Below are 60,948 nucleotides of genomic sequence, written 5' to 3'. Positions count from 1 at the left end.
CTTCCTTTTGCTCCTGAATTCTGGTTTTCTTGTGGGGAATCCCTTCCTCCCTCCTCCCTCTCTCCCACTCACTCAAACCCTACATTTCAACTGATCTTATCTGTTGAGATAATTTAGTAACAATGCTGCCTCATCCTCAGCGCGTGCACACACACACACAGACACACACACACAATTCCCCTTATAGGCTTCCTAGCCAAATATGATATCCAGTGAAGTACACACACACACGATTTTTGGAGCTAAGTCTCTCTGATCACAGCATCATTAGAAACAGTCCATGACTAAGATTCCTAAATCACTGCCATATTCTTTACTTACAGAGATTTTACCATTCAGAACTTCTTTTAATTTCTGTGAACTATCTAGAATTATTCCAATAGTTAGCCTCTCAGTTTCTGTTGCAACCAGTGAACTATAGATGATGCAAGAAACCTATTTCCCATGTGCAAAAAAAAAAAGTTGTACCTTTACCTTACACCACCTAGAAAAGTTAACTCAAAATAGATCAAAGACCCAAACATGAGTTAAAACTATAAAACTCTTAGAAGAAAATATAGAGAAGAAAAGTTTCATAACATTGGATTCAGCAAGGATTTTGAAACTGAAGGCAGTAATCGATTAGATCTTTTAAACCATAACTTGCTTAATAAATAATATCCTATAAGGTCCATATAGTCATAGCTATGGTTTTTCCAGTAGTCATATATGGGTGTGAGAGTTGGACCATAAAGAAGGCTGAGCACTGAAGAATTGATGCTTTTGAACTGTGATGTTAAAGATTCTTGAGAGTCCCTTGAATAGCAAGGAGATCAAGCCAGTCAGTCCTAAAGGAAATCAAAAACTCTTTGAATATTCTTTGGAAGGACTGATACTGAACCTGAAGCTCTAATACTTTGACCACCTGATGTGAAGAACTGACTCACTGGAAAAGACACTGATGCTGGGAAAGATTGAAGGCAGAAGGAGAAGGGGATGACAGAGGATGAGATGGTTGGATGGCATCACTGACTCAAGATCATGAATTTGAGCAAACTCCAGGAGATGGTGAAGGACAGGGAGGCTTGGCATGCTGCAGTCCATGGGGTTGCAAAGAATTGGGCAGGACTGAATAACCACAAAAACCTGCCTTCACCCATCAAGCTTACCTTAATTATTCTTGTGAATTACATACCCTTCAAGCTTCATGGAGCCTAGACAATATGTCACATGACTCAATTAACTGCCCCCAGAGATAAAACCTCTGATGTATGGGCTTCCACAGTAATGGCTGAATCATTTTTCAGGAACATGGAGCTAGTTTTGCTCAGATCAAACCGATCAATATGACCAACATCCAACTGAGACTGTGCAAGTGTCCAGTGGATGACCTTTTGACGTTAGAGGGCCCCAAACTCCACCCTGAGATCATGCTAATGCTGCCATTTTCTGAACATGCGTATTATGAAGAAGCATGTAACTCAGATACACCTGCACAGAACACCAATTATTTCAACTTTTTCTTGCCTCCAGTCATCTTTCCCCACTCCTCAGACCACTTTATCTCCTTACCCCATAAATATCCTGAGGCCCTCTTGCCTTTGGGGAGGTGGACTTGGAACTTGTTCTCCTGACTCCTTGCTTGGCTGCCTTGTGAGCAAATCCTTTCTCTGCTACAAACCTCTCCATCTAGATTTGACTTGCTGCATGTCAGGCAAATGAAACTGGTTTGGCAACAATTTCTTGGATATGACATCAAAAGCACAGGCAACAAAAGAAAAAGTAGACAAATTGGAATTCATCAAAATTTAAAACATTGGTGCATCAAAAGACACCATAAGCAAAGTAAACAGACAACCCATGAGATGGGAGAAAATCTTTGCAAATCATATATCTAATGAGGGATTAATATTCAGAATATATGAAGAACTCCTACAGCTCAAAATAACCCAATCAAAAAATCAGCAAAGGACTTGAATAGACATTCCTCCAAAAACAGTATGTAAATGTAGAAGAAAATGGCAACCCATGCCAGTATTCTTGGCTGGAAAATCCCATGGACAGAGAAGCCTAGAGGACTACAATCCATGGGGTCGCAGAGAGTCGGACACAACTGAGCAACTAAACCACCACCAAATGGCCAATAAGCACATGAAAAGACTTTCAACATCATTAATCATTAGGGAAATACAAATTGAAACCACAAGGAGATACTGCTTCACACCCAGTCGGATGGCTATTTTCAAAAAAATATATAATATAGGAAGTATTGGCAAGAATGTGGAGAACGCAGAACCTTTGTACATTCATTGCTGTTGGGAATGTAAAATGGCACAGCCAGTGTGGAAAAGGGCACGGAGGTGTCTCAAAAAATTAAAGATAGAATTACTAAAAGATCCAGCAATTCCACTTCTTCTCAAAAGAATTGAAAACAGAGACTCTTACAGATGTTTATACACCCATGTTCATGACAGTATTTTTTATAATAACCAAATGGTACAAACAATCAAGTGTCTAATGAGAGATGAATGAACATAGAAAATATAGAATTCATTTGTGGATACATAAAATGGAATATTATTCAGCCTTAAAAAGGAATGTGATTCCTTTGTGGCAGGAAATTTGATCCATCCTTTGCCAGGACATTCAGGCTGGGCTCCCCTCTAGAGTACTATTGACTGCCAAGGGGAAGATGAAAATTTAGGATAACAGACTAGGAGAGTCTCCTGTTAGACAGCCCCTCCCTGCTTCCAGATTTCCCTCCTAGGGCTAGTCTCTGAAGGCACTTGGTTTTTATTTGAATAAAGAAAATAAACCTTGCTAAAAGCTTTAGGCATCATGTACCAGGAGGCTGCACATTTCCATTATTCTCTATAAAAACCTAAGAAATAGATCATCTTAATTCATTTACTTGTTTCTTCCTTCTGATGATGAAACTGAGCCTGATAAAGACTGTTACCTGTCCAAGTTACCTAGCTGAGATAGCCCAGGGGGAGCTAGCATCCAAACCCAGGCAACCCATCCTCACCTTGGGCTCATCTTATATTTTCATCTACTCTCTCACGGAGCTGCACAATCTGCATCTTCCTTTTCAGTCACAAAGGAGGTGAACCTCATGTGTCCACTTCTGTCTTCTTTCCTATACTCGCAGCTATAATATGAAGCACCTATGACACCCTCAGTTCAGTTCAGTGCAGTTGCTCAGTCGTGTCCGACTCCTTGCAACCCCATGGACTGCAGCATGCCAGGCTTCCCTGTCCATCACCATCTCCTAAAGCTTACTCAAACTCATGTCCATCGCATTGGTGATGCCATCCAACCATCTCATCCTCTGCCATCCTCTTCTTCTCCTGCTTTCAATCTTTCCCAGCATCAGGGTCTTTTCCAATGAGTCAGTTCTTTGTATCAGGTGGCCAAAGTATTGGAGCTTCAGCTTCAACATCAGCCCTTCCAATGAATATTCAGGACTGATTTCCTTTAGGATGGACTGGTTGGATCTCCTTGTAGTCCAAGGGACTCTGAAGAGTCTTCTCCAACACCACAGTTCAGAAGCATCAGTTCTTCAGCTCTCAGCTTTCTTTATAGTCTAACTCTCACATCCATACATGATTACTGGAAAAACCCTAGCTTTGACTAGACGGGCCTTTGTTGGTAAAGTAATGTCTCTGCTTTTTAATATGCTGTCTAGCTTGGTCATAGCTTTTCTTCCAAGGAGCAAATTAAATTAAAAGTGTCTTTTAATTTCATGGCTGCAGTCACCAGCTGCAGTGATTTACTCACAGTTATAACCTGAAGCACCTGTGACACCCTAGGGTCTCATTTATCTGTCGGGTGGAACACCGTTCCACCTAAAAGCAAGGAAATGGACAAGGTCACTATCAATCTGATATTTTTACAAGTCAAATGTCCTCATTTTTAACACCTAAAATAGCATTTCTCATTGCCCAGTCTGTACAGAGACTCTCAAAGACACCATAAAGAAAATCAAATTACAAGTTCTCTCCTGCTGCTGCCAGAAGAGATGGCATTGGCATTTCCCCAACTGCTAATGCGTTTTAACTGGCTTCAGACATTCCAAGGGACAGTGATCAAGGCCAGTCCAATACGTCAGCAAAGTAGGTGAGTGTCCGTCTGGGGCGGTGGAGGGGGAATCCGCTGAGGGCGGGCACTGAGAGACCCACCTGCTCCATGCGCTGGTCCGACTTCCACCCATGATTCTCCTTCAGACACTGTTGAAGCCATTGATGGGCAAACAAGCCTTCATGCAACCTCATGTGTGCATAGCATTTTAATGACTCTGTAGAGGTTTGAAGACTCTTCAGAGATTACAAAGCACTTTTACTCATCTCATTCTGTCATCTTAAAAACACTGTAGTTTTTCCAGGGTTATATGCCCAGGAGTAGGATTGCTGGGTCATACGGTAGTTCTGAGTTTCATTTTTTAAGAACCCTCCATACTGTTCTCCATGGTGGCTGCACCAATTTACATTCCCAGCAACCGTGTAGGAAGGTTCCCTTTTCTCCACCTCCTCCCCAGCATTTATTGTTTATAGACTCTTTGATGATGGCCATTCTGACGATGTGAGGTGACGCCTCACTGTAGCTTTGAGAGGGGTCGGATGGTGGAGGGAGGCAGGCTGAAGAGGGATCGGGTACATGTATACATACAGCTGATTCACGTTGTAGAGTAGAAACTGGTAGAACATTGCAAAGCAACCATACTCCGTTTTAAAAGATTTAAACAATTTTTAATTAAGAAAACACTGTGAGATCAGTAGTATTTTTCTTATTTTATGCATGAGGATTTTAAGATGCACTGAAGTGAAGAAGTGAAGTGAAAGTCGCTCAGTCATGTCCAACTCTTTGTGACCCCATGGACTTAGTCCATGGAATTTTCCAGACCAGAATACTGGAGTGGGTAGCCCTTCCCTTCTCCAGGGAATCTTCTCAACCCAGGGATCAAACCCAGGTCTCCCACATTGCAGGCTGATTCTTTACCAGCTGAGCCACAAGGGAAGCCCAAGAATACTGGAGTGGATAGCCTATCCCTTCTCCAGCGGATCTTCCTGACAGGTGGATTCTTTACCAACTGAGCTATGATTAGCAAAGCCAGGACAGCCTTTTAACTCAGGTGGCAGGGCAGTGATTCTTGTGCAAAGAGCATTGAACTGGGGTCTGGAACCCTGGGTTCTGGCCCAACTGGGTCACTGAGCAAATCACACCTTCAGGGTCTCAGTGTCTCTCTGTGCAAAACAGAGGCGTCCTCTGCCATCTGAGGCCCTCTAAAGCTCTAAACTTGAGTGACCTTTTGGAGTCAACAGGTCCACATGTACTACTATGGGACCAAGAGAGCGCATGAACATCCAGAGTCTAGAGTTTAACTAAAGCTTCTCTATTCCAGGGTGTTGCTGCCTCTGCATCCATTTTATTTGACCCAGTGACCTGCAGAGGCTGTAAGTTGACAGGAATGCCCTCATGCAAGCACATGTCCTCAATAATAGCCCATAGAGTCACAAGCAAAAGTAAGTTCCTGACGTGACTTTCCCAGCAGCCCTTGCAAGCACAGCCTCCCCGGCACCCATTAGATAAGACCCCTGGGAGCTTTTCAAAGCTTCACTCTCTTGTCTGAATTAACCCATCGGGCCTTGCAGTAAGAACCCCAAAGCCCTCCAACCTCAGACTTTAATAAAGGCTTGTGCCCAGGGTCCTGTTGCTCTGTGGGCACCTTGCCTGGACCTCCCTTCAAGGCCCACTGCACTTCCTCTTGGACCTGTGAGTAGCAAACTTCTGTGTTTCACTTCATTTTTTGGTCTGTTGTTGACCATCCAGCACTCCATGCTGCATTAAGAAATGTTAAGTCAGCAAAGTCATAATAGTCTGCTACCTCCCTCCTTATGTGCAAAATGGTCTTGGCCGTGCCTCCGACAATTCACAAAGGAAAGTTAAAACGTGTCCTTGCCCAACAGTGGGTGAGGATGCACTTGGGGTGACCACCCAGCTGCTGGACTGTCTCACCAGGGATGGAGGGGGGAGGCACATTCATGGTATGGCAGGTCTCATCTGAAAGACATCTGGAGGCCCTGTTTACACTTGGTTTTTTTCCACCTCAGCTCAGAATTACTTTTGCCCCATCATTCCTCAGATAAGCCAAGCTCCTCACTTGCTGTTTCCAAATATTGAACCACACTATGGCCAGCTACCAGCTCCATCTTACCATCAAATAGATGAATCACAGGCAATTTCCTCTGCATTTTTTTGAACAGGATTTCCACTCCTACCTCATCGCCTTGTCGAGCTTGATGCTTACAAAACAACAGAAAGTACTGCTTTCAAATGTATCTGATTGTGTTTTTAATCAAATAAAATCTGACCAACTATCAATTGCACTCCTCATGGCTCTTCGCCTGCCCGTTTTCTGGTATTTGCAACATGCTCTCTGTGTCTGCAGTCCTCCTGATGAGGTGCCTTTTGCCGACATTCACATGAGGGCTATAGTTCGCTCATCAAATATCTACTTTGCAACATCTGCCATCCGTATTACAATTACTGTTTGTCTTCAAATGAGGCTGGTGTAAATATGTGCATCTGTACATATACAAACATATAGGTGGAAGGTATATGCGTGTAGCTAAAATTACAAATACCCTTCAAGAAAGTGCCCTACAAAATTGTTTCAAATCACCCACAAGGCAACCAGTTTTCTGCAAGTCAAAGGACATCTGTGGGGCCTCCAAGTAATGCTAATCTAGTACATCTCAGGCCACTTGAGTTTCCATGTTTCTTAAAGTCTGACAGTGAGAGGTAACTTCTCTACTTTGACTCAAGTGGTTAAAAGCCTCAGCCCCACAGAAGCTGCAGGCTCATCTTGTTTCAACTTATTTGACCACAATCTCAGTAAACTTAAATTACAACTCATTTTGAATTTCTGAAAGGGCACACACCTCTTGAATATTCAGTTTCCTTCGTAGCTACTTAAGTAAATAAAACCATTGACAGAAGCTGTATTTTTGAAATATACTGAATAGTGGAGCAAGATGAGAGTCTAGTTGACATTTGAAGTTATTTTAATTGCAGTCCTCTACTCTAGATTTTCCAGTAGTCATGTACAGATGTGACAGTTGAACCTTGAAGAAGGCTGAGCACCAGAGAATTGATGCTTTCAAATTGTGGTGTTGGAGAAGACTCTTGAGAGTCCCTTGGACAGCAAGATCAAACCAGTCCATCCTAAAGTAAATCAACCCTGAATATTCATTGGTAGGGCTGATGCTGAGGCTGAAGCTCCAATATTTTGGCCATCTGATGCATGTGAAGAGCTGACTCATTGGAAAAGACCCTAAGCTTGGGAAAGTTTAAGGACAGGAGGAAAAGGGGGTGACAGAGGATGAGATGGTTGGATGGCATCACCAATTCGATGGACATGAGTTTGAGTAAGCTCCGGGAGTTGGTGATGGACAGGGAGGCCTGGCGTGCTGCAGTTCATGGGGTCTCAAAGAGTCGGACACGACTGAGCAACTGAACAGCAACAAGATTCTAACTGTGAGCTCTCTCCTTCCCACCTCTGCCCCCCAACACACACACACACACACACACAATTATGCACTGGCACACCTACACGTGTGCACACACGTATAGAATCAAGTGCATGTACATTAGTTCAGTTCAGTTCAGTCGTTCTGTCATGGCCAACTCTTTACAACCCCATGAATCACCACACTCCAGGCCTCCCTGTCCATCACCAGCTCCCGGAGTCCACCCAAACCCACATCCATCGAGTTGGTGATGCCATCCAACCATCTCATCCTCTGTCATCCCCTTCTTCTCCTGCCCTCAATCTTTCCCAGCATCAGGGTCTTTTCAAATGAGTCAGCTCTTCACATCAGGTGGCCAAAGTATTGGAGTTTCAGCTTCAATATCAGTCCTTCCAATGAACACCCAGGACTGATCTCCTTTAGGATGGACTGGTTGGATTTCCTTGCAGTCCAAGGGACTCTCAAGAGTCTTCTCCAACACCACAGTTCAAAAGCATCAATTCTTCGGCGCTCAGCTTTCTTTATAGTTCAACTCTCACATCCATACATGACCACTGGAAAAGCCATAGCCTTGACTAGATGGACCTTTGTTGAGAAAGTAATGTCTCTGCTTTTTAATATGCTGTCTAGGTTGGTCGTAACTTTCCTTCCAAGGAGTAAGTGTCTTTTAATTTCCTGGCTGTAGTCACCATCTGCAGTGATTTTGGAGCCCAGAAAAATAAAGTCAGCCACTGTTTCCACTGTTTCCTCATCTGTTTGCCATGAAGTACCCCTTGGCTAAAAACCTCAAACCCTTGGTTTGCATCCTTTTCCCCAGTCACACGACAGGACAAGCAGATGTGCAATATTTATTTCCTCAGAGCTTCTGGAGTTAAACTGGACACTTACTGGTGGTTTCAGGCCTCTTTTATGGCTTTTCTTGGCAGTCACAGAGTCGGGATCCACACCCTTCCTCCGGGATCATCTGGTAACCCAGCGATCCCCGCTCTGCCGCCCTATTCTCCTTGTCTCTTATTTGCACTGCCGTCTGGCTGTTGTAGGTATCAGGCCTCGTTGCATTGGGAGCACATCCTGTACAAAAGCTGGGAACCTGCCGGATACGTGCACTCCTCAATGCAAAGCGCACGTCGCTGGCTCTCCTGCTGGACGGCTTCCGGGCCCCCTGCACAGGGTTCAGGACAGGAGGCAGGTGCTCCCGCAGCTTCCTCGCAGGTCTCCTTGCAGGGAGGGCGTGGTCCTGTACTTCCTGGTTCCTGCCGGGTCAGACCCCCCAGGGGCCCGTCCTGAAGCAGCACCGCTTCACCTCTCACACCCTGTTTGGCATCTTCAAGCCCCTGCATTGCCTTCTGAACCAAGTTCAAACTTCTCAGCCTGGAAATTGACATATCGTATCACGACCCCCCTCTTACCTTCCTGTTTAGTCACTTTCTACCTCTTGGACAGACAATAAATTAAGCGCTTTCCATTTAATCCTCATGATAATCCTTTGAGATGGGCATTATCTTTGTTTCTCCGATGAAGAAATGGAGGCTTATAGAGGCTACGTTGCCCTAAATAACCCAGTGCTTTTCATTTCCTAGGGTTGCTGACAGTTACCAGAAACTTGTTGGCTTAAAACAACGCAAGTGTATTCTACTGCAGTTCTGGAGGCTAAAACTCTAAAATGACGATGTCGGCAGATCCATTCTCCCTCAGAAGGCTTTAGGGAAAATCCTTCCTTCCGTCTGCAACTACTGGTCCCAGATGTTCTTCAGCATTCCTCGCCGGCCACACCATCACGCCAATCTCGGCTTTTGTCTTCACGTGGCCTCCTTCCCGAAGTGTCAAATCTCTCTCCCTCTCTTTTCTCTTATGAAGGCAGCACTCATTGGATTTAGAGCCCACGGTAAGTCCAGAATGATTTCATTTCAAGATCCTTAACTAAGTACACCTAAAAAAAAAAAAAATTCTTTCCAAATGAGGTCACATTTTGAGGTGGACATGGATTTGGGGGGGGGGGAATACAACCCACTATAGCTAAAAAGTCATAATGTGAAACTACATTTTTCTGACTCCAAGACTCATATATTTAACCACTTGACTTAACCACCTTGCAGAAATCTCCTGGTCAAACTGGACTTCTCTTATTTTTTCTAAACAGGTTTTTCTCTTTCCTGCCTCTCTGCCCTTACTCGTGCTATTTTCTTTACATAGACCAACCTCTCCCTTTTTCTTTCTTTTAACTAGACTTGCCTGTGGAAATCTTGAGTAGTCTTCAAGATTAAGCTCAATGCCACTTCCTCCAAGAGGCATTCCATGATCGCACCAGCCAAGCTCCCACTGCATTACGTCACATGTCTGCAGCCCCTTCTTATCTTCTATGTCATATTCTAGGTTTTTGTGTAGCTGTCCTCATTCACACCATTCCCACCTCCCACAAATATGCCGTAACTATATCATAAGCTTCTTAAAGGCGAGACCACCATCTCCCATTGTGTATCCTCCACAGCACCTTGCACAAGTAGACACTCCATGGATTTTGCCAAGCGAATTCATAATCATCCACCTCATTCCATTTATTGAGTAGTTCATGTATTGAGCAAACAGGCAGGTTGCTTAAAATCCAACTTTTCTCCAATGCTCCTACTTCCCAAAATGGAATTTTTTTCAATAGCCCAATTTATTTTTCCACCTCGAATCCAATCATTTTAATATTTTTTAAACTTTATCTAATGGCAGCAAATCCAGCACCTTCCATGTATAATCCTCCCACAGCTTCATTTTCTGCCTATCCGTAATGTCACCTTCTTTGACTTTTCAGGACAGTCGTATTTCCCTCTCTCGAGGACTCAGAGGACCAGGACAATGTCTCAGTCATCACTGTATCCTTGGCATCTGATGGTGCCTGGATGCCCAGCAGTGTCTGGAGGAGGTGAGAGTGAGTAAAGGCAAGATGCTGTGTAGGAGCAGCAGCGGTGGGAGTGACCTTGGGGTGAAAACCTTGCAGGTCTCTCCCTGTTCTCATCACAACCTTGTAAAGTAGGTGTTATCCCTACAGCACAGATGGGAAAACGGAGGCTGAAGAGGATGAGCAAGTTCCTACTGGTCACATAGCACAGTGATGAAGCCAGTTTGAAACCCAGATCTGTCTGATGAACCAAATCACCTCTCGGACTGGACTGCAACCTGCACTGTGTGCCTGGCTCAAGCTGGGGGAGCCCTGGGGCGACGATCCTCAACGGGCCCTGAAGCTTAGATGCTTGGGAGCTGTTGGCTGTTTATCTAAGAAGATCTGGAATAAGTGAGGAGGCAGGTTGAATTGGGAGAAAAGAGTGTAAAGAATACATGTGTGTGGTGTGCGTGTCAGGTACATGTGTGCTGTGTTTGCTGTTTGTGTATGTCACGTGTGTGTGCTACGTGGAAGGGTGCATGTATGCGGTTTGTGTTACATGTAGGGCATGTGGAGGGGAGGTGTGGCATGTTATGTGTGCTGTGTGCGGTGTGCGGGGCGGGGAGAAGGGCTGGCTGATGAAGATGAAAGGAGCTGTGTGTATAGGAAACGGTTTTAGATTCTAGAAGATGCAAATACGTCACAGCTGAACACCAGTCACAACCCAGACACTTCATAGCTGAACAAACTGAGAAAATCACTTATCCCCTGGCCTTGTTTGCTATAAAATGGCCTGTCAACCTCATGGAGCCACTGGGAGAACTATTCAAGAAGAAATGCTATTAAAACCTTCAACGTATGTAAAGCTCTGTACCACAGAGAGCAAAGAGGTGAAAAGGAAAAGATTGAAGCAGTTCTTGATTTTAAGGAGTTTCCATTCCATTTGGGGGACTGACACATAAAACAATATTGTAAAGTAATTAGCCTCCAATTAAAATAAATTAATTAATTTTAAAAACTAACTGATGCAAAATGGAAGATGTGTGTCAATGAAAACTGCCATCTCTTGAGCTCCTTACAGTGTGACCAACTGAGCGACATCCATCTCACAACCTTATAAGGCAGGTATTTTTAGCAACCCTGTTTTGCAGATGAGAAACTGATAGCTAAGAAGCTTTCATCTCTGCTTCCGACGCACATGTTAAATGGCACAGCCGGGACTCCCCCCAGGCCTGTGTAACCTGAATCTTTACTCTTATCACTTTCCTGTACTGTTTCCTTGCACAATTCAAAGATGCAATGTTCTGAGATGGGAACTTTTGCTCCCAACTTGGAAAAGGGAGAAGAAAGGGCAACAGAACAGAAAAGAAATCCCTTGTAAAACTGTGTCACTTGGGGCAATATGCAAGGTCCCATGATTGTCACTGTGAGTGTGTCTGACTACAAACTCAGAAAGAGAGGAAGTTGAGCGTGAAAGAGGGTGCACGCGGGGGCCAGGGGTGTGAACAGGGAATGGCAGGGGTCCCACTCCTGCCGCAGAAGGGCTAGCTACACAGCATCACTGGAAAGCAGCCATGTATTAATGTCCGGCTGTAACAACGTCAGCGAGGAGAATTTGGTTAAAGCCTCGCCTGGCGAGATCTCAGGCTGAAAATCACCAGCTTCCTTTTTTTTCCTCCCTAATCCTTTATAATTTCCTCTAATGCTTTACTCAAGCTTAGGACCATGAGCCTTTGGGGAGCAAAGCGAGGCCCATCTGTTGAGTTAGGAATTTGCCAGACCAAAGTAAAGATCAATCTCACTTTTATTGTAACTTAGCATTTATGTAACTCCAAATACTTCCTAACTGTATCAGCTGAAAATCATTTTGTATTATTGTGAATCACGTCCCAAAGGAGAGATGTCAGGAATACTCTTTAAAACAGATAATGACTGGGCTACTGCCAATGAAAAGAACAAATAAAATGATAGGTAGGTTTCTTTATAATTTGCTTGCTCTGGAAGCAATCTCTGGAAGCTTGCTCTGATCACAATCATCTTGCCTGGAGGGGAAAAATATTTAAGAATGCCTTTTTTTTTTTCAAAGATTTTATTTATTTTATTATAAGACATATAGGTAAAAACTTGAATATTCTGAAAAATATAGAAAATGGTAATAAAATGGGTGTTTTTCTTAATAAGAAATAGGCTCATAAATATGCTTTATCAAATGTTACAATGGTTGTTATTTTGCAAAATAATAATAAATAGAGCAGAGCTGTGGCATACAAGGGTCAACCCAAAATGCTGGAAGTATTTATATTTTGTGTTTTACAAAAATTCAGAGCTTTGATTATATTTAAAAATATGGCATTTTGCACTCTAGGTTCTCAGTAATTTAGATGTTAAAAATATTTTTATGATGGCCCCATGATTTTAAAAACAATGCAACAGAAAATGTGGTTTAGCTAAATAGAATCTGATTAAAATAATTTTCCCCTAAATAAAAAAATATAAGACACAATAGTAAATACATAATTTTTGAACCCATTAGTGGTACATGTATCAATTCCCAATTCTACAGATTTCTGGATCACCAATTATGGGCATTGAACAAAAATGGTTTGCTAAGCTTTAGTTTCCAGCAAATCCCATCATCTCTCACAGCTTCACGGAACAATGACAGGGATGACCATGATGAACCCAGTTATGCAGTTCTAGCTCTACAAATATAAGCTACAAAGACAGAAGTTCTCCTTCCTTTAGCAACACTTCTTTGACAGCTTTCCTGTATTTGAATATGGCCGATTGATTGGCCTCAGATTCACATATCAGAACACCAGGCAAAATTTTAACAAGAAAAGTCCTTGTCCAGGCATTTTTCAGTAGGCTTCGATTCTCTATCGGCCAAAGGGGAGAAGAAACACATGTGAACCCTGACCACGTCCTCTAATGAGTCTTGGGTGTTCAAACGGCAAAGGTCAGGGTTTTCCTGTAAATAAATACTGACTCCTCACGAAGCTCTTTCACTTCCCATGTGTAAGGTTGCCCAGCAGGCTAGCACATTAGTTCCCAGCTACAATAGGGGAAGCCACATCTAACGGCACTTAAGAATCCAATCTAATATAGATTATGGGTCCCAGCCGGCTCCGGTGATGCCCTTCGGGGAAGGCGGTGGCTCTGGGTGCCTAGAGCACCGAGAGGTCATGGCAGGATTTGGACTTGAGCTTGAAGGCCATGTTCTTGTTGTTTTTGGCCACGATCTTGCCCCAGAAGCGCCTGGCTTTCCTGGGGATGCTCTCCCGCCGCTTCTGGTAGGCCAGCCGCCGCTCGTTCTTCTCCTTGCTGTCCCGCCGGAGGCGGACCTGCCGCACGATGCCCTCAAACAGCTCCTTGACGTTGTGCTGGACGGCCGCAGAGGTCTCGATGAACTTGCAGTCGAACACCACGGCACACGCTCTCCCTTCTGGTGGGGAAAGCAAGAGGCGGGGAGGAGAGTCAGGGGAGCTGCAGATTTGACCCTCCACGCACACAGCCAAGCTGGATGCGGCCTAACTTTAAATGGTCCCCCGGGGAGCTCGAAGTCAGTGATCCACGTAATGGATACCGGAGGCCACGGGGACACGCGGCCTCCCTTAAACAGAAGCAAAGAGCCTCACAGGAAGATTCCTGGAGGCAGCAAAGACGGGCTTTAGATTGGGCCCACCAAATTCACGGTGTGAATGTCCAATTTCACCAGTGTCATAGAATTAATTATAATAGTCCCAGCCATCATCTTAATTGACTCCCCTCGGGAAATGGGTTAAATACTTGACAAATTTTTTTTAATGTTCACAACAATCTTTAAAAATACACTATCCCTTTCACATAGCTGATGAGACTGGAAGGGAGAGAAGGCAGTCGTTTACAAACTTGAGGGCGTTCACACGGCCTGTAAGTAGCAGCTGTGAATCCAGGTCTGCTTCACACTCAAGTTCATGCTCTTTACTCTTTCTCCTGACTCAGTTACCTGAATTGAAAATTAAGAATCCTACTAGTTGATTTCCTCTCTTAAAAAAATTTTTTTTTAAGTTTTGATGAGATATTTTGAAAAAAATTTGAAGATTTCACACATGTACAGTACAATTACAGCAACTCTACAAACAAGTTTTTCTATAACAGGCTCAATTTTGAATGTTCTACTGTGTTCAATGACCAGGTGTCCATGTTTTCGTTTGGGGGAAAACGACTACTATCGACAGCCATTTCCCAAGAGTAAGACATTCCCAAGCTGGTTGGGTCTATTCAGTCTTTTACAGGGTTCTTTACTCCTGGGTGGAGGCTGGCAATGCAACATTTTATTTTTCTGACCATTGTACAAATCTGTATTAGGCCAATAAAATTTTAAGGGCCCCAAAGGCGCTTGGGTGCCAGCTCAACAAATAGGAAGTATCCCTGAATTATGAGAAAGGGTATGTGACACCAGCAGACTGATGCCTTGACTGGAGTTTAGGAAACAAAGAATGAGGGCTGGGAGGGTGTTTATAGGGTCAACAGGAACCAGAGGCAGCCAGAGTAGAATTCTCAATCTCGGTGAGACTCTTTCTCACAATGCCCTTTAATCATAGTGCCCATCCTTCCTGTCTAAAGAAGTTACTTTCACTTCCCAGAAAGCTTGAGATCTCCCTGGAGAATAGAAGGGATGAGGCAAAAAGGCTGGGGATGGCAAGTTTCCCCTGAGTTGGACCTCTTCCCTAAAGGAATCCCAGAGAAAGCCTTGGGGATGGAGAGACTGGAATCCCGCAGGTAGAACAGATGATCTGCTAGGAACATGGACCTCTTAGAGAGGATGCATGAAACTCCACGTGGCATTTTAATAAGTCCCCAGTTTCAGCTTCAGGAAAGAGCAACCGTCGGAAGGAAAATGCAAGGGGCTCAGAGGCGTTTCTGCAGTACTGCCACCACTCCTCTTACCTGATACAGACACTTCCCGGCACCGCACCAGGTCACTTTTGTTGCCAACCAGGATTATCGGGATGTCCTCGGTCTGCCGGGCCCTGCGGAGCTGAATCCGCAGCTCGGACGCCTTCTCGAAGCTGGCTCGGTCCGTGATGGAGTAGACGATCAGGTAGGCATCCCCCACCTGCATGCAGTGGTCCTGCAGCCACTCACTCTCCCCCTGATAAAGGAGAAGATCTTCCATGAGCTCAGATCTGCCTGGTAAATGAGATGTCCGTTTGAAAGAGAGAACGTGTGTATCCCAGAGTACCTCTGCTGATACAGGAAAGGAAGCAAATTCATTCTGACTCCCCCAAAGGCATCAGTCCTCCATGATGTCTGTGACTGTAAAGACTGCTAGCTCAGACAGGATGGATGCCAAAAACTTTGACTTTCCAATTCCTCCTACGGCTTGGGGAGTTGATAAATTATACGATGGGTCTGCCAAACAATATTTCCAATTGTATTTCAACTACCGAAAAGGAGCCTTTCCTGGCTTCCATAAAATTCTTTTTGCCTCTCCTAAGTGATGAAATTAAGAATCCTTTCATTAGCATAGGAGGGTTCTCAATAAACAGAAGGTCTAGCATACAAGCTCAGAAACCCCAAACCTTTCACAAAAAGAAAGCAAAATGTGAAAACTATTGAGAATGTCAACATCATATAATATGGTTTTATGTAGTTTAAAATTATCACCCATATTTACTGGGTCTTTCCCTAAAACAAATACACTTTTCTATTTCTGAATAGACCTAAGGGCAAATCACTGCCACTTGCTTGTTATTCAAAGCTCATTTATGAACAACTTGTTCCTTACAATAGTTTCAGTCTTCTGAAGTAAATGCTTTTTAATCAAGAAAATGAGTCCACCTTATCTGGAACATCAAGAAGGACAATGTCACCCTTTCACCAAACAGCCTGTTGGAAGGCAGGCCCCAGAGTCTACAGAGAGTCACAGGCCCTGCATACCTTGTTCTCCCACATGTCCAGGAGGATAATTGTTGCAATTTCCCCATCAACCATCAGTGTTCGTTCATAGGTATCTTCTGGAAAAGAAAGAACAGTGATGTTGGAGTCAGACAAATAGGCAACACTTTTCTCTAAGAGGGTGATGCAGCAAATTATGCCAGAAAATAAACTTACTAAACATGCAGTTAATTATGCAAGTATACAGAGTAAACTGTGTAAATATTCATAAACACTTTTTTAATCACCTTTACCAACATTCCACACATATGCCTCCAGTATTTACTGAACAAATCTCCTGCATCTTTCAAATACGTGTCAGTAAACACTTGAAAGGCAACCATTCATTTTCATCATTCCTATACGTTTTATACAGGAAAACCCTTTAGAATAAACTCACTTCAGTACTTTTGACTCCAATTCCATGGATGCTGCCTGAAAACACTGACTGCCCAGGGGAACTGCAAACCTAGCTCACAACCCTCACAGGGGTGATGACTGAACATTCACTGGCAATTTCAGGAGCTTTCAGCTCACAGAGCTCTTTTGAGATACGCAAGGAAAAAATCTTGAGACTACCCTTGTTTTGATGACATTTTCTGCATTTAAAAAATACAGGTCCCTGGAATAAACGGGCTTGCTTTTCCGTCTTAAGTAGAACAGAGGCGCAGCCTCCAGCTCCACTTAGTGATGGAAACTTCCCTCCTGGCACTTGAGCCCAGATGGCGTGTAGGTGAAGGGTGAGTGCAGTCCAAAGGGCAGAGCAGCTCCAGGCCAGAAAAATCAGTGTGTGTGTAGGGGAGAGGGGATTAACTGAGTTCAGTGGGATTTTTGCAAGAGAAATTCCCATCAATGCCACGCAACTGAGCCCGTACCCCCTCTGTTTGCTCAATGCAGTTTCCTGTTTTGAATTTTATCATTAAAAAATTATGATCTTCATAAAGATTTGTCATTTTTTTTTTTTTTTTTTTTTGGTCATTTTTCGTTGGCTGTTTTTGCTAGGAACAAGTTCTATCAGAGAAGGAAATGGCAACCCACTCCAGTATTCTTGCCTGGTGAATCCCAAGGAGAAAGGAGCCTGGTGGGCTATAGCCCATGGGGTCGCAAAGAGTCAGACACAACTGAGTGACTAACATACACACACACACACACACACACAGTTCTATCAGAAGGAGAAGAGGGCATCAAAGGGTAAGATGGCATCACTGATGCAATGGACATGAACTTGGGCAAACTTCGGGAAACAGTGAGGGACAGGGAGGTCTGGCTACAGCCCATGGGGTTGCAAAGAGTCGGACACGGCTGGGCGATGAACAACAACACTTCTCTCCCATATTCGAAGGCTTATTCCCTTACTCCTTCTAAGGGATGTGTTTCCTGACCATCTTCTTAAAATTCCATCATCCTTCTCCTCCCAATACTCCTTACTCCCTTCCCGGTTTTATTTTTCTTCACTGTGCAGACTGCCAGCTAACATGAATGCATTTAATGTACTCATTTTATTATTTTCGGTCCTTCTCACCTTCCAGAATGTTAAGGCAGAGATTTACCTCTGTGCTCTTCACTGCCCTCTCCCCCAGCACCCAGGACACTTCCTGGGTCCTTATCAAATGAATGAATGGATGATAAATATAGCATTGCAGCTGCAAGCACAAGCAAACCTGAACCCAAATTTGGGTGCCGGCCCTTATTAACTATTTGGCTCTGTACTGCTTTCTTAATTTCTCTGAGCCTCAGTCTCTTCATCTGTGAAATGGAATTGATTACAGTATCCATATCCCAGAGCTATCTGACAATTACATTTATCAAGCCTGGGCAGAAAGTAGAAACACAGTAGATGTTGGCTGTTACCATCATTCTTCAGGTCGTGGAAGCTGGTCCCTGCATACTTGCTGTTTCCTATCACCGGTAATCCTAGCCGAAGAGCCCTGCATTGTAGGAACCAGGACATCTCCTGCTTTATGATAGTGAGGGACTCAGAAGAGGCAGTGCTCCTGGTTTACATAATTGAAAAAGACACATCATCCCAGTGTTCATGTGCAAATTGTAATCGTACTGTTAACAACAGCCAGGACACGAAAGCAGCCTAGATGTCCATCAACAGAAGAATGCACAAAGATGTGGTACATATATACAATGGAATATGACTCAGTCATAAAAAGGAATGGAACTGGGTCATTGGTAGTGATGTGGATGAACCTACAGTCTGTCGCACAGGATAAAGTAAGTCAGAGAGAGAAAAGCAAACCCTGTACATCAATACATACACACGGAATCTAGAAACATGGTACCGATGAACCTATTTGCAGGGCAGGAATAGAGACACAGCTGCAGACAACGGACCGGTGGATGCAGTGGGGGAAGAAGAACTCGGGACCAACTGAGCACTGATGTGTGTAAAATAGCCAGTGGGAAACCGCTGCATTTAGCACAGGGGGCCTAGCCCAGCACTCTGTGACCATCTACAGGGGCGGATGCGGGGGGCAGAGGCTCAAGAAGACACAGGAGTGCTTGTAGCTGATTCACACTGCCCTACAACAGAAACTAACAATGCTGTCAAGCAACCACGCTCCAATTTAAAACAGAAAAGCCGTGCTCCTGGTCTAATGCTTCTTCACCTAGGTATTAGAAACAGGAGAGGGAAAGGAAGGAAACACGGACAAAGGAGAGTAAAAATTAACCAGGAATGACTGGGTCTTTCTGTCAGTGTCCCTAACTATTTTGGAGTCACTCTTCTAAATGACGGTAACTATTTCCCACCGGGGATTTTTAAGTCTATTATTCCCACCATGTTTGCCACCCTCAGTATGCATCAGGAATGGATTGCACTGAATAGCATAACTTGGCTTAGTGGAGAGTAGGGTCTCATGACTTCAACAGGCAAATTTATACAACCAAGTGCAAATCATCAGTTTGGGCCACACAGATGGTACAGAGGGTAGAGGTGGGGGCGTGCCTGACTGCCCATGACAGCCTCGGAGTGTTTACCTTTTCTCTGAAAGCTCTCCTCGCACTCAGAAAACTTAAAAGAAAAAAAGGAAAAAAAAAAAAAAAAACCAACCACTTTCTCTGCTCATCACTTACTACCCAAAAGTAGGCACAAGGGATCTGCTTGAATCTCTAGTAGTTCAGACAGAAACGTACTGCACTCCTGTAGCTAAAGGAAAAAACAAACTCAAATTTTCTCTTGGTTTAAGAATTATCAGAAGAAGTAAAGAGGAAAAAGTGGACTGAAGAGTCCAGTTGCAAATTAAGGCCAAACTGCTTTGCTGTTCCAGAGGTTCCTGACAGAATCGTTTTGACTTACCTCTGCCTGAAAGTCACTGTGTTGGAAACCCAAGAGCCTAAAACAATACATTTCAGCCCTGCTGTGTGCACGTGCCCTGCACCTGGGTTATGTGTCACCTCTGGCTACGTGCCACAAGAATTCCTCAAACACACAGAGCATCCCGCCTGATAGCCTTCTGCTACCAGGAGAGGACCTGCTTGACACCAAAGCTTGCGTTTCTCTTCCTTTCTTAGGCACTTACCTTTCAGCCTTTTTAAGTGCTAATCAGCTGAGAAGAGGTGACATAAAAGAATATGAAATTCTAGAAGAGTCCTTTGAAATCTGCAGTGGATTAAGGTGTATGGAGAAAGGGTTGAGGCCTCTTGCTAGGAAGGCTTCTCAGAACCCTGGTGTGGAGAAGGCCTCCTTTTTCTGGTGCTGCCCCATGAAAGCTGGGGGTCGGGGGGGCTCGCCCCCTGGAGAGCAGGAGAGACCCTCCTGAGGGGTGGGGGAGAGTTTCTAACACTGAGTGACTGTGGTCGGTCGCCATTTTCCCTGACCTGCTGCCTCTTGATTTGTCTGTACTGCATTTGACCCCCTCCCCTCTTTGCTCGGAGGACCACCCTCCTCAAGACTGGCTCCAGAGCTGTGTGTGAGCCTGAACAGGAGTTCTCTCACCTGCTGGAACCGGTCCTCCCAGCCCCTGGAAAGTTCTGAGGCTCCAGCATCCCTCTCCCCCCAGAACTCTCAACTGCTTTCAGCTTTCAGAGTCCAGAGGGTCCCACTTGGAAAGGAGCGCCTGCTGAGGCGCAGCGGCCTCTCCTCCAGGGGCTCCCGTCTCCTCCGCCCGCCTCACAGGGCCCCAAGTAAGCGGGACCAGAGTGGATGAGGGACTTGAAGCAGTGAAAGAGCCAGCGCGGAAGACAAGGCCACGGGAAGGAAACAGCAGACGCAGCATCAGCTCCAGGTAATGCTCACTTGGTACTCACTCTGTGCCCGGCACTGTGATATCTCCCTTTATCCTCTTCATAACCTTTGACGTAGGTACTGTCCCTATTTTACTAATGAGGAAGCATGAGGAGGGTGAGTATCTTGTCCAAGAGCACCCAGCATCAAAGTGAAAAGAAAGTGAAAGTGGCTCAGTCGTGTCCAACTTTTTGCGACCCCATGGACTGCATAGTCCATGGAATTCTCCAGGCCAGAATACTGGAGTGGGTAGCCTACCCCTTTTCCAGTGGATCTTCCTGACCCAGGAATCAAATCAGGGTCTCCTGTGTCGCAGGCAGATTCTTTACCAACTGAGCTATGAGGGAAACCCAGCTTCAAAACTGGGGTCCAAACCCACACACGAGGTTTTGAGTCCAGTGGTCTCCACTGTATTTCCTGTGCGCACGTGCGGTGTCTTCCCACCTCCTTCAGGGCTTCTAATCCTAGCGGTCCTTGAGGTCCAGCTCAGAGACCAACACTTACACGAACCTTTCTCTGATTTTTCACAGCCAGAAGTAACATTTATTTTCTCCTCTGAATTCCCCCAGTACTGCCCTTGTACCTCTTTGAAGATACTAATCACATCCTATCTTGATTTATGAGTGTATATCTGCTCTCTGCTGCATATACTGTCAGCATCTCTAAGGAAGAAACCCCATGACTCTTCGTATGTCCTCACTGAGTGGCATCAAGCTTCATGGTTTACGTTCAGTAACGGATGAATGGACACATGGATGAATGAATGAATGAATGGCATTAAATGTGCACAGAGAGTCATAAGATTAGTGCAATATGATCTTAACAACATTCATCTTTATTTGGAGAAATAATGATGAGAGTATTGTGTAGTGTCTATCTTATGGATAATGCTGAAAAAAGAACAATGCAGTGAAGTGCCATGGAAAACCCTCTCCTCAGGTAACATAAAGCCAACTACCAATTCCAACAGCCTCCCACAGGTAAGAGCTGTAATCCCAGACAGTATGAGTCACTCAAATAGGTCAGGTTAGGCAGGATGAGTCACCCAAGAAGCTTCCTGTTGTCAAAGATTCTCTGTCTGAGGAGATCAGGAAAGGATTCTCCCTACCAACAGTCCCCTCTCCCCATTAAACAAAGAAGCCTCCAGAATACAGAAGCCTGCCTTCCCACAGTTCAGGGATGGCTCAGTCTTCTTCATACCCCATGCCCACAGGAATACCACCCTCTGGATAGATACCACTGTGCTCTAATGGACAAACATTTTTGAAAGTCTGCTATCCACTAATTATTTCAATTCCTCCCTCTCAAAGAAATGAATACAAATTCTTAGTTGGTCTCTTTTTCATATCAATCCCCAAAGTACTTTACTGTGACTTTTTTATTAATTTTTACGCTGCTCTAAATTACAGCCCCTGGCCCTCAGATCCTTCCTAAGAGGGTATTATGGTATACCTCATCCATCACTGAGTACCCCAGAGCATGGCATGAAGCAAGGCATGTGGGAGGTACCCTGCCCAAAGTGCTATAGTATGTAACAGCATTCAGATGTTAAATCCAGGGGCAGCAAGTACACTAAAAGAACACAGGAATTTAGGTTCAATCACAACTAGTTTTGAATCCTGGGCAAACCATGGACTAGCTTTTTCACCCTGGGAAAGTCACTTGACATCATAAGCTTCCATTTCTTCACCTATAAAATAGGGACTTTAGAACCAAATGGGCTTAATTTTTATAAGTACTATTAAAATACCTGTGGGAAGTACTTAGCACTATGTGCCTGGCAGCACATAGCAGGTTCCCTATCAATGGCGGAAGGCGAACACCACCAAACTATCATTCTAAAATCCCAGGTTCTAATCTAACGTGCTCCAGAGGGTGATTCCAGGTAAGTCCCTAAGACTCAGGCACAGACATGATGTGAGGACCAAAATAAACAGTCACAAATATAAGGCACCGAATAAAGTGCCTGTCCCACTGCAAATGCAGGTTCTAGATGATATCCTCCTCCCTTTCTCCTATAGGGACACTCACCCATGGGTTTTTACCAAAAAAAAGAGATACTGAGCCTCTTTCTCCCTTGAACTAGGGTTTAGCTATCATCCCTGAGACGTCAGGAGTGAGGAGAAAAATCAATGTTCTATCAATGAGTCATCATTTAAAGCCGGTTCCGGAGCTGCCTCGTGAAGCAGTGAACTCCCAGACAAAGGAAGAATAGATGTTTAGTAGAAATGGGCTGACAGCAGTCAGGAAGGAGTAGGATTTCTGTGCATCAAGCAGAGGGCAGAACCATGTCATCACTAAGACATCTTCCTACTCCTGAAATCTGTGATTCAGCAGTGAGTTGCAACTGAGCATTCAGGCAGACCATGCCACTGGGACAAGCACGCTTCCTTCATTTCCGCAACTGCAAACAGGGACATACAGCGAACCTGGCATTGTCTAAGACCCTGTGGCTGAAAGACACTGAATGGAAACCATCGACTACAGGAGCCTCATCTTATTTCCCAGAATACAGTGTTATGCTTTACTTGAGGAGTATGTGACTTTTTGAGACTGTATCATCTCAGATCAGTTTTGGAAACCAAGGCCTAAATAATAAATACCTTAAATGAGATGACCCATGGAAAATTGAAAAACCATAAGTATACTTACAAATGTTAAGTATCATCATTGTTATACTTCAATATCTTTTTAAAATATTGTGCTATTCAAAATAGAGATTTTAAACAATTTTATACCCTCAAAAGCCTCTGATACTGCAATAAACAAACTAATGCATTCATCCTAACAGTTTTCTAGTTGGCTTGGTTTTAAGTAGCACCATGGAAAAAGGCTATGTCTACACTGAGCGCTTGAAAGGTCCAGGTCAGAACTGGTAAAAGCCAGAGGTGGGATCCTGACCCTCCGTCCGGCTCCACCCTCTGGAAACCGTCTCCCCAGTTTAGAGCTGGAATCTAAGAAATTCCCTCTCTGGCCCAGCTTCTATCTACAAGCATTTTCACTTTCTTGTCCCAGAGGCCTATGCCAGTGCTTCCGTGGGGACTCGGCTCCCCAGGCAGAGCCAAGAACGCATAATCACAGTTCCCAACTCTGCAGACAAATGACCCATCCACTCACTCTTCCTCCAGGACCGCTGCCGACCCCGTAAAGCCGGCCGGGGCCGGGCTACCTACCTCCAAGCACTTCGCAGTCGCTGTCCATGCTGTCATGGACACCCGCAAAGATGTTGGCCAGAGTGGACTTGCCCACGCCCTGCTCCCCGATGAGAACCACCCTGTAGTAGGTGTTCCCGGACTCGGAGGAGATGACTGAGTCCGTGGAGTCGGAGGACCAGCTCCGGCGGCAGGGGTCCTCGGGGGCGACAGGGGGACGGCTGCGCTGGCCGTACTGCTGGGGCTCCTTCTGGACCATGAGATGCCTGCCATCGGCGGGGATGCTCCAGCGCTGCTGCTGCGGCTGCGCGCCTGCCGTGCCCTGGCGCATGGTGACATGGTTCAGAGTCATCGTCAGGTCCTGGAAGGCAAAGCAGCCAAGATGGTAGCTTCAGGAAGCAAGAGTTCAGGGAGCCTGAACACAGTCATCGGTGATATTTAGTACGTGAGGTCACCATGTAACCCTCACACAAGGAACACCGGGGAAGCAGTCCCCAAACCCAACAGGCTTTCAACTGAACTCACACACACACACACACACACACACACACACACACACACACACACACAGCAGCTCCTCGGGCAGGCTGTCATTTGCAAAGAGGAAAAGCTACCGTTAATATCGTCCATGGCCCTGGGGCTTCCTCCATCCTCAAGGAAGCCTGGGGATTCCCCACTCAGAGCGGGCACAGAGGCAATCAGAAGGCACCAACAGCCTCCAGAGAAGGCTTGAAAAGCAACAAGTTAATGCAGCTGGGGACCAGCTGGCCAGGTTAGCTGCTCTTGTCTAAACATGGCACTTAAGTAGCACCAGCCCCCAGCAGGCTTTTATGCCTCAGTGGGGAACACGTGACAATGACATCATTCTCCCCCGGCTGGGCTGGACCAGGGCTGATTGGAACTTCCATGTTTAGTAAAGTTGCCCTGATGCTTCCCAGCTGCCTGAATATGCTCTTATTTGAGGGGGAGAAGAATTTCAGCTTGAGGTGTATGCCTCACTTCTGCCCACCTGCCCACAGATAGCACATTTAACCCATCCCAGCCCCCTGCCTTGTCCTTCTGGCAGAGAGATGACCTGCTCACGTTCAGAGCTGTCAAACTTGCAGAGACAGTGCTTCACTCTTATTAAACTCTGTCCACTCCAAGAGTTCCCTTCCTTCAACTTGGATTTTCACCTTCCTGAAGCCAATCAGGTCCAAGACTCCCTCCAGAAAGACATTCAACAACTTGGCTACAACTTGGCCTTTCTCAAGACTCTCTCCCCTTGCCCGGAGGTCTGGACTCCCGGGCTCTCAGACATAAAGCAGAAGCAATCTCATTTTCATCAGCAAGATGCACTTGTGAGCACAAGACCCTCGCCTTCCCGCACCCACTCCCCAAAACCCCAACACATCGGTGACCCTAGCCGCGACCCTCACCGCGATGACCCTGATGACCGGTAGGTTGGTTTGTTTTTAATCTTACAAGCAGCGCCTCCGGTCGGCCGACTCTTCAAACAACCAGAGCCTGAAGTCTCCCTGACGGCTGTCCTCCTACCACAGTCTGGAGGAGACGATGACCCTCCAACTGAACTGCGCTAAAGCAACCTGCCACTGACGCACGGCATCCTTAAACTCTGCAACACCCGCCCCGACCCCCCCGATCGAAGACCACCGCGCCGGACAGCAGGTCCCGAAGGTTCTTTTCCCCACTTGGAAAGTTCTCCGCGGGCTGGGGACGCCCACCCCTTCCCCAGTCCTGCCCCCCGCGCCTCTCCGGAGGCCCCCGCTCCCCGCCGCGGGCCGCGCGCCTTACCCGGGGGGCGGCCGAGGGCGGGCGCGCGCCGCGATGCGGGCGGCCGATCGCGGGGTGACTGCGCCGGGTGCGCCCGCGCCCGCGCCCCGCGGTTTATACGCGCGCGGCCCGGGCTCTGCCGTGACGTCAGCGCCCCCGCCCGGGGTTTGGGGGGCGGGCGGCTCTGCAGCAAGCCCCGAGGGGCAGCCCCTTCGCCAAATCGGTGACTCGCCGTCATGTGACCCCCGCCTCTCTCCCCTTTCAAAAAAAAATAACGACAGTTGAATTCCGGGCTCCTTTATTCTGTTTTGTTCTTTTGACCAGGCGGACGCTGGAAGGGGGGAGATAATACATGAAGTGCCCCTTAATCGCACTTCCAAGCAAAACAGTTTGCGAGCTGTCCGGATGAAGGGTGGAGAAAGAGGCAGGTTGGGATTGGAAACCCAGTTTCGCCAAAAGACAAAAAAACAAAAAACAAAAAAAAAACCACAGGGGGCTACAGCCACATTGAAGTGTTCAGGGCTTGTGTCAGCCGCATCTTCTGCAAGGGAAACCCAGTTTCGCCAAAAACAAAAAACAAAACAAAACAAAAAAACAGGGATCGGCCAGGCTCCCGTGGAGATTTAGGCTGGGGCTACAGCCCCATTGAAGTGTTTGGGGCTTATGTTATACGCATCTTCTGCAAGGAAAACGGCCTCTGCCCTCTCCCGTCGTCATCCCTAGGAAAGAGGGAAGGAGAGGAGACCCACACTGCTTCTCTCTTCTCCCTTCTCTGACCGGATCCAGAGAGAAGGGGCCAGAGGAAGGTGGGGCAAGCAGACAATACCTTGAAAAGGTCTTGAAAAAATAGCTTAAGTAGGGATCCAAGCAGATTGGCTCAATGTGGCTAGCCCTCCTGCCCTGGACCCGGACGCTGAGGCTCCTGGATCAGGGAATTTAATCAGCATCCCGACTGGCAGCATCTTCTGTACCAGGATCCCTGGCATGGCCGGTCCTGGCTGTGGAGCCAGGGCCTCTCGCCACGCGAGAAGCCTTAGCCTGCGTTCCAGTGTCCAGAATGATGCCTGTGAATAAAGGGCACAGAATAGTAGAAATAATAGCCACTTCTACTACCATTTACTGAGTACCTCTGAGTCCCTATATTTAGTAGGTACTGTTAGACCTCGGCAGTATCTCAAACTTTACTGCAATTTTGCAAGGTGAAGATACTGCTGCTCCCATTATACGGAGGAGGAAAATGACCCCCAAAGTCAGAGAGCTTGCTCAAGGTCACTCAGCTCATGTATGCGGCAGCATCAGGATTCGAGGCTCCGCTTGCCTGGCTCTTTGCACTGTGCCCCCAGCTGCAGGGATTCAGGGACCTCTTTCAGGGGCCTCGGGCACTTCCCAGACACTGTGTTTGGAGGTGACACTAGCCTTTCCAACACATCCATCCGCTTTTCCAGCCAGCTGCATCTCTGGATGGGCTGGTGGCTCCGGAAAACAGCCAGAGGCACCAGCATCTATTCAAGTGGCTGGACTCTGCTGTGCACAGAGTCTGTTCTCTGTTACCCTGCAGCACTTAATGTGCTCTGGGGATTATCCAAGTGACCAGCTGCTGAGACATGCCAGGCCCCATGCTGGCAAAGGTGGGATTCCGCAGAGGAATGGCAACCCAGAGCTCTCTTGGTCTCAGGTGCCCTGGGCCCAACCTCCTCATGTTATACATGAGGAAGCTGATACCCAGAGGGATGACTGCCACTCAGATAGTAACCGGCAGATCTGCAACCAGTGCCTGAGGGTCATATTTCCTGGATGGTTCCTTTCATTTCCATCAAGTTTTCCTTCTGGGCTCAGCCAGGAAGAGAATGGCTACATTTGTGGTGAAAAGAGAAGAGTAAGGGGTCAGGGAGGGACGGAGAGAGGAAGGGGAGGAGACCATCCGAAAGTTTTCCACTGACTCCATAACTGTAGTCTGTGAATTATCTGTATTTCAGAATTATCTGTGCTTTTCCATGCTGAGCTGACTCTGTCAACTGATCTTAACAAAGACACTGAAAGTGAAAGTCGCTCAGTCGTGTCTGACTCTTTGCTATCCCATGGACTATAATTCTCCAGGCCAGAATACTGGAGTGGGTAGCCTTTCCCTTCTCCAGGGGATCTTCCCAACCCAGGGATTGAACCCAGGTCTCCTGCATTGCAGATAGATTCTCTCCCAGTTGAGCCACAAGGGAAATCCAAGAATACTGGAGTGGGTTGCCTATCCCTTCTCCAGGGGAACTTCCCAACCTAGGAATTGAACCAGGGTCTCCTGCATTGTAGGCGGATTCTTTCCCAACTGAGCCATCAGGGGAGCCAACAAAAACACTATGTGTAAATCAGAGTATATAAGCATACCATGTAGCCTCTCAATTCTACCTTCTCCCATTGATAAGAGCCTAATTCTTCCCATTAATAAGAACCTAATTCTACGCCTAGACCATATCCCCTCTTAACTGTTGTTCGTTGGTATATGTGAAGCACGCCAAAGAAAACCAACTCTAGAAATGGGGGACGGGGCTCTTCAGTCCCCTATTGACTGGAGAAGTACAACAGTGCTGTGTTTGAACCTGCCTTCTTAAATTTTCTGTCCCACAAGAAGCCAGATGAGAAAGCAACGACTTGGGAAGAGTTTCAACTGAATGACAGTTAGGTTGGAGTGGATATTTAGACGAAAGTCACAGTTATACCAACAAAAACACATATCAGAGCCAAGCTTTATCCAGCAGAGTCCCAGCTGCCTCGTCCAGGATTCCAGCTCACTGGGACCATCTGAGGGTTTAGAGATGGAGAAAAAAGGTAGAATCAGGACATTTGGACAAATAGCAAGTTCTGAAGAAGAAAAATTGGCAAAGGATTGTAGTTTCTTATTCTATGAATTATTGTGTCTGTATTCCTTTCATGGGCATTTGAAGGCTTCCTCAGGTTTTAGCTAGTAGGGCAAAGAGTGGGGCTAGGAGACAGAACTCCAAACAAAAATAACTGACATTTACTGACAAATGCACATACCTAACCTCAGTTCATCCTCACCACCACAGCCTCTGCCCATGTCTCACAGACGAAGATGCTGAGGAATGATGTGAAATAACTTGTTCAAGGTCACAGAACCAATGGGTAGCAGAACTGCGCTCTCTGGGGCCACAGACTTAACCACTGCTGTTTAGAGTAGGAGCTACACGTCAGCTCCGTTCCCACACCCCTACCCTCAGCCTACCTCCTTCCTAATCCCCCTCAAAAGAAGAGTTTTGATTTGATTGACAAAAGCCCCTGACCTTCACTGGGCCACATATCACTAGTATATTACTAATGGGGAAGGTCTATCTCTCCCTAAAGGCATGAACCACACTCTTCTCTATCTTTTCTCCAGCTTCTGTGCTTGGATGAGAAGGTGAACTCAGGGTGCCTTTGGGGGCCTGACTATCTCCCTGTCTCGGTCACCCTGTCACTCTTTTTTCTTAGCATAGAGACCTGTGCAGCCACCCCATGATTTCAGAAAGAGATGAGAGAGGGAGGAAGAGGTTGGGAAAGAGGGGGAGAATGTTTGACCAGGCCTGGGGTTGATGCATAAGGGATCAACCATTCATGTCCTATTACTATGAATATCATACTTTGAAAGTTCTAGGGAAGGCAAGATGATGGGTAGACCCAGGATCAGTGCACCCTTGGGTCTGTAATACGATCCTAAAAGCCATAGAATTACTCGATCTTCCTCATTTATACTGGAGACTTGCTGCCACCAAGGTCATGCTTCTTCATGCCACCAAGCCAGTGCTACTCAGTGATAAAGTGATGCTGTCCACCTTCACCAAAACCAAGAGAAGGGATGTCCTGAACGCTGAAGAGGTGATCAAATAAATGGGCTTGGTTTTTATTGCTTTCGAAATGCTTGGCCTTGAGATGCCTTGAGGCAGAGCTTCTTGTCTGACTCCCCAGAGTCCTGACTACCCTCTAATGTCTTCTACTCTGGTCAGCTTCTCTCATTTAGATGAGCTACCTGGCCCCCGAAGCATTTGCCTTGGTGACCCCTGCAAGGGCTGAAAGAACAGATAGGGGATTCAGCGCTAGGCAGGCAAGGTCAAAGCTGAGCCTTTCCTCTTCCTGGTCACACGATCCTGGGGATGTCACCAAACCCCAGAGGCCTTGGCTTCTGCTGCTGTGAGGACTAAAGGGCTGCTGAGCTTGGAGCAGTCTGTTAACCACAGAGAGCTCTGTTTCAACGTGAGTGATTATGACGATGACGCAGGAGCCGAGGCTTGGAGCTTGGCCACCTGCCATCAGTAGCACTGCCCCTGAAGGCTCCAGTTAAATGAATCCAGCAGCATTCAGGACACACGAGGCAGGGTTGGAAATGTACTCCTGTTGATGTTCCTAGGAAAAAATAATTAGCAAGAAGAGTGGGATGGTTAAGTCCTTTATAAACAAACAAGGATGTGGGGTCAAATCCCGCACACAGAATGGGTCTCCACCAGCCACAAAAGCAGTGGGAGGATCTGGGTGGGAGGCAGTGTGCAAAGTGTCTGAGTCCAAAAAGAACCTCCCACCCACTCTGGGAAGTCTAAAGAAGGAAAGAATTACTATATGGAAAATCATTGCTTTACAGAAGGGGGAAAAAAGACTCCAATTGCAAAATCAAGAGAGCCCTGATTAAGAGAAAATGAAGACCAAAGAAAAGAAGGCTAAGAATAACCTCGCCACTTCCAGAGGCCTGTGGGATCCAGATGGACACTCCCGCCAGCTGCAGCCTCCTTCAGTCTGGCCCCAGCTTCTCATCAGACTCCTGCTGAGCAAATTTAATTTTCCATTGAAAAAATTTTTAGCTGCCACCCTTCCTCTGCTCCATTAGCCCAGGCTGCCGCAGACCTTTGCTACTCTTTCTAAAACCCTGCAGGCTGCATGCAGGAGGTATCTCAGAAGGGCCTAGGGGAGGCTCCTGGAGAAAAAAGACATTCTCTGCCCAGGTTCCTCCATTCATTACAGTAACTACTGAGCACTCATCTGTTACCAGAACGTGTTCTAAGGGCTAGGGGTAAGGTACACATTCATGGAACTTACATTCTGGAACTTATTTAAAAAATTACTAAATAACGAAGTATCACCATATGCACTCATTCATTCATTCACTTATTCTTTCTCTGAGCTTGCCACCGTTTAGCCTCAGTTTCTTCATCTGTAAAAAGAGAATAATACTGGAGACAATGTACAAAGTCAGGGTCAAGTACACACCCGTTCAGAAGTCTGACAATAGCAAGGCTGATGAAAATGGGAAGAAGTCATGTTCTTGTGCCCTGCTGGTTGGAGTGTGAACTGGAAGACCACTTTGGAGATCAGTCATCAGCATCCCAAATGTATATATCCTTGGTGACTCAGCAATTCTACTTCTGAGTGTGCATCTTCTGTATCACACAGGAGACAGATACGAGAATGCTCATTAAAGCACTTATAGCACCAATCAGAAACCACCTTGAGATCATCAATTAATACATTCATGGTGCTATATTTTTGCAGTGAAACATGCAGCAGTGCAAATGAATGACATAGACCTACTTGTAGGAACTTTGATAAATACTGAAACCATAATGATGACTTCAAAAGGCAAATGGCAAGATACCTACAAGAGTAATAATTTATGTAATTTTTTAAAGCCCACACTGATATTTTATAGTTAAATATATTCAGTAAATTGAAGAAAGTAGGGAAAATCACTGGACCATTCAGGTATGACCTAAATCAAATTCCTTTACAATTATACAGTGGAAGTGATAAATAGATTCAAGGGATTAGATCTGATAGACAGAGTGCTTGAAGAATTATGGATGGAGGTTCGGGAAATTGTACAGGAGGCAGTGATCAAGACCATCCCCAAGGGGGAAAAAATGCAAAAAGCCAAAATGGTTGTCTGAGGAGACCTTACAAATAGCTGAGAAAAGAAGAGAAACTAAAGGCAAAGGAGAAAAGGAAAGATATACCCATCTGAATGCACAGCTCCAAAGAATAGCAAAGAGAGATAAGAAAACCTTCTTTGGTAATCAATGTAAAGAAATAGAGGAAAACAATAGAATGTGGAAGACTAGAGATCTCTTCAAGAAAATTAGAGATACCAAGGGAACATTTCATGCAAAGATGGGCACAATAAAGGACAGAAATGGTATGGACCAGCAATCCCACACCTGGGCATACACACCGAGGAAACCAGAACTGAAAGAGACAAGTGCACCCCAATGTTCATCGCAGCACTGTTTATAATAGACAGGACATGGAAGCAACCTAGATGCCCATCAGCAGACGAATGGATAAGAAAGCTATGGTACATATACACAATGGAATATTACTCAACCATTAAAAAGAATACATTTGAATCAGTTCTGTTGAGATGGATGAAACTGGAGCCCATTATACAGAGTGAAGTAAGCCAGAAAGATAAAGACCAATACAGTATACTAACGCATATATATGGAATTTAGAAAGATGGTAATGATAACCCTATATGCAAGACAGAAAAAGAGACACAGATGTATAGAACAGAATTTTGTACTCTATGGGAGAAGGCAAGGGTGGGATGACCTGAGAGAATAGCATCGAAACATGTATTATCAAGTGTGAAACAGATCGCCATTCCAGGTTGGATGCATGAGACAAGTGCTTGGGGCTGGTGCACTGGGATGACCCAGAGGGATGGGATGGGAAGGGAGGTGGGAGGGGGGTTCAGGTTGGGGAACACATGTGAATCCATGGCTGATTCATGTCAATGTATGGCAAAAACCACTACAATATTGTAAAGTAATAAGCCTCCAACTAATAAAAATAAATGAAAAAAAAAATGAAAGAAATGGTATGGACCTAACAGAAGCAGAAGATATTAAGAAGAGGTGGCAAGCATACACAGAAAAACTGTACAAAAAAGATCTTCATGACCCAGATAACCACAATGGTGTGATCACTCACCTAGAACCAGACATTCTGGAATGTGAAGTCAAGTGGGCCTTAGGAAGCATCACTACAAACAAAGCTAGTGGAAGTGATGGAATTTCAGTTGAGCTATTTCAAATCCTGAAAGATGATGCTGTGAAAGTGCTGCACTCAATATGTCAGCAAATTTGGAAAACTCAGCAGTGGCCACAGGACTGGAAAAGGTCTGTTTTCATTCCAGGCCCAAAGAAGGGCAATGCCAAAGAATGTTCAAACTACCACACAATTGCACTCATCTCACACACTAGTAAAGTAATGCTCAAAATTCTCCAAGGCAGGCTTCAACAGTACATGAACCATGAACTTCCAGATGTTAAGCTGGATTTAGAAAAGGCAGAGGAACCAGAGATCAAATTGCCAACATCTGCTGGATCATCAAAAAAGCAAGAGAGTTCCAGAAAAAACATCTACTTCTGTTTTATTGACTATGCCAAAGTCTTTGACTGTGTGGATCACAATAAACTGTGGAAAATTCTTAAGTAGATGGGAATAACAGACCACCTTACCTGCCTCCTGAGAAATCTGTATACAGGTCAGAAAGCAACAGTTAGAACTGGACATGGAACAACAGACTGGTTCCAAATCCGGAAAGGAATAATCAAGGCTGTATATTGTCACCCTGCTTATTTAACTTATATGCAGATTATATCAATGTGAAATGCTGGGCTGGATGAAGCACAAACTGGAATCAAGATTGCCAGGAAAATTATCAAAAACCTCAGATATGCAGATGACACCTCCCTTATGGCAGAAAAGGAAGAAGAGCTAAAGAGCCTCTTGATGAAAGTGAAAGAGGAGAGTGAAAAAGTTGGCTTAAAACTCAACATTCAGACAACTAAGATCATGGCATCCGGTCCCATCACTTCATGGCAAATAGATGGGGAAACAATGGAAACAGTGAGAGACTTTGTTTTTTGGGGCTCCAAAATCACTGCAGATGGTAACTGCAGTCATGAAATTAAAAGATACTTGGTCCTTGAAAGGAAAGTTATGACCAACCTAGACAGCATGTTAAAAAACAGAGACACTACGTTACCAACAAAAGTCTGTCTAGTCAAAGGTAGGGTTTTTCCATTAGTCATATATGGATGTGAGAGTTGGACTATAAAGAAAGCTGAGTGCCAAAGAATTGCTTTTGAACTGTGGTGTTGGAGAAGACTCTGGAGAGTCCCTAGGACTGCAAGGAGATCCAACCAGTCAATCCTAAAGGAAATCAACCCTGAATATTCACTGGAAGGACTGAAGCTGAGGCTGAACCTCCAATACTTTGACCACCTGATGTGAAGAGCTGACTCATTTGAAAAGATCCTGATGCTGGGAAAGATTGAAGGCAGGAGGAGAAGGGGACGACAGAGGATGAGATGGTTGGATGGCATCACTGACTCGATGGACATGAGTTTGGGTAAACTCCAGGAGCTGGTGATGGACCGAGTGGCCTAGTGTGCCGCAGTCCATCGGGTCACAAAGAGTCGGACACAACTGAGCAACTGAACTGAACTGATATGTAGTAAAAGTGTAATAACATAGATGGGAAAAATACATACCAGCTTCAAAATAGAGATTGCCCCAGGGAACTGGGGAATAATGATAAGGTATCAATAGATGGGCCCCAGGCTTCTCAAAAACAACCAAGAAGCAAGTAGGCAGTCATATAACAAAATCAAAGTGTTTAATGAAAATAATCATCACACTGGAATTTTATGTTCAGCTAAACCGTTGTCTAATAATGTGAGTTAAACACGTCTTTATTGAGCATTTGTTATTGCTAATCAATACCCTAAGCCCCAGTGACACAGACCAGGAGCATACGCTCAAGGAGCATAAAGCCTGGTGTTCCTTTTCCCAGAAATTACCAAATCCATAAGACCATTCAAGAGCTGCTTTAAAAGCTTTGGCCCAGTGAATAGTTAGTTTCCCAAGCAACATGATGTTTTCCTTGAAGTTCCTTCCTTTAGCAACTGAGAAATCAATGACACTATTTAACCCAAAGAGTAAAATCCAGCCTAAGGCTAAAGCCTTGATTTAGCCAATTATAGTGACCCAAGAATTCTTCAATGATTAATCTAGACAGGATAAAAGAATGAATAGTTGGGTTGAGGACATGGGCAGTTAACACATTTCCTACATGGTTAAAAGTAAGCTCATATTTTGATCTGTCTCATGAATCTGTCTCATGGATTGAGAACTTTGGAAACACATTAAGATTTAGCATTCTGTCAGACGCCAGCCTATACAAAGGTAGAGACCATATATGATTTATTTACCACCGCACAGCTGGTATCTAGCATGGTGCCAGGCTTATAGCTGACATTTAATAATTATATTGGATGACTGCATAAAGAGTACTTCAGAATAGAGTGGTTGAGAAAGACTTAATAATAGTGATTTTAAGATGAGTATTAAATGTAATTAAATATAATAATACTCATAATATTAATGAGAATAATATCAATTAACATTTATTGAGATCTTTCCATATTGTAGGCTAGGCACTGTGAAGGTAGATTATCTCTACCCTATGAGCTAGGTACTATCATAATTAAAATTTTAAGAGAATGAAACTAAAATGTAGAAAGTTTAATTAAGTTGCCAAAGGTCCCAGAGCTATAAATTGGCGAAAGTTAAGATTTGAACCCCAACTTCTGATTCCAGAGAATATGAACTTAATTGAGTAGGCCAGCAGAAGCCATCTGTTCAACAATTCAACTCAACAAACAAAGGTGAAAGATCTATTATACGCCAGTCTCTAGGAATACAAGGTGTGTAACAGTCCCCATACAAGATGGTTGGGAACAAAAACTGAGGAGTTGGAAGATGGGAGGGAAGTTCAAGAGGAAGGGGACAGATGTATACCTATGGCTGATTCCTGTCGATGTATGACAGAAACCAACAGATATTGTAAAGTCATTATCGTCTAATTAAAATAAAATAAAACTTAAAAGAAAAAGAAAAACTGAGGAGTGAATAGTAACAGCTGCCCTTTATTGAGGCCGGGTATTTTGCTAAGTGATTTACATGTATCATCTTGCTTAATTTTCTCAACAAATGTATATGGTCATTATTAATAGCATCCCCAGTCTACAAATTAGGAAACTGAGGCATAGAGATGTTCACTTGTCCAGGATCACACAACCCAGTGATGGAGCTGCAATTTGTAGCCAAGCAACTTGACTTCAGAGACAGAGCCCTCACACCAAACCCATCACTGCAAAGCGACTGGGAGGCCCACAGAGCACGCATGTAGAAGAACGGGCAGCAAGGGGGTGATGAACGCTGCTCGAGTGGGTCCAGGAGCCCCTCACGGGGAAACGTCCATTCGAGTTTTGAAGTGCAGACGGCAGCGGGCAGGGTGGTGTGCACATGTGTTGTGTGTGTGTGCATGCACACGTGTAGACAGGGGCTGGGAAAGAGACAGCATTCCAAGGTTTAAAAAAAAAAATATGTGCATCTGAGGGATTACAAATAATTTCAGGTGGCTGAAAAAACACATAGGGAGAATGAGAGGTAGGGCCAGAAAGGTAGTCAGAGGCTTTCTGCAAATTCCAAGTTATGGGGCACAATTCCAATGTTCTGTTTTTGTCCTGCCTAAGAACTCCAAGTTCCAGCAGGAGCTTGGGTGATAGGAGGTGGGGAAGGACCTCTAGAGGGACAGGAGCAACCAAGGAGAAGCCAGTTCTGCCAGCCTTGAGGGCCAAGTGGGTGCAGGCTGGTGGCATGCTGGCTCATATTCACCCTTCCCCCTACAGGGGCAAGAGATGCCCATAATTATGGAGCTAAGTGGCTCACCAGACCTACTGGCTCTGCCTCCGAGGGAAGGAGGGATCCACCAGGCCCACCCAGACCACCCGGAGGGATGGGCCACACACAGTACTACCAGCGGGCACATAGGCTGTCCTGCACACTCAGCCATTCACCGCTCCCCCCTTCTCCCCATTCCCTCTTCACTCCTCTCTTCTTTGTCCTTGGTCTACATTATTTTTCTGCACATCCAATCAATACACAGCAGACATGGTTTGTGTTCAGTCAGGGACTCTCATCTATACCCAAAACATCACAGATGGATGGGGAACAGCTGTTCCTACCCATTAAAAATTTACATGAAAACTACCAACAGTCCTCTGACGGGTGAAATAAACAGAAGCCTCCAAGAACTGTAAAGTCATCTCTCCTGGGGAATTCAGTGAGAGTGATGCATGACCCAATGGCAACTGGGATTGTCATTTTTCTCTCAACATTAAAGCACCATCGGATGTAGAAAAAAGCAAGATCCCTTCAAATGACACTTGGACCCAATATTCTTATTTGTTTCCCACAATAGGGCATTCACACCTGGAAGGTTAAGAACTTTCACACCTTAGATACCACCATCATAATTAACACCCTAATGAATTATATTAGGCATCTGTCCATTTGCACATTTAGATAATATAATTTACTATGCGGTTTGGTTTTAGGTTTGGGGTGCTCTTTTGCGGCTTCCCTGGTAGCTCAGACAGTAAAGAATCTGCCTGCAATGCAAGAGACCCAGGTTCAACCCCTGGGTTGGGAAGATCCCCTGGAGAAGGGAATGGCAACCCACTCCAGTATTCTTGCCTAGAGAATCCCACAGACAGAGGAGCCTGGTGGGCTACAGTCCATGAAGTCACAAAGAATCAGACAAGACTAAAATGACTTGCACTAACACTTTGGTGCCTTCAAACTGCTATTGAGAAACATATTTAGTCTTTCACTCAGTAAGTTTTGATGGCGGGCACAAATGAGAGCAACACAAGCCTCACCCTGGGTAAGAGTCACAATCACTGAACTTTCATTTAGTACTTAAGTGACTATTCACCAAGAAGGTCAAGCCCTGTCGTCACAAATGGGCAGGATTAGAGTGAGACTGCACATAGGGAAAGGGGTCTCTGAGCCTGAGAATATGGGCGTATCCCCCCTCCATTCCTACTGCACTGAGCCTCTGCCCTCTGAGAACAGAGACATACAACGCAAAAGGCAACAAGAAGAAAAAATAGAAGTATTCTCATATAGAAACTGGTATTTGATGGTTGAAGATCTAACTCCATTAGTTCCATTATATCAGATTCTCTAGCTAGTTTGTCCCTTCCAGGTTTCAAGAGAAGGAGCCATAGCCAGCTGGGAACTTACCGTAAGAGAGGCAAGAAGCCATCTTGACAGCCGTCCCGCCAAGCTTCATGAAGAACACAAATTTAGTGTACGTGACCACACTAGCTCTGTTTCCATTGAGACTCTTCCTGGCAAAATCCGAACATTACCTTGAACCATGCTAATTTTTTTAATGGCGGTGGATATTACAAAAATATAGATATCTTGAGGCCCTAAGGGATGTTTTAGGGGGTCGGAGCCCGGAAATGAAAAGCTATCATCAGAAGCCAAAACTCTCACACTGTCTCCTTTGTTTTCTCCACGTGGCTTCTCCAAGTCTGCTTCTTGCTGCATATCTGTTTCTTTCTCTTCTCTCCACAAGCCAGCTTTGTCTTCTCAACCCACAGCTCCACATCCCTTTGCTGCGCCACTAGTGCACGCACGCTCCGTCATGTCTGACTCTTCGGGACGCCCTGGACTGCAGCCCGCCAGGCTCCTCTGTCCATGGCATTTTCCAGGCAAGAATACTGGAATCGGGTTTCTATTTCCTACTCCAGGGGATCTTTCCAACCCAGGGATCAAACCCACGTTTGGATTCTTTACCTCTGCCCCACCTGGAAAGGTTCCAGACAATGAGACAGGCTATCTCCTCAGTCCCAGTTCCAAAGCCCCAAGGGAGAGCATTTGATTGGCTCAGGAAAGATGATGCTGCCCCTCTTGATCCAATCAACTGAGGCCTGGAAGGCAGGGCTAAGTAGCACAAACATGGCTGCCACAGAGAAGCCTTAAGAGGATGAAAGAAGGGTGTCTTCAGATGAGAAGGGCTGTGAACTGAGCCCCACCACTGCAGTCACCACAAGAGGTGCGACTAACCATTGACTATTTTGTCATCTCTCCACAGAAGGCTTCCCTTGCTCCCTATCTTGAGCTGAGAGTCTCTAAACTAAGTTTCTCCTCTCTCTTGTTTTGTATCTTGTGGCATCTTTTTACGTGAACAGCACTACTGTCTCATGCTTTGTGTTTACTTCCTATCTCCGTATCTCGTGGCTTCTGTACCATTTGACTGTCAGCACCTCTCTGAGTAAAAGGAATTCACTCTCCCCCAAAGTGGATTGGCTTGGTTTGGTTTGGCTTGGCTTGGCTTTCCAACCTCAACTGACCTGTAGCTCTCTCTGGGCCAGTCATCGACTCATCAGTCCATCAGCCCCTAGTCCCATGTGGGCAGGGTAGTGGGGCTACAGGGATACAGAAGAGAAACCCAGAATAAAGAACCATCTACTTTTGCTTTTCCCAGAAAAGAACTATGGGTCTGCTGGTTTTCCTCAAAAGTGCCATGAGCTTTTAGCACACAGACCGTGAAAGACCTGTCCTGTCTCCAAATCACCACTAGACATAAAATGAGCTCCTCAGGAATCTTGATGAGCATTTAAAATTTTCAAACAATAACTACTTTAGCATTTCATACACATTTAATAAAATTATTACTGAATTCTTCAGTATACTATTGTACCCTCAATTGGTATTTTAATAAGCCTTATTCTTTTTCAGATACAGCGGACCCTTTAACAACACAGGTTTGAGCTGTGCAGGTCCACTCGCATACAGAAATTTTTTTCAATAGTAAATACTATGATAATGCAAGATCCGAAACCCACAGTTGGCTGAATCTGTGAACACAAAACTACAGATACAGAGGAGCCAAGGATATGGAAGTGAAAAGTGTTAGTCACTCAGTCATGTCCAACTCTTTGTGACTCCATGGACTGTAGCCCACCCAGCTCCTCTGTCCATTCCAGGCAAGAATCCTGGAGTGGGTTGTTATGCCCTCCTCCCGGGGATCTTCCCAACCCAGGGATCAAAGCCAGGACTCCTGCACTGCAGGCAGATTTTTTACTGTCTGAGGCACTGGGGAAGCCTGGGAAGGATATGGTGGGCCAGTTATAAGTTATGCACATATTTCTGACTTTGGTGGGTGCCCCTAACCCCCATACTGTTCAAGGGTCAACTTGTACCTACTTTTGAAAATCTTAAAGTCAAATAGGGCAAGTAATTGATAGATTAAAAGAAAAATCCACATATCACAAAATCATTAAAACTGCTACATAAGTTCTTCATGACTAAGGCCTTAAAATGTTGATGGTAGGATTGGGATCCTTCTTGTAAAATCCTCTGTACATTGCTTATTTAAATAAGAGAGACATGCAGTAAACTCCCCCTGCTGTTCTGCACTGAGAAATATAAGCTAATTAATACTCAATGTTACAATACCTCAATTCTCACCATAAATTAGGGAGAAATATAGCACAGAAACACAAAGTAAGAGGAAAATATATATCACTGAGAACAAAGAGTATATCACTGAGAACCAATGGGAGTTTTCAAAACAGACACATCATATTAAACAAAAGCTCTTAAATATTTTGACCTCCTAGATACAAACCTAGTTTCATTCATTTATCACCTGAAGCATGCAGTCTCTGGTGAGCATGTTCCTGTGCAAAAGAAGCAGATTCCTTTGCCATCGGGAAGCTCTCTTATCAATGAGAAGAGACAAACTACCATTCGGTGCAAGCCCAGATGGAGCTTCTTGCTGAGGAGAACTCCATTAGGGTATGATGAGTTTTATCTGACTGATAATCATGGAAAGGCAATCTCTCCTACCTGTCACTCAAGAAAGATTTCTTTAAGGGCTTCATTTGAATCCCTTTAAATTGTTTTAAACAATAGTGGAGAAAAAGAGCCTAGAACACTCAAGATCAGATGGCAGGAGACTTAAGCTGTCCAAGAACTATAGCCCCACCTCTCACAATGAACCCAAAGGTCATTCACCAAATCCCCTTCCCATCGCACGTTCCTCCCTCCCATCTTGTGGGGTAAAACAGCTTTTGCCAAATAGGAGCTTATTATAAACCCCAGGGTAATTTCTCCTGTGATGCTAGATCTAAAATTGAATAAATCCTTGTTAGCAGAGCCCAAACATGGTATTCAGAGAATATGGACTAAAAGACAAAATAGAATACATATGTGAATGTAGAAACCCAATGAGTTGTATTACCAAAAACCTAAATCTAGAATTCTTAGGTAAATCTTTTAGAATGAAAAAGCTGTGGAAAAACTCATTAAGACAGTGAACCCCTCAATAGCAGCAACACACTGTAGTGTTATAAACCTTAGTGGCTTAAAACAACTAAAATTTCTTAGCTTATTTATCACCCCATGATACTATGGGCCATTGGTTTGGGCTAGGCTCAGTGGGATGTTTTCTTTCTTCTGGTCTCACCTGGGTTTACTCTTATTTTAACTATCACTGAGCAATTCATCAGGGACTGGACAATCCACAGTGACCTCACTCGTGTGACTGAAAATTAGTGCTGGCTCTCCACTGGGCTTCTCTCTCTCCAAGTGGTGCCTCACTGCCAACAAGGCTGCCTTCTCCTCACAGCAGCAGCAAAATTCCGAGGAAGCAAGACTGGAGGCTGCAGCCCTGGAACTCTCACAGCTGAAAACTCCCCCAAATATCTCTCTTGCCACACTCTACTGAAGCAAGCAAGTCACACGATCAGCCCTTATTCAAGATGGTGGGGAAAAGACTTCCCCAACTGATGGGAGGAAAGGCAGAGTCAAACTGTTGGGGAAACAGGACAGGGGGATGGGAGAAGGCCAGAACCGTTAATTTCAGTCCGCACACGTGGGGATACATTTTAATGAGCACTATTCCCCCTAGAACTTAGTATAAAGTTAGGATTACCTGGAAGATATTTCAAGTCTGGTGTTAAATGAATATACAAGTTTTTGGAAATATTGACAATCTAGATGAAACCATGATTTCTAACTAGATGAAAGATGAATTTCCAAATTAAAACTGCCAGCACTTTTCAAAAATGATGGTACTATCTTGCTCAGTTCTACTCTTCTGTCACCATATTCCCCTTTTTTCTACATCTACTGGCATGAAAACTCATTTTCTCCAAATAACAAAGGTTAGCTAAGGCTAATTTTGACATCTCGTTGAAAAATTGTGCTAGTTTCCCATCGTAGCTTCTAGTTTCATCAAAACAGCTTGGGCCATCCTAGACATAACTGTATAAACTGTCTATAAATATAACACTGATGTCCTGCTCCACACCATGTGGAGATAGAACCACAGTCCTTTACCAAAACAATGCAGGCTTACTTGCAGCTCATCACAAACAAACCGAGGGCCCATTTTGCAGTCTCTCTAAGAAGGGAACCTAGAAATACCATTCTTTTAAATTCTTCCTTTTTCCTTTTCCATCTGTATGCCCTTCCCTTTTCATGAAATGTGATACATATTGGCATATAAGTAGCTTTGTCAGACTGCTTTTCACCTCTACGACTTTGGGGGGCCAACAGCATCGTCACATTTCCTTCTGTCCCTTTCAGTCCAGGCTGACATTGCTTCTGCTGGGGGGCCAACAGCATGGTCCCATTTCCTTCTGTCCCTTTCGGTCCAGGCTGACAGTGCTTCTGCTGGTGTAAAATTATCAAAAAAACTGTGAGTCTCCTATGCGTGTCACAGGGACTCACTCCATTTGGCAAGAGGCTCGTGCACAGATCTCTGCTAGATAATCCCATCCGTGTTTTTGCTTACACTGAAATGAATGAGACAATGCTCTGAAGCTTTCTCTATTCCCTCTGGTTTGACTGGGGGTATCTGTGAGCCACACCCTCCAAAAAGTCTTTTGTGTGACCTTTTGATATTTCTAACATTTTAGCAAGATGTTGTACAGCCACACTCTCAGCTTTTTCTTTAGATGGTGCTTTCCCAACAATAAATCTCTCAGTTTTAGAGTCTTCTGCAATCTGGATAGGCTGATTTTCCCAAAACATCAAGTCTTGGGTCTCTCTCCTCTTGCATTTTATTGTAAAGCAGCAAGCAAAAATCAGACTGCACCTTCAACACTTTGCATGGAAACCTCCTCAGCTAAATATCCAAGTTCATCATTTACAGGCTCTGTTTTCCACACAAATTCATCACGAAGAGGTTCTGCTTTCCACATAAATACAAAATCCCAATTCTGCTAAGTGTGTTAGTCGCTCAGTGGTGTCTGACTCTTTGCAACCCCATGAACTGTAACATACCAGGGCTTCCATCCCCGGAATTCTCCAGGCCAGAACACTGGAGTGGGTAGCCTTTCCCTTCTCCAGGGGATCTTCCCAACCCAGGGATTGAAGCCAGGTCATCCGCATTGCAGGCGAATTCTTTACCTACTGAGCCACCAGAGAAGCTCACAGTTCTGCTAACCTTACCATTATGTAACAAGGATCCACTTTCCTCCAGTTTCCAACATGTTCCTCATTTCCTTCTGCATCCTCTTGGGAACTGTTCTTAAGGGCTAGATTTCTATTAACAGTCTGCTTACAAGCATTTTGATATCCTCTATAATGATTCTTCCAAGCCCTCATCAGCAGAGACTTTAGCATCTCTATTTCCACCAGCAGTCTAAAGCAATCTAGCCTCCTCAGAATTCTTCCAGCCTCTGCCCACTGCTCAATTCCAAACGTATTTCAACATTTTTAAGTACTGGTTACAGCAGCATCCAACTTTCAGATACCAAAGTCTTCTACCACTGCTATAACATCTGAATACAAATTAAGCAGCTTAAGACAACATACATTTGTTATTTTATAGTTCTATAGGTCAGAAGTGAGGCAGGGTTTCACAGGACAAGGCTAGGTTCCCTCCTGAATTTTTGTGGATAATTTTGTTTTCTTGCCTTTTCCAACTTCTGGAAGCCACCACATTCCTTGGCTTGTGGTTCCGTCCCTTCCTTCATCTTTAAAGCAGGGAATGGCAGGTTGAGTCTTTCTCATGTTAACCTCTCTGACCCTCCTTCATCATCACACCCCTCTCTGACCACAACCAGGAAAAGGTCCCGGCTTTTAAAAGCTCATCTAGATCATACAAGAAAATATCTCAGTCTCAAGGTCTGTAACCTTAATCACATCTACAAATTCCTTTTTACATGTAAGGTAATATTCACAGGTTCTAGAGATTAGGACATAAATATTTGGGGGAGGCCATTACTCTACCTACCACAGAAAGATACTTCTGTCCTGTTTAAGCCACTATTATTTTGTCCTCTGCAATAGCAACCAAATTGGTATCCTAAGAGATGTAATGTCCTCCTGTCCAGTTTCAAGGGTTTGAGTGTTTAAATTGCCTGCCTTTTTCAAGTGTTGTTTGTAAAGCAGGATGAGGTGACAGTCCACTGAGAGACAGAAAACAAACAGCATTCTATGTAATCTAAATGTACCTCGCTATATATGTAAGAGTTATCCGTGATCATATATATAATTATGATTGTTGTAAATTGAACCATATTTTAAATACATTAGGAAATTTACTATAGATAATCATTTATAAAGTGAAACAACACTTTCTAAAGTGAATAAGCATGACCTAATTAGAGGGATTGGATAGAGAGGGAGGTGGGAGGGAGGATCGGGATGGGGAATACATGTAAATCCATGGCTAATTCATGGCAATGTATGACAAAACCCACTACAATATTGTAAAGTAATTAGCCTCCAACTAATAAAAATAAATGAAAAAAAAATACATTTTCTCATATCTTGGACGTGGGGTATCTCTTCATGGCTGCTCCAGCAAGAAAAGAAGCGAAAAGCAAAGGAGAAAAGGAAAGATATTCCCATTTGAATGCAGAGTTCCAAAGAATAGCCAGGAGAGATAAGATAGTCTTCCTCAGTGATCAATGCAAAGAAATAAAGGAAAACAACAGACTGGGAAAGACTAGAGATCTCTTCAAGAAAATTAGAGATACCAAGGGAATATTCCATGCAAAAATGGGTTCGATAAAGGACAGAAATGGTATGGACCTAACAGAAGCAGAAGATATTAAGAAGAGGTGGCAAGAATACACAGAAGAACTGTACCAAAAAGATGTTCACGACCCAGATAATCACAATGGTGTGATCACTCACCTAGAGCCAGACATCCTGGAATGTGAAGTCAGGTGGGCCTTAGAAAGCATCACTACAAACAAAGCTAATGGAAGTGATGGAATTCCAGTTGAGCTATTTCAAATCCTGAAAGATGATGCTGTGAGAGTGCTGCACTCAATATGTCAGCAAATTTGGAAAACTCAGCAGTGGCCACAGGACTGGAAAAGGTCAGGTTTCATTCCAGTCCCTAAGAAAGGCAATCCCAAAGAATGCTCAAACTACCGCACAATTGCACTCATCTCACACGCTAGTAAAGTAATGCTCAAAATTCTCCAAGCCAGGCTTCAGTAATACGTGAACCATGAACTTCCAGATGTTCAAGCTGGTTTTAGAAAAGGCAGAGGAACCAGAGATCAAATTGCCAACATCCTCTGGCTCATCGAAAAAGCAAGAGAGTTCCAGAAAAACATCTACTTCTGTTTTATTGACTATGCCAAAGACTTTGACTGTGTGGATCACAATAAACTCTGGAAAATTCTGAAAGAAATGGGAATACCAGACCACCTGACCTGCCTCTTGAGAAACCTGTGTGCAGGTCAGGAAGCAACAGTTAGAACTGGACATAAACAACAGACTGGTTCCAAATCCCTAAAGGAGTACATCAAGGATGTATATTGTAACCCTGCTTATTTAACTTATATGCAGATTATATCATGCGAAATGCTGGGCTGGATGAAGCACAAGCTGGAATCAAGATTGCCAGGAGAAATGTCAATAACCTCAGATATGCAGATGACACCACCCTTATGGCAGAAAGTGAAGAGGAACTAAAAAGCCTCTTGATGAATGTGAAAGAGGAGAGTGAAAAAGTTGGCTTAAAGCTCAACATTCAGAAAACTAAAATCATAGCATCTGGTCCCATCACTTCATGGCAAATAGATGGGGAGACAGTGAAAACAGTGTCAGACTTTATATTTTGGGGCTCCAAAATCACTGCAGTTGGTGATTGCAGCCATGAAATTAAAAGACGCTTGCTCCTTGGAAGGAAAGTAATGACCAACCTAGATAGCATATTACAAAGCAGAGACATTACTTTGCCAACAAAGGTCCGTCTGGTCAAGGCTATGGTTTTTCCAGTGGTTATGTGTGGATGTGAGAGTTGGACTGTGAAGAAAGCTGAGAACCGAAAAATTGATGCTTTTGAACTGTGGTGTTGGAGAAGACTCTTGAGAGTCCCTTGGACTGCAAGGAGATCCAGCCAGTCCATTCTGAAGGAGATCAGTCCTGGGTGTTCATTGGAAGGACTGATGCTGAAGCTGAAACTCCAATACTTTGGCCACCTCATGTGAAGAGTTGACTCATTGGAAAAGACCCTGATGCTGGGAAGGATTGGGGGCAGGCGGAGAAGGGGACGACAGAGGATGAGATGGTTGGATGGCATCACCAACTGGATGGGCATGAGTTTGAGTAAATTCAGGGAGTTGGTGATGGACAGGGAGGCCTGGCATGCTGCAGTTCATGGGGTTGCAAAGAGTCAGACATGACTGAGCGACTGAACTGAACTGAATTTGCATTTTTAATCCAAATTTTTACATATTTTGTTTGACTGAAGTAGGACAAACCTACATATAAGATATGAACATGCTACATAGCTACTCTTTATTTTTCGATGCCTATAAGGTACTAGACTTTGTGCCAGGTGCTTTAAAGGACTCAAAAGATTTTTAATAGAGCATTATGTGTATTTTATTATTGAGAATATTTAGCTCTACTAGAAAAGACAATAGAAATGAGCGAATGGATCAAACCCACAAAATGTAAGTTATACGAGATTTAAGTTAAGCTTAGAGGAGATGTTAAACAGAGACAATGAGTAACAAGTAGCTTGTGAGGATTAGGCAGAATTCTACAGTTATGTGCATCCAAGGGCTCATGCTGTCAGAAGGAACTTTTTACCCTTAGACGACACCGCGGTGTCATTTCCTCTTTCAGTGAGAAAATCTGTTCAGCTACAAACAGGAATTCAGGAGTCAAGCTTGACTATTTCATCTCCCTCTTTCCTCACATCCACTCCATCACTAAGTCCTGTTGATATAATTTCAAAATAGTTCCTGATTTCATGCACTTCGCTCCATTTTTCCCATAATGGCCCTCGTCCAAACTAATGTCCCCTCTTGTCCAAATTTCAGCAACTGCCACCTAATGGGTTTCTCTAAGTTCACAGATTGCAGGATTATTGCTTTAGAACACAAATATCATCTTGACCTACCTCTGCGCCAAGCCCTTCACTGGCTCCCACAATCTTTTTTAAAGTTTCAAAAGTCTCTGTGAGAAATAGTCCCCGCCTGCCACTATACTTTTAGCTTCTTTGTGTTCCTGCCGTCCCCCTTTCTAGGCTGTCTCAATAGTCTTACCTCCTTTTATTTGCCCGAACATGTCAAGTTCTTTCCTCCCTCAACCCCTGGGACTGAAACACTCTATTCCTACCTCTTCCAAGTTCAGTCTTACTTATCCTTAAGACCTTGGCTCAAACATCATTTGCTCAAGGAAGCCTTTAACCCCAAAGTCTACACTAGATTCTGATGTTTACCCAGATTTCTCTGGGCCTTTCCTTCCCAAGGATTACCACAAGTCCAAAAAATATTTACTAAAGATTTATTGAACATTCTAGACACTGTGGACACAGCAGTAACAAAATAAAGTTACTGCTCTCACACATATACAGTCTACTATATTAAGTTAGGTGGTTAGCTGGATAATGTCCATCTCTGCCCTGGTCTATGCAGGCAGGCAGCCTACTAATTTATTCACCGTTATGTCCCCAGTGGTTTACACTGTGCCACACATGGAGAAGGTACTTGGTGAATATTTGTTAGACAAATAGATACACCCTCACAGCTGACATTCCCTATAGATAAGTTAGTATTTTATCCCTAAAATCTGATTTCTATACAGGATCCACACTTTCTCTAGTGCCCATGGGCTAAAAGGTAATTTTAAGTATTGCTTCAGCAGTGCTGACCCTTTTGAACAACAGCTTTCATTTATATAGTAGGTTACAAAACATTTTTTCTAAATATTGTCTTTATGACAGTCAGGTGAGGAGAGCAAAGATAGTCTCATTTTTCAGATGTTAAAAATAAAGCTCAGAAACCTCCTAAAGGGCACACGTTAGTAAGTGACAAGGCCAGGGCCAAATCTTAGCTCTTTTGATTCCTTTCTTTTTTTTCTAAACTTTCTAAGCTCCCCCACCCCCTTTCCTAAAGTTAAAATCTTACTCAGCTGATAAGAGATCAGAATAGAGGAAACTAAACACTTGAGAATTTAACAAATCCTCATTTTTTTCTTTTGGGAAATGGGGGGTGGAGAGAAGAAATATAAAAACAACTGGAAAACAAGATTTAAAATGGCAATAAGTACATATCCATCAATACTTTAAATATCAGTGGAGTAAATGCTCTGATCAAAAGACAAAGAATGACAGATTGGCTAGAAAAACAAAAATCTACAACATAATGCCTATAAAAGACTAATTTCAAGATGACAAACCTACAGAGACTAAAAGTGAGGGGTGGAAAAAGATGTTTCATGCAAGTGGAAATTGCAAGAAAGTGAGAGTAACAATATTTATATCAAATAAAAGAGACTTTATACAAAGACTGTAACAAAAGACAAAGAAGGACATCATGTATGATATTTAATGATAAAAGGGTCAATACAAGAAGAGGATATTACACTCATTAACATATATGTACCCAATATAGGATCACCTAAATATATAAAACAAACACTAACGAAGATAAAGGGAGAAATTCATAGGAATACAAAAAAAAGAAGGGAGACATTAACACCCCACTGACATCAATGGACAAATTATCCAGACAGAAATCAGTAACACAGCAGAGGTGCTAAAAGACACAATAGACCAGTTGGACTTGAGGCTTTCTTTGTTTTCCAGTGGTTAAGATGCCATGCTCCCAATGCAGGGGGTGCAGGTTCAATCCCTAGTCAGGGAATTCAGATTCCACATGCTGCACAGTCAAAAAAACAAAAAACAAAAAAATAGACCAGTGGGACTTAATCGAAATTTACAGGATCTTACTACCAAAAAAGTCAGAATACACATTCTTTTCAAATGCACATATGACATTTTCTAGGATAGACCAGATACTAGGTCACAAAACAAACTCCAATTTAAAAGAATACAAATTATTTCAAGCATGTTTTCTGACCACAGTGGTATGAAATTAGAAGTCAACCACAGAAAGAAAAAATGGGAAAGGAATGAATACATGGAGACTAGACAATATGCTATTAAAAAATCAATGGGTCAATGATGAAATCAAAGAAGAAATCAGAAAATACCTTGAGACAAACAAAAATAAAAACAAAACCTTAAAAAAATCTATAGTATGCAGCAAAAGTAGTTCTAAAAGAGTTCAGAGTAATATAAGACTTCCTCAAGAAACAAGAAAAATCTCAAATAAACAGCCTAACTTACCACCTAAAAGAATTATAAAAAGAAGAAACAAAACTCAAAGTCAGCATAAGAAGGAAAATAATGAAAATTACAGAGGAAATAAGTAAAACAGAGATTTTTAAAAACCAATGGAAAAGATCAATAAAACAAAGAGTTGTTTTTTTTTTTAAAGATAACAAAGTTAACAAACCTCTAGCCAGACTTACCTAGAAGAAAAGAGAGAGGGTTCAAATAAAACAAATGAAAGAAGAGAAATAACAACTGATATTATGGAAATACAAAAAATATTGTAAGAGAATACTATGAACAGTTAAATGCCAACAAATTGGACAATCTACAAGAAATGGACAAGTTTCTAGAAACATACACCCTGCCGTAACTGAGTCAATAAGAAACAGATAGTTTGAAAAGATAGATCACTAGAAGCAAAATCAGATCTGTAATTTAAAAAAACAAAATTCTCTGCACACCGAAGTCTAGGACTGGATTCCTTCACAGGGGAATTCTACCAAACATACAAAGAAGAACTTATACTGATCCTTCTCAAACTCTTCACAAAAATTGGAGGGGAGGGAACCCCCCAAATTCATTCTATGAAACCGCTATCCCCCTGACAAAGACACTACAAAAAAAATTATAGGCCAATATCTTTGATGAATATAGATGCAAAAATGCTCCACAAAGGATTTCTCTGGTGGTACAGTGGACACCAATCTGTCTGCCAATGCAGGGGACACAAGTTCAAACCCTGGTCTGGGAAGATTCCACATGCATGGAACAACTAAGGCCCATGTGCCATAGCTACTGAGCCCATGCTCTAGAGCCTGCAAGCTGCAACTCCTGAGCCCACATGTTGCAACTACCGAAGTCTGGGTGTCTAGAGCCTGTGCTCCACTACAAGAGAAGACACTGCAATGAGAAGCCTGTGCTCCACTATGAAGAGTAGCCCCCACTCTCTGCAACTAGAGAAAACTCACAAGCGGCAAGGAAGATCCAGCACAACCAAAAAAAGAAAAAAAAATCCTCAGCAAAATATTAGCAAACTGAGTCCAACAATACATAAAAAGAATCATATACCATGATTAAGTTGGATTCATTCCAGGGTTGCAAAGATGGTTCAACATATGCAAATAAATCAATGTGATACACTGCATTAATAAACCAAGAGACAGAAACCACATGATCATCTTAATAGGTGCAGAAAAAGCACTTCACAGAATTCAACATCCATTCATGACAAAAACTCTCACCAAAGTGGCTATAGAGAGAAAATATCTCAACACACTAAAAGCTATTTATAGCAACCCCACAGCCAACATAATACCAACAGTGAAAAGCCAAAAGCCTTCCCACTAAATTAAGGAACAAGACAGGGATTCCCACTCTCACCATTTCCATGCAATATAGTACTGGAAGTCTTAGCCACAGCAATCAGACAAGAAAAGGAAATAAAAGGCATCCAAATTAGAAGGGAAGAGGCAAAATTGTCCCTATCTGCAGATAACATGATACTCTACATAGAGAACCCTAAAATCTCCATACGAAAACTATTAGCAAGGAATCCAGATAGGAAAAGAAGAAGTGAAACTCTCTCTGTTTGCAGATAACATGATCCTCTACATAGAAAACCCTAAAGACTCTACCAGAAAATTACTAGAACTAATCAATGAATACAGTAAAGTTGCAGGATATAAAATTAACACACAGAAATCTCTTGCATTCCTATACACTAACAATGAGAAAACAGAAAGAGAAATTAAGGAAACGATACTATTCACCATTGCAACAAAAAGCATAAAATACTTAGGAGTATATCTACCTAAAGAAACAAAAGACCTATACATAGAAAACTATAAAATACTGATGAAAGAAATCAAAGAGGACACAAACAGATGGAGCAATATACCGTGTTCATGGATTGGAAGAATCAATATTGTCAAAATGGCTATACTACCCAAAGCAATCTATAGATTCAATGCAATCCCTATCAAACTACCAACAGTATTTTTCACAGAACTAGAACAAGTAATTTCACAATTTGTATGGAAATACAAAAAACCTTGAATAGCCAAAGTAATCTTGAGAAAGAAGAATGGAACTGGAGGAATCAACCTGCCTGACTTCAGATTATACTACAAAGCCACAGTCATCAAGACAGTATGGTACTGGCACAAAGACAGAAATATAGATTAATGGAACAGAATAGAAAGCCCAGAGATAAATCCACAAACCTGTGGTCACCTTATCTTCGACAAAGGAGGCAAGGATATTCAACGGAAAAAAAGACAACCTCTTTAACAAGTGGTGCTGGGAAAACTGGTCAACCATCTGTAAAAGAATGAAACTAGAACACTTTCTAACACCATACACAAAAATAAACTCAAAATAGATTAAAGATCTAAATGTAAGACCAGAAACTATAAAACTCCTAGAGGAGAACATAGGCAAAACACTCTCCGACATAAATCACAGCAGGATCCTCTATGACTCACATCCCAGAATTTTAGAAACAAAAGCAAAAATAAACAAATGGGACCTAATGAAACTTAAAAGCTTTTGCACAACAAAGGAAACTATAAGCAAGGTGAAAAGACAGCCCTCAGATTGGGAGAAAATAATAACAAATGAAGCAACAGACAAAGGATTAATCTCAAAAATATACAAGCAATTCCTGCAGCTCAATTCCAGAAAAATAAATGACCCAATCAAAAAATGGGCCAAAGAACTAAACAGACAGTTCTCCAAGGAAGACATACGGATGGCAAAAAAAACACATGAAAATATGCTCAACATCACTCATTATCAGAGAAATGCAAATCAAAACCACAATGAGGTACCATTACACGCCAGTCAGGATGGCTGCTATCCAAAAGTCTACAAGCAATAAATGCTGGAGAGGGTGTGGAGAAAAGGGAACCCTCTTACACTGTTGGTGGGAATGCAAATTAGTACAGCCACTATGGAAAACAGTGTGGAGATTCCTTAAAAAGCTGGAAATAGAACTGCCATATGACCCAGCAATACCACTTCTAGGCATACACACTGAAGAAACCAGATCTGAAAGAGACACATGCACCCCAATGTTCATCACAGCACTGTTTATAATAGCCAGGACATGGAAGCAACCTAGATGCCCATCAGCAGACGAATGGATGAGGAAGCTGTGGTACATATACACCATGGAATATTACTCAGCCATTAAAAAGAATTCATTTGAATCAGTTCTAACGAGATGGATGAAACTGGAGCCCATTATACAGAGCGAAGTAAGCCAGAAAGATAAAGAACATTACAGTATACTAACACATATACATGGAATTTAGAAAGATGGTAACGATAACCCTATATGCAAAACAGAAAAAGAGACTCAGATGTATAGAACAGACTTGTGGACTCTGTGGGAGAAGGCGAGGGTGGGATGTTTCAAGAGAACAGCATCGAAACATGTATATCTAGGGTGAAACAGATCACCAGCCCAGGTTGGATGCATGAGACAAGTGCTCAGGCCTGGTGCACTAGGAAGACCCAGAGGGATGGGGTGGAGAGGGAGGTGGGAGGGGGGACCGGATGGGGAATACATGTAAATCCATGGCTAATTCATTTCAATGTATGACATAAGTGAATTCAGGAAGGCAACAGGATACAAGATTAATATACAGAAATCTGTTGCATTTCATTACACTAACAATGAAATATCAGAACACTTTTTAAAATCCCATTTAAAAATAACATCAAAAGAATAGTAAAATACCTAGCTATAAACTTAACCAAGGAAGCAAAGACCTATAAAGACCTATAAACTGAAAACTATAAAGCACTGATAAAGGAAACTGAAGAGATGATTCAAAGAAATAGAAAGATATCCCATGCCCTTGGATTGGAAGAATTAATATTGCTAAAATGGCTATACTACTCAAAGTAATCTAGAGATTTAATGCAATCAAAATACTCATGACATTTTTCACATGACTAGACAAATAATCCAAAAATTTATATGGAATGACAAAAGCCCCAGAGTTGTCAAAGTACTCCTAAGAAAAATGAACAAAGCTGGCAGCATAACCCTTCTAGACTGTGGACAAAACTGCAAAGCTACCATGATCAAAATAGCATGGTACTGGCACAGAAGGAAGATATGTGGATCAGATATATGGACATATGACAGATATATGGATCCACAGAACAGAATAAGAGCCCAGAAATAAATCCATACACCTACAATCAATTAATCTATAACAAAGTAGGCAAGAACATACAATGGAGAAAAGCAGTCTTTTCAACAAGTGGTGCTGGGAAAAGTGGATATCTGTATGTAAATCAATGAAGTTAGAACACTTTACACAATAGACAAAAGTAAACTCAAAATGGCTCAAAGACCTAAATATATGACATGACATCATTAAACTCCTAGAATAGAATATAGGAAAAATATTCTCTGACACAATTCATAGCAATATTTTCTTTTTAGACCAGTCTTCCAAGGCAAAAGAAATAAAAGCAAAAATGGAAACAAATCAAATTTAAAAGCTTTTTCCTAGCAAGGAAAACCATAAACAAAATGAAAAGACAAGCTATACAATAGGAGAAAATATTTGCAAATAATATGACTGACAAGAGGTTAATATCCAAAATATACAAACAGCTCATATCACACTATATTGAAAAAACAAATAACCCAATCGAAAAATAGGCAGATGACTTAGATAGACATTTCTTCAAAGAAGACAAACATTTAGCCAACAGTCACGTGAAAAGATGCTAATTAGTAGAGAAATACAAATCAAAACCACAATGAAGTATCATCTCACACTGGTCAGAATGGCTATCATTTAGAAGTCTACAAATAACAAATACTGGAGAGGATGTGGAGAAAAGGGAACACTCTTTCACTGTTGGTAGAAATGTAAATTAGTGAAGCCACAATGGGAAACAGTACTGAGGTTTCTTAAAAACTAAAAACAGAGCTAAACCATATAATTCATCAATCCCACCCAGGTATATACCCAGAAAAAGCAAAAACTAATTCTAAAATGACTTTCCTCGTGGCTCAGCGGTGAAGAATCCAGCTGCCAAGCAGGAGGTGTGGGCTCCATCCCTGGGTCAGGAAGATCCCCCGGAGAAGGAAATGGCAACCCACTGCAGTATTTTGCCTGGAGAAGCCCAAGGACAAAGAAGCCTGGCAGGCTACAGGCCATGGGGTCACAAAAGAATTAGCAATTAACCAACAAAAACAACAGCAAAATTCTAAAAGACACATGCATCTCAATGCTCATAGCAGCACTGCTTATGACAGCCAAGACATAGAAACAACCTAAGTGCCCATTAAGACAATTAGCTTAAGAAGATACGATACACACATACACACTAGAATATTACTCGGCCTTAAAAAATAATGAAATACTGCACTTGCAGCAACACAGATCAACCTAGAGAATATTACACTCAGTGAAATAAGTCAGAGAAAGATGAGTACTACATGACATCACTTACATGTGGAATCTAAGAAAATAATACAAGCGAATTTACGTACAAGACAGAAACAGGCTCACAGACATAGATGAACTTATGGTTACCAAAGGGGAAATGGAGGTGGGGATAAATGAGCAGTACGGGATTAACAAATACAAACTTTTATATATAAAACAAATAAGCAACAAGGATTTACTGTTGCACAGTACAGGAAATTACATTCAATATGTTATAATAATCTATACTGGGAAATAGTCCAAAATACAATTTTTCTGCATCACTTTACTGTATATCTGAAACTAACACAATACTGTAAATAGACTGTACTTCAATTTTTAAAACAGAGAGGAAGGAGTAAAATCCCAGAATAAAGTACAGCAGAGTAAAGCTGTAGCTAAGTTTAGAGTCATCTTGGGGTTCTGAGACCAAGGTCAGCAGAACTAGAGAGTGGGCGTGTGGAGGAAAGCAGAAATCTGCATGACCTGTCACTGCAACAGTTGGCTACGCCTTTACATTCTGAGAACAGCTGTCAGCTGAAAGATTCCTTCTTGGGTAAAAAACTAAGATACTACTAAAGAGAGGGAATGAATGATCTTTTCAGGGAGGACCAAGATGACAGAAAACTGCAATGGGCACCTCTCCTTTTGCCTGAACCACATGCGTTCTTTTCTTTTAAAACCCCAGTTTTGCTTTGGGGAAGCACTCATCCTGCACTGCTCACAGACTGGTCAATCAAGAAACTGCAGACCAAAGGTTTACCTCTTTGGACTTCCTTGGTGGTGCAGTGGATAAGAATCCACCTGACATTGCAGGGGACTTGGGTTCGATCTCTGGTCTGGGAAGATTCTACATGCCTTGTATGTGTGTGTACATGTGTGCATGCGCACACACACTCACTCATGTCAAACTCTTCTCTCCTCCCTCCCTCCCTCCCTCTTCAGTGATCCACTGGTTGTTTACTAGCATATTGTTCAGTCATTTTTAATTTGTGTTATTGCACTTTTTTCTTGTATTTGACTTATAGTCTCATATCATTATGATCAATAAAGATGCTTGAGATTTCAATCTTCTCAAATTTACTGAGACTTGCTTTGTAACCTAGCATGTGACCTATCCTGGAGAATGTTCCATGTGCACTTGAAAGTATATTCTTCCGGGTTTTTCTTTTAATTTTTTGACTGCACTGCATGGCTTGCAGGACCTTAGCTCCCTGACGGTGATCGAACCTGCACCTTTGACGGTGGAAGTATGGAGTCCTAACCACTGAGCCACCAGGGAATTCCCTATTCTGTTTTTAGACAGAACGCTCTCTATGTGTCTATTAAAAGTTCATCTGATATAATGTGTTATTTAAGGCCAATATTTTTGTATTGATTTTCCACTTGGATGATCCGCCCATTGATGTAAGTGGTGTGTTGTAAGTCCCTTTTTATTATTGTGTTACTATCAATTCTTCCCTTTATGTTTGTTAATTCCTCCCACAGGTATTTAGATGCTCCTCTGTTGGGTGAATATATTATTAACAGTTGTTATATCTTCTTGTTGGATTGATCCTTTGATCACAATGTGATGTCCTCCCTTGTCTCTTGTGACAGTCTTTGATTGAAAGTCTATTTTTTCTGATATAAGTATTACTATCTCAGCTTTCTTTTTATTTCTGCTGGCATGGAATATGTTTTTCTGTCCCCATACTTTAGTCTGTGTGTCTTTAGATATGAAGTCAGTCTCCTGTAAGCAGTCTATATTATTTCATTTGGAGCATTTAGTCCATTTACATTTAAAGTAATTATTGATGGGTATGTATTTATTGCCCATTTCGCTAATTGTTTTCTGATTGTTTTTGTAGTTCTTTTTTATTCCTATCTTCTTTTGCTCTCTTCTGTTGTGACTTGATGACTATCTTTAATATTGTTTGAATTACTTTCTCTTTTGTGTGTGTGTATCTATCATAGGTTTTTGGTTTGTGGATATGTTTATGTGTGTGTGTAGAATTGTTTTAAATTGCTGCTCTCTTAAGTTTAAATGTGTTCTACTATGCCCCTTGCACTCACATTTATTTTTTGATGTCATGTTTTACATTTTGTCTGTGTGTGCATCCCTTAACTATTTATCATGATGTAGATGATTTTACTACTTTTAACTTTCCTATTAGATTTGTAAGTGGTTGATCAACCACCTTTATTGTAAGTTTGCCTTTACAAGGAGACTTTTCCCTTTGCAATTTTCATATTTCTAGCTGTGGTCTTTTCTTTCCTGTTTACAGAAGTGCCATTAACCTTTCTTGTAAAGCTGGTTTGGTGGTGCTGAATTCTTTCAGCTTTTGCTTATCTGTAGAACTGTCTGTGTCTCCTTCAGACATAAATGAGAGCTGTGCTGGATTGAATATTCTTGATAGTGGGTTTTATTCTTTCATTATATATTTCAATATATTCTTTGAATATATTGTGCTGCTCCCTTCTGCCCTGCAAAATTTCTGCTGAAAAGTCAGCTGACTGTCTTATGGGAGTTCCCTTGTACATAACTAGTTGCTTTTCCCTTGCTGCTTTTAATAGTTTCTTTAATTTTTGACATTTCAGTCATAATATGTCTTGGTATGGACTTCTTTGGGCTTCCCAAGTGGCACTAGTGGTAAAGAACTTCCTGCCAATGCAGGAGATGTCAGAGAGTTTGATCCCTGGGTCAGGACCATCCCCTGGAGGAGGACACAGCAAGCCACTCCAGTATTCTTGCCTGGAGAATCCCACGGACAGAGGAGCCTGGTGGGCTACAGTCCATAGGATTGCAAACAGTTGGACATGACTAAAGCAACTTAAACACACACACACACACACACACACACACACACACACACAGAGACTTCTTGGGGATTCATTTCATTTGGGACTTCTTGTGCTTCCTGGATTTGGATGTCTGTTTCATTCCTGGGGTTAGGCAAGTTGTCAGCCAATTATTTCTTCAAATAAGTTGTCTGTCCTTTCTTCTCTCTCTTTTCCTTCTGAAACCACATAATGTGGATGTTAGTATGCTTGATGTTCTCTCAGAGGTCTCTTAAACCATCCTCTTTATTTTTAATTCTTTTTTCTGATCAATGAGGGTGATTTCCACTACTCTGTCTTCTGGTTCACATATATCATTTAATATACTGTTAATTCCTTCTAGTATATGTTTTAATTTCAGCTTTTGTATTCTTCAGCTCTGCTTGTTTCTTCTTTGTATTTTCTAACTCTTTGTTAAACTTATCACTATGTTTATCCATTCTTCTCCTGAGTTTCTTGAGCATCTTTTTGATCATTACCTTGAATTCTTTATTTCTAGCAAAGACTGTATCCACTCTGCTAGTTCTAATACTAGGACTTTGTCTTGTTCTTTCTTTGGAATATATTCTTCTGCCTCCTCATTTTGCCTCTGTGTCACCTCATTTCTGAATTTTCTATTTATGATTTGTGTTTTTCTTTCACATCTGGTATTATCTTACTAATCTGTTTTAGTTCATTTTGAAATAGAAGAGTACGGTACCCTTTTAATTTGTAGGCAAGTGTTCCCGGCATGCATTCATTGTAGGGATATCATTCTGTTTCTTACTTTTTTTTTTCTTATAATAAGTTTTATGGGATTTGACCTCAATAACTTTCGGTTCTTTTTTAATATTTGTTTATTTATTTGGCTGTCAGGTCTTAGTTGCAGCATGCAGGATCTTTAGTTATGACATGCAAACTCTTAGTTGTAACATGTATGGTCTAGTTCCCTGACCAGAGATTAAACTTGGGCCCCCTGCACTGGGAGCGCAGAGTCTTAGCCACTGGACCACGGGGGGAGTCCCTTCTGGTTTTTTTGTTGTTTTGTTTTGTTTTTCATTTATTTTTATTAGTTGGAGGCTAATTACTTTACAATATTGTAGTGGGTTTTGTCATACATTGACATGAATCAGCCATGGAGTTACATGTATTCCCCATCCCGATCCCCCCTCCCACCTCCCTCTCTACCCAATCCCTCTGAGTCTTCCCAGTGCACCAGGCCCGAGCACTTGTCTCATGCTTCTGTTTATTTTTATGTGAAGTTTATTGTCCTGGACTTTCAGAAAGAAAAATTAGCATGGCTTTTCTAAGATCACAGAGTTTACATTCTGTGTTACATCAGTAACTGTTGTTTTGTTATTAATGCTGGTGATGGTGGGGTTTCTTTTTCTTTTTTTTTTAGAAAGTGGGGATGTTTCAAAAATGAAATGCCTTGATTTATAAGACTTTGGTCTCTTCTCTCATTTTTTCCTGGTCCTTCCCTTTCCTTCCTCTCTATATTCCCTCTCACAATAAACTGCTGGAGGGGAGCTCTGGCTGGTCCAACTGCTTCAGATCTTACCACGATCCCCTTGCACCCACCCAGTGCATGCTACATGCTAAGTTGCTTCAGTCGTGTCCAACTCTCTGTGACCCCATGGACTGCAGCCCACCAGGCCCCTCTGTCCATGGGATTCTCCAGGCAAGAATACTGGAGTGGGTTGCCATTCCCTTCTCCAGGGGATCTTTCCGATCCAGGGATGAAACCTGCATCTCTTACATCTCCTGCATTGGCAGGTGGGTTCTTTACCACTAGCACCACCTGGGAAGCCCAGGACGGAGGTAAAAGTCATCTCACACTTGGCTCTTTTCTCAAATCGGCTTTCCAGGCTTGTCAGTGAATATCTATTGGATTTCTCCTGGTCTGGGCCTGTAAGATGGCCGGTTGCATCTCTGTCCTTTATCCCGTGCAGATATTGATACAATACAGTTTCTGAGATTATTAGTGGTTTGTCCTCACCTGTGTGTGTCTGCAGGGTCCTGGAGTTTCCTTATAACCTAGCTGTGTTGTAAACGTTGCCCATAGGTTAGGTTACTTTATTATCCAGCAGTTCTGTCTGCTTTTATGTGAGGATTCAGAGAAAATGAAAAACGATTTCACAGCCACTGTCCTTGCCAGTGCCATGTTCTCCAAGGCCCCAGATTAAGAATCATTTACGTTTATGTATCAAAGAATGTACCAAAGGAGTTTAATTCCACTTATAGAACATAGTATAATGATGAGAGGTAATAGTACACCTAATGCAGCTGAGGAGGGGCGAAGAAGGAGGTATGGGGGGAAGTGCACTGAGCACTAATTTCCTCGTCTTACTCAGGGAGGAGACTAAGAGATACCTTCTAAAATTGATGGATAAAATGACAGTACACCTTGATTACCCAGAGGATCCTCTGAAGAACTGTTAGGAAAAAACAAGAAAATTCAGTTAAGTGGTTAATTGTGAAATTAACCGGTAGAAATCAATAGCTCTGCAACATAATTAGCATCTCAAGTGCTTGCTATGTGGCAGGCACTTTTCAAAGAACTCTTCAAAAATAAATTGCTTAATCTTCTAAACAATTCCCTCAGGTAGGCCCTATTATTATTATCCACATTCTATGGAAAAGGAAACTGTGGCACATGGAGAGATTCAATAACTTGCATTAATTCACAAAGCTGAAGATCAGATTTAAATCAGGCAGTAAGGCACAAAAGCCTATGCTTTGGCTTCTTTGCTATTAAACCCCCACCAATTCAAGAATATAACAAAGGAATAGCTTTGTGTTAATCAAAGCACATAATAGACAATATGTTTGGGAATCATATAGAAAATGTGCAAATCTACATGAAAGAACTTTAAGTTTCTGTGATGACATGCAAAATAAGATTCAAATAAATAGATTATACTTTAATATTAAACAAGGCAAGACAAGAGTAATAAAAGATCAACTCAGTTATCTCTAAACTTGTATTTAAATTATCTTAGAATTGCTCAATTATCTCAAAATTTAATCTGACTTCAACTTCTAAAAAACTGGTAAGATTATAGGGGGGACTAGACAAATTGATTCTAAGGGGGAAAAGCATGAGTTTCATATGGAATATAAACATGTGACATAGGCCATGAAAAAATATTTTTAAAAGAATAACTGCAGTGGAATGGGAAAGATTGCTGTATCATACATTTTTTAAATAACAGAAATAGAAAGCTACAGTAATTGACTGTTTGGATCAACATAAGAACAGAGAGATGTACCAACGCAAAAGAGATCCAAATACATATAGAATTTTTATAAATGACAAAGGTATCATTGCAAAGCAATAGAGGAGAGTAGATTATTCAATGAAGTTGGGAACACTGGCAAACCATTTGTAGGAAAACAAAGCTGGAAGCTTTCTCGTCCCTACACTAAAATAAATTCCAAGTCTACCAAAGGCTGAAAATGGGGGAGATAGAAATGCTGATCAAAGGGGACAGACTCCCAATTGTAAGAGGAATAAGTTCTGGGGATCTTACAAACTACTTGTTTACGCACTATCTGTAACTATCCTTCTCTCTAAGTTTCATCCATTCTATTTGTTTTCTTTTCATCTATACCTAAATTAAGTATTCTCAAACAATAGGGCAAATATGCAATAAAGGTAGAAGAGTTTTCTTTTGCATCTTGTACCCTTCTAGACTGTTTGAAAAGAAAAGGTTGTGAGCCTGAGCAACT

At 42.9% G+C, this 60,948-nt stretch overlaps 1 protein-coding gene across 4 annotated transcripts; it reads right to left on the bottom strand.

Annotated features, from left to right (window-relative positions):
* Positions 1-12,163: 12,163 nt before the first annotated feature.
* GEM (GTP binding protein overexpressed in skeletal muscle) lies at positions 12,164-38,187 on the bottom strand. Of its 4 annotated transcripts, XM_070477391.1 has the most exons (7): positions 37,588-38,187; positions 30,700-30,869; positions 26,285-26,522; positions 23,707-24,046; positions 16,303-16,379; positions 15,310-15,514; positions 12,164-13,822 (listed from the first exon to the last, which is right to left on the bottom strand). In XM_070477391.1, the coding sequence occupies exons 4-7, from the start codon at positions 24,035-24,037 to the stop codon at positions 13,545-13,547; spliced, it is 891 nt and encodes a 296-aa protein (XP_070333492.1). In that variant the 5' UTR covers positions 24,038-24,046; positions 26,285-26,522; positions 30,700-30,869; positions 37,588-38,187; the 3' UTR covers positions 12,164-13,544. The 4 variants fall into 4 exon arrangements, with proteins under 4 accessions (XP_070333492.1, XP_070333491.1, XP_070333490.1 ...); XM_070477390.1 differs by lacking the exon at positions 30,700-30,869; XM_070477389.1 differs by lacking the exons at positions 26,285-26,522; positions 30,700-30,869; positions 37,588-38,187 and adding an exon at positions 25,480-25,587.
* Positions 38,188-60,948: the final 22,761 nt, after the last annotated feature.

This window comes from Odocoileus virginianus, chromosome 15 (assembly GCF_023699985.2).
Source record: "Odocoileus virginianus isolate 20LAN1187 ecotype Illinois chromosome 15, Ovbor_1.2, whole genome shotgun sequence".
Lineage (NCBI taxonomy): Eukaryota > Metazoa > Chordata > Mammalia > Artiodactyla > Cervidae > Odocoileus > Odocoileus virginianus.
Note: the sequence above shows the minus strand (reverse complement) of the source record. Positions and strands in the feature narration are given on the sequence as shown.

Coding starts and splice junctions, on each gene's coding strand:
- GEM (XM_020873166.2), bottom strand. CDS start 24,335: ATGGAGGAAGCCCCAGGGCCATGGACGATATTAACG. Junction 16,380..23,706: donor CGACTGCGAAGTGCTTGGAG/GTAGGTAGCCCG, acceptor TTTCTTTTCCAG/AAGATACCTATGAACGAACA. Junction 15,515..16,302: donor TGGACATGTGGGAGAACAAG/GTATGCAGGGCC, acceptor CTCCTTTATCAG/GGGGAGAGTGAGTGGCTGCA.